Source organism: Myodes glareolus, chromosome 21 (genome assembly GCF_982192425.1).
Source record: "Myodes glareolus chromosome 21, mMyoGla1.1, whole genome shotgun sequence".
NCBI lineage: Eukaryota > Metazoa > Chordata > Mammalia > Rodentia > Cricetidae > Myodes > Myodes glareolus.
In genome coordinates this window covers 9,289,391-9,360,265 of record NC_142046.1, presented here as the reverse complement: position 1 = coordinate 9,360,265, position 70,875 = coordinate 9,289,391, and the positions used below count along the sequence as shown (strand labels likewise).

General features: G+C 49.1%; 2 protein-coding genes across 2 annotated transcripts; one reads left to right on the top strand and one right to left on the bottom strand.

Moving 5' to 3' along the window:
- Nucleotides 1-29,297: 29,297 nt before the first annotated feature.
- Nucleotides 29,298-42,493, bottom strand: Ndufa8 (NADH:ubiquinone oxidoreductase subunit A8). Its single transcript, XM_048432266.3, has 4 exons — nt 42,335-42,493; nt 37,322-37,485; nt 32,012-32,177; nt 29,298-29,588 (listed from the first exon to the last, which is right to left on the bottom strand). Exons 1-4 carry the CDS (start codon nt 42,383-42,385, stop codon nt 29,451-29,453), a joined length of 519 nt encoding a protein of 172 aa, XP_048288223.1. The 5' UTR covers nt 42,386-42,493; the 3' UTR covers nt 29,298-29,450.
- A 38-nt stretch (nt 42,494-42,531) lies between these two features.
- Nucleotides 42,532-70,642, top strand: Morn5 (MORN repeat containing 5). Its single transcript, XM_048432267.3, has 5 exons — nt 42,532-42,719; nt 45,902-46,049; nt 48,051-48,162; nt 50,084-50,215; nt 70,460-70,642. Exons 1-5 carry the CDS (start codon nt 42,673-42,675, stop codon nt 70,537-70,539), a joined length of 519 nt encoding a protein of 172 aa, XP_048288224.1. The 5' UTR covers nt 42,532-42,672; the 3' UTR covers nt 70,540-70,642.
- Nucleotides 70,643-70,875: the final 233 nt, after the last annotated feature.

The following is a 70,875-nucleotide window of genomic DNA, read 5'->3' as shown; positions in this document are numbered from 1 at the left end:
GAAAGAGCCAGAACACTGGGGTTGAGACTGTGGGGAAGAATCAGCTAGATAAAAGCAGAAAGAGGAACAGTAAAGAAAGTCATTGACCCAGTGATGAGTGAGAACACTCCAAACCACAGCCAGCACGCTTCTCGGCACACTAAGCTGCCCCAGCAGCTGCCCTCATGGCGTGTCAACACTGTTGGTGAGTTCACCTGTGTACACTGTGGGAATCCATTGCAGGCAATCTGCCTTTGGAGCAATCAAGGCCCAGAGGGCTTCATGGAGGAGGTGAAGTAGAAAGTTGGACTTTGGGGAATGGGTAGGAGATGATCAGGTAAAAGAAAGAGTGAGGTACATGGCATCTCCAAGGTGTGACTGAGATTAGGGGCCTAAAGGGGCCTCACCAGCAGGATAGGAGTAGACGGATGGACCAGCACGTCCTCACCACCAGGGTAGGAGTGCAGGGATGAACCAGGGCATCCTCACCACCAGGATAGGAGTGCAGGGATGGACCAGGACATCCTCACCACCAGGGTAGGAGTACAGGGATAGACCAGGACACCTTCACCACCAGGGTAGGAGTACAGGGATGGACCAGGGCATGGGGTGGTGCTTCATCAGGATATGAAGAAACAGGCAGAGGAAGAACTGGAGAGGGGAAGGGATACCAGGAGAGGCTCCGAGGCTGGGCGGTTACAGCAGACCAGCTGCCAGTAATTGAGGCTCGTTGTCATTGCCTCCATTCATTCCCAGAACTCTCAGAAGCTGATTAGCAATTGTTCCTCCAACTTCTTAGGAGGCTGGAGGATTGCAGGGGTGTTGGGGGAGAGAGGCCAGAGGATTTCAGGAGTGTGGGAGGAGAGGTCAGGGGATTGCAGGGGTGTGGGAGGAGAGGTCAGGGGATTGCAGGGGTGTGGGTGAGGAGAAACAAGGGGATTGCAGTGGTGTGTGTAGGGAGAGGCCAGAGGATTTTGTGGGTAGGTTGGTGTGCAGGAGAAGTTAGGAGATTTGAGGGAGGAGGGGAGGGGAGTTCTCAGGGAGGACTGGGAGTTTCAGGGGTGGGGGAGGTCAGGGATTGCAGGAGTGAGTGTGGGGGGGGAGAGAACAGGGGATTACAAATCGGGGGGCCCAGCAGTATTGCAGGGGTAGATAGGGGAGAGGCCAGGGGCTTTCAGGGATGGGTGTGGGGAGATGCCAGGATTGCAGGGATGGAGTGGAGGAGGCCAGGGAATTGCAGGGCTGTGCATGGAGGGGAAGAGGTCTTAGAAGGATCCACATACAATCTAGGAGAATCGAGAGATCCCCCTCGACTAGAGACCTAGCTCTCTTGCCCCTCCACGTCTGCCCTCTTCCCAACCACACCTGAGGGAAATAAGGGAAGCAGAGAAGCAGAGAGGTCTCCAAAACTGAGTTCAGAAGGGATGGCAAGATAGCTCGGCAGTTAAAGGTACTTGTTGCCAAATCTGAGGACACAGTTTTGTCGCCTGAACCCACATAGTAGAAAGCCATGTACTCAGAGTCACTAACTTGGGTCTCACCCTGGTCCCAACTGTGTCTTGAGCAAGGAGCTAGGAGAGCACCCTAGCCACCCCAGAGCCTTTGGCCACTCCCCTACAGGCCCCCTAGGAGAGCACCCTAGCCACCCCCAGCCTTTGGCCACTCCCCTACAGGCCCCCTAGGGAAGTGTGGGCACAATGGCTTCTCAAACACCCTGAAGGCACTGAAGAAGATATCCACCAAACAGAACCAAGGCCTCAGTCAGTCATTTTGCCTCCTAGTCCTGATCCCCATCAGGGAAAGGGGAATTTATAGCAGCGGAGGGGCTGGGGCCTGGCTCTGGAGAGTGTATGTTCAGCAGGCACCAGGCCTGGGGCGCATCTCCAGCTCCAAGAAAAACAGCAATGGAGAAGCTGCCCTGTGTCCGCGATGTTTACCCAACTCAAGAAAACTGGTTTTGGTGTGGTGTGAGTTTTACGTTGTAATTTACTGACTCCCTGCTGCCCCTAAAGGTTGCTCTTCCCATGTTGTGAGTAACCACCAAGATTAAGGTTAAAATACACAGATTTGAGAAAGACTACCTAGTTTGAACAGCCGGGTAGGAGAGGTTCTCAACCTGTGGGCCATGACCCCTTTGGGGTCAAACGACCCTTTCACAGGGATCACGTCAGGTATCCTGCATATCATACATTTACATTACAATTCGTAACAGTAGCAAAGTTACAGTTATGACGTAGCAATGAAATAATTTTACGGTTGGGGGTCACCACAGCATGAGGAAGTGTGTTAAAGGGCTGCAGCATTAGGTAGGTTGAGAACCACCGAGCTAGGGTGATTTCAGGATTGAGGGAGGGAGTGCATGGCCCTCACCATACCTTGTGGAGCTGTCTTTATACTCAGGGATTGGTGGTGTTGGCCCGTGACAGGACTAACCAAATGTCAGCCATTACTACCTCCCAGCATTCAGAGTGGCCGCAGTTGTGAGCACAGCCTGGGGCTCTAGTGAGCACACCCATTTTTGTTCTGGAAGAAAGTTAAAGGAACAAGTGAGGGCATGGGTCTGGGCTGTCACTGTCGCTTGAGCATGTGACCCCGTGAGAAAGTCCCTCCCCAGAATTCAATGGAGAGTTACAGAGGGAAGAGGGCCGGTGCAGTATCGTGCTGAGTCCGGGGGGTGGGGGTGGGGGTGGGGGGTGGGGGTGGGACTACCTGCTGCAGCGTGGCCCTCCCCTCGGCTGGACGCACTGCTCCTGCAAAAGAATTCCCTGAGGAAGTGGATGGAAGGACAGTGGGGCTGAGGTGGAAGCCAGAGGTGAGGGGACTTGTGTTACAACAAACTGCAAATGTCAATAACAGCTAAGGTGGGCTGCCACCATCTGTGGACGCTCCTTAAAACCTGCATTCCTACTGTGCTCTGCGAGCTAGGCAGAGGGAACGTACCTCACTCACTGTGTCACTGCATAAGAGCAAGGACTCTGAAATCAGGCTGTTGTTCCAATCCCAACCCTGTCACTAGCTTGCTGTGTGTTCTTGGCTGGATAACTTCGCCTCTCTGTGCTCTGGTTCCTTCAGGTGCACAGTGAAGATAATGAGAGTCCCTGCTTCAGGACCGTCACGAAGACTGCATGAGAAAGCAGCCGCAGAACACAGCTATAGAGTCCTCAAGGGGCAGTGAGCCGGCTCAGCAGGAAAGCATGCAGCATGCACTTCAAGCCTGACTTCTCCTGGGGGAGAGAACTGAATCTGCACAGTTGTCATCTGACCTGCAGGCATGCATTGTGATATGCACGCCCCATACGCACTGTATGCAGTACACACATATGCATAACAAGTAATTTAAAACTCTCTAGGTACAAGAGAAGCCTTCAGGATGCTTGTTACTGCTCTTAGGTCTCTGTTCCCTAGGATTCATAAGAGTGTTCACTTCATGTTTCCTCTCGAGAACGAAGTTGGGGGTCAGGGAGATGGCTTAGTGAGCCAGGCGCTTGGTACACAGGCATGAGGACTCAAGTTTGAGCCCCGGGACCCGAGTAAATGCCAAGTGTGGCAGTGCCCATGGGGAATAGGGGTGCATGGAGACAGGTGTATCCTTGAGGTTTGCTAGCTGGCCAGTTTAGCCAAAGCAGTAAATTCCAGGTTCAGTGAGAAACCCTGTCTCAAAACATAAGGTGAAGGGTGATAGAGGACATCACTGTCAACCTCTGACCTTTACACATGGAAAGTGCACACACACACACACACACACACACACACACACACACACACACACACCAATATGACCGTAATAGGGACTGAACAATGGCCACTCCTTTACATGGACTGAGAGTTCTTCTTGGTTACCACCTCCCAGCCTCACAAACCCAACACAGCAGTCACAGACCTTGGGGGTATGTCTGACGGGCACAAATTCAGCACTCACTGCATGCGGCAGGTGGCACGAGTGAGCAGCATGGAAAACACAGGTTGCAGAGAAAGCAAGGCTGCTGCCTGCAGGCTCTGGAGACTGCAGGACCTGAAGGACAAACAGAAAGAGAGAGGACTAGGGAGCAGGTAGGTATGGGGATACTCAGTTGCTCTCATTCCAGGGACTCCATTCTCCTAGGGCGGCTGGAATGAAAAGCCCCAGATGGGGAAGGCTGCCCCACAGGTGCACAGGCCCAGATGCGAGAATGTGGGAGGGGCCAGCATTGATGTGAAGAGGAACTTCCAGTCTCAAGAATCACCAACAGCTTAGGACAAGACCAATGCTGCACAGCCTCCCTCCTGTCTGAGGAGCAGCTCAACCTGACTCTAGTGTCTTAGGCTCAGCACCAGAGCAGTAGACTCAGGAGGGAGGTGGAGGCTCCTTCGAGATCAGGTAGTGAGCAGGTGAAGGGCACCTACCACATCCCAGTTGCCTAGGTCCTCAGAGTGCTTCCCAGAGCCTGACCTGTGCTCAGTGATTCACAGGGCCTGTACCTGCCAGGACCCCCGTCACCTCCAGGACTCCTGTCCTCAGCAGGCATCAGAGGACACACAGGCAGCTCGGGGAGTGGGGAACCTCAGACATTTGAGGATAATGGGGTGTGGGAAAGCAAACTCTTGGTTGATCAGTTGGGCCCAGAGACCTGCAGAGGCTTGAGCATGGGCACATCACAGAGAATGCCACCAGTGTGTGGGGGAGGGGCGCGGCGCGGGAGGGTGGGCGTGACTTCCCTGGCACTCCTGTGAAAGGAAGCCAGAGGCGCCTTCAGAGAAGTGAAGTGATCACCGGCAGCTCTAACCAGAGTTCGGGCCTGTGTGGTCTTCCCTCACTCCTTGCTTATGCCATAGGCCAGCACACTCTGTTCTCATCCACACTCCCTGTGGGGCTGAGTGGAGACACAAGCGGCAGAGGGAAGGCTTCCAAAGGTCTCGGTGTCCAGCTTCTTCACCTTTCAGAAAGGAAGCAGGCCCAGAAAGTCCAAGGACATGCTGCAGCTGAAGCCAAGATCTGGATACCCACCAAGTCCTTAGCTGAAGCAGCCTGGGTCAAGGCAGGGCCTCCTCTGCTGCTCTCTAGTGGCCATAGTATAAACTGCAGCCTGGCCGACCAGACAGTGCCTTAAGAGGTGTCCGACGATCCTGTGTTGGTTCCTTTGTGTATTCCTGGGGAAACTCACCTCAGTACTGGCCTGGGGCGGGGGCGGTGTGGGGGGACCTCATCTCCTTCATGTTTCCCACTCTGAAATGTCCTGAAAGATAAAGGTCACGTGAATGTTCTCACCCAAGGCTGCCCCCCTTAGGCAGGCAAACTGGGAAGATGGACCAGCTTAGCGCTGCTGAGTGAGTGTTAATTTCAGGGCTCAGTCATTCCCCAGCCACAGCTGGGCATGATCCTCAACCCCCATCTGCTCCCGCCCTCTTGATCTTGACACTGCTTTTTTGAAACCTTCCCTGTCCTTGGCCTCCTGGGTTGCCCTCCTACCTCCCTGGTTGTTTTTCTCAGCTGTCTCTGCTCTTCCAGGTCTCTTGATCCCTGCCTGTGAGTGTTTCCTTAGCCCATGGCCTACTGTGCTTGCTTATGTTGAGAGCTGGGTCTCCAAGCAGGCAGGTGTCAACATGAAACTTTCAGACCAGGAGCACCAAAGGTGTCAGTGTCTATGATTTAGTCCATTTGATGAGACAGAGATTTGTGTAGTCCAAGTGCTCACTTTTACAGAGAAGGCTCCTCTTTGATGTACAGAGTAAGACAAGTACCATCCATCTTCAGTTCTTAGGGCCTCCCAGGGACCTACCTTAGTGTCTTAAGCCACTGTCTTCAGTAAATTTCCAAGTCACACATGACTTTTTTCCAGGCCTGATGTCACTAACTTCTAGACAAAACCGGTATTAGTCATCTTTTATCACCACTAAATTACCTGAAAAATGAAAACTCCTGGTGCAGGACGGATTCATTTTGGCACATGGTTCAATCTGTGGGTCTGAGGCAGAACTGAAACATCATGGTGGAAGGGTAAAGAGGAAGGCTGCTCACTTTGTGGTGAAGGCAGCAGGAAGGCAGAAGGGGATCAGGGACAAACACCCCAGTGACCAGCTCTATCCAATCATACCTTATCTTAGACCTATACAGCCACATTTGCGTTAATTCATAGATGCAATTAGTACTCCAATAATCTAATTGTCTCTCAGTAAAGTCAGACACCAGGTCTTCAACCCTTGGAGCTTCTGTAGAAAGCAGCTCATATTCAAACCACATCACCCTGGATGTCTCCTGGCTCTTGGGCTTGGCAGCGCCAAATCAGACACACCATTCCCCCATTCTGTAGTCCTTCAGCTTCTTGCCTTCCAATGCTGCTCCCTTCCCAAGGCTGCATGGTCCAGCCTTCTCCACAACTGTGAAACTGGTATACTTCTAGTTACCCACCGCTCGCCCTCATCCTGGTCCGAGCCACTGTTTCCCCTTTCCGTTGTCCTGCCTCTCGTCTCCTCAGTCATTTGGCCCTCTCTGTATTAGTGTTCACAGACCGCTATTGCTCTCGGGATAAGCGCATGCTCCCCACAGTGGCCTTCAAGAGATCCAGAGGTAGCTCCCTTCCTTTCCTGGCATCTAAGGTGTTACACCAGGCTCATGTGCTGAGATAGCTCAACAGCTGCTGGAAACACACAGTGGGAGAGTGGGTGGGATGGGTGGCGGCAGAAGACAGCGAGAAGTGACCCCTGATGTCCATTCTACCGCAGAAGGTGCAGCTTCTCTGCCTTCCGGGACCGGAGCTCCTGGACTCTCCCGGTTGCTGAATGGACCTTGCTTGCCATGAGCGGGTTCTGTGCCTGGGGATGGCAATAGGGGATTGGAATGAGAAGAACAAATGTTGCTGGTAAGACACTTAAACACCTGATCCCTTCTGAGCCCATCTATGGAGGTCCCATTTCTCTGGATCTAGGGTACCCATAAGCTCTGTAGTTCCTAAGGAAGAAGTCTGAACACAGCAGAACGCCACAAAGATCACCAGGGGGCAGTGCTGCCCAACTCACGGTCCCTGGAAGGCCTGTCTTTGTGTCTCGACGACATTGAGGTCTTTTGAGGAGAATCAGCGCTGTGTGTGTGTGTGTGTGTGTGTGTGTGTGTGCGTGCGCGTGTGTGTGTGCACGAGCGTGTGCATGGGTGTGGGTGTGTGGCTTTGTGTGTCTCCTCGTAGGTTGGGGTGTCTGTTTTTGTTCACATCAGTGCCTCCCAATCTAGTCATTTTGTGGACTTTTGAGCAGGATGACAGGATAGAGAGCGGACGACAGGGTGGAGAGCCTGGACCATCATCAGTTTCCATGTGGACACCTCTGTCCCACAGTCTGCACATGACCAGAAGAGTTATGAACTCTGAAATTTGAAATTAAGTTTATGCCCCGGCAACGCTGAAGCACGCATGGGCAGCCCGTATATGGCGGTTCTGTTGACTTGTCCTTATTGGGTTTCATGGCCTAAGTTGATGAGGACCACTGACCAGGTCTCTTCCTCAAGAGGGCACCAGATCTCATTACAGATGGCTGTGAGCCACCATGTGGTTGCTGGGAATTGAACTCAGGACCTTTGGAAGAGCAGGCAGTGCTCTTAGCCCTGAGCTATCTCTCCGGCCCCGTTATGAACTCTGCTCAACACAAAATTATAAACATCTTTAAAACATTATGAAGGGACTTAAGGGGGTGGCTGCTCAGCCTCTCTCCAGTGGTTAAAAGTGCTCACCGCTCTCTCCAAGGACTGGGACTTAGGTTCCATCTCAACACCCACACCAGGTGTCTCAAAGACTGCCTGTAATGCCAATCCCAGGAGATTGGGCACTGTCTGGCCTCGGTGAACAACTGCACACAAACACACATAAACAAAATATTTGACAGGGCAGAACCTGAGACTGTACCCAGCAGACAGAGCGCTTACCTGGTATGGTAGGAGCATGGTGCCATTAACTCCAGGAGGTAGAGTCCTGTGGGTCTGAAATTCAAGGCCATCCTCAGCTACATAAGGAGTCTAAGGCCATCCCGGACAAAAGACTATCTTCAAAAGAAAAGTTGGACACATTGAATTGAGCCTTACTGGCAACATCCAGGTTTCAGTCACCTATCAATCAGAGCAATGATCTTGAGAAGAACCATGTGTTCTTGTCACTGGCTAGGATCTGGGCTGACCTGGCTGACTGGGCCCATATAGACTGGAGGTTCAAGGCATTCTCTACCTGTCTCATCCATTTGGGCTAGCCAGCACTCAGCAGTGCAGATGGTGGCTGATCATATGCCCATACGGCAGAGGAGGATTCGTGGTTTTTCTCAGCCCTGAGCCCCACACTAGGATTCTTGGGGACTCAACCAGCTCTGGGAACCTCTCAGGTCAGACCTGGGGAAAGGAGTTGAGTGTCCTTTGCTAGTAGCATCAAGACATGCTTGGAAACAGGGTGCTCCTGGGAGGGAGCTGTCTCCTGCCTGGGGGAGAAGGGTGGGTTAGTTATGCTGAAAGGATGGGGGTGACTACACAAGGCAGGCACCAGACAGGGAGGGACCTGAAGTCTTGGGATGTGCCTCTCGGGGGAGGGTGGTGGAACAACCCCTTACTGCCCCTGCTCTCTCCTACGGCCCAGAAATCCAGGAACCCAGGGAATTTCTGCAGTTGGAATAGGGAGGAGAAATGACTGACATTCCTTTGCGTGTTCCACATTCTATTTACTCATTCTTCTGGTGCGAGGGGCAGCCCCCAGGGTCTGGCGCTTCTTCGCATGGGCTCTACCACTGGGCTGCATCCCAGCCTGGGTTCACGATGTATACCTGGGGGAGGCACACACGGAGCTGGAGAGCTTGAAAGAGTCAGAAAGTGTGTGGAGCACGGAAAAAGGAAAAAGGAGAGGGAGGAGAGACCCTAGCAGAATCGGGGACAGGGGAAGGGCAGGAGGGGGGTGCCGGAGAGGGGGGGCAGGGAGAACTTTCTTGGCCTCCCTCTCCGCGCCCTCGCGGGCAATCAGGCCGGCAGGAGGCAGGTGGTCCGGGCAGACAATGGCGCGGAGGAGTGCGGAACCTGGGACTAAATTTGGCGTTGCCTTTGCAGGGCTCGGGGCCGCCCGTTCATCTCCATGCAAAGGAGAGACGAAATGAATATGCAGCGCGGGCTGTAATTGGGCCGCCGCGGCCGCCGCCGCCGCCGCCGCACTATAATTTTCCAAACAGGATCTTGCAATCAGGGCCTTATTCATTAGCGCATAAACAATTTTGTTTCTCGGCACTCGAGCCTGTCAATCATGCCGAGAGGGAACATCTTGGCCGAAGGCGCGGGCCGTCGCGCGCGCTCCTACGCGTGCCCCCTCGAGCGCCGCCAAGTGGCTTTGTGCCCGGGAGCTCTTGGGTGCTGGGATGGAGGGGGAAGGGGGCATGCTGCAGGGTCCTCTGTCAGCACGCATTTGAGAAAGCCATTGAATCTGCCTCTGGTCCCCAGCCTTGTACTAGGGCCAACCCGGCTTCTCCTTCCAAGCCTCAGTTTACCCCTATAAGCCAGCTGGACTAGAGCAGCTTCAGAGAGAATAAAAAATGACTACAGCTTTTGTTGCTCAAGCTCCAAGAGCTGAGGAATGCTGCCCAGCCGTCTAGCTCTTCTCCTTTTTGTTCTTTTAAATCAAAAAGGCTGTCAGGGACCCGCAGAGGACCCTTCATCCCAGCAACACCACTCAGCCTTCTGGGATACATACTGTTTGTCTCTGACAACTCACGGAATTCTGGGAGAGCTGCGCCGGTCCTGAGCTCCCCACAAAGGGGCCTGCTTGCATGTGGGGGGCCCTGTGCTTGCTGGCAGTTCTACCTGCCCCAGGGCACCTGTAAATCTACAAGTTGGTGTGCGACATCGGTGACTAAGTCTGTCCACACAAGCTCGGGTGCAGACAAGCTTGTGGGAAGGCTATAATGGTGGCTGTAGCTGTCTGTCAAGCTGTGGCTCAGTGATGGGAATCAGGCTGTGGGAGCACCAAGGAGAAACCTTTGGGGTACAGGAGACCCAACGAGAGCCATGTGTGGAGGAGATTCCAATACTGACAGACTGTTTCTCTCAAGACAGATGACAGCTCTGTTGTCTTAGCCTCCTTGTCTACCCCTTTCCAGGGCTGCCAACCTGGCTTTGCCCTCTTGGTGGGTTTCTCCGTGGGGAGAGCCTTTCACTTCTTCGCTTAGAGGATGCTAATTCAGCCCCTACTGTTTCTGCTATTGAGAGAGTCCAAAGTCGCTCTGGAATGCCAGGGCCAAATATTCTAATCAGCCCAGTTTTACATGGAGCACGTGTCAGAGCAGCAGGCCCATTGCCCAGATGTAGACACAGAGGCCTGGGACAGGAAACCAGATTGGCTAGAGGTGCTTTTGCGAGTGAGGAGTGCAGTCAGGATTTTGAAGTCATTTCTGGCTCAAAGCTGGGGATCAGGCAGGGCTTGATTCTACCAAACACGCATACACACACACACACACACACACACACACACTTAACCTAGACCAAGCCTTCAGGCTACCCAATGGTGAGGGGGGCAGGCTCTGGAGACATGCACCACCCCATATACTGACTGCCTCTACCTCCTATTTCTTCTGCTTTGTCTCTCTTCCCCACCCCCTACCAGTCCCCACTTGAAGAGACAAAGAATTTGAGGATGTGCCGGCAGCCAAATGACAGGCCATCAGTCTCTGCCCAGCCACTCTCTTCACAGTTCTAGCCCAGCCCGGATGCCACTCCACCCCATGGTCACCCCCAGCACCGGGCCAGGAAGGGAGGTGGCCCAGGGAAGGGGTTGCTGTGGAAGGCACGGAGTCCGGAAGCCCAGAAGAACAGTCTTCAACCTGCAAATCCGGTCACGCCTGGCCCTCAGCCTCCCGGCCCCTGAGAGTGTCCCTGGATACACGATGCATGCTGACCCAGCCCATGAGGGACAGGCTATTTGTACTGTGACCTCTGGGGGCAAATCGTCACCTTCACATGCTAGGCAGAACGCAGAAGCAATGGCTCTGGACACGGAAGCCCAGGTTAAAAGTACCATGGCTACTTCCTGGCTGGAGTGTGTCGCCAAGTTTCTCTGTGACTTGGTTTCCTTGTCTGTGAAGAAGAGCTATTTAGTCCACTTGGCATGGTAAAACAAAGGAGAGGAAGACCCGGCCCCCAGCCAGAGACCCCAGACACATGTCCCAGAGTTTCACTCACGAGGAGCAACTGCTGGAGGCAACTAAGTCAGTCAGGGTCTCAGTGTAAAGCTTTTAGAGTTTTTACGTTTTAGGGAATGGAGCTTTTCCCAAAACCTTGTGCCACCCGTTCTAAAGCACCGTGCACCTTTGGGGCCATCACGTGGCCCCACTGGGGACGTGGGCTAGTTTGTCCACTTTTTCAAGGAACAGCGTGAAACCTAGAAGGTCAGGTCATCTTCCCCAAGGTCACTGTTAGGAAAAAAAGGAGTCAGGACTTGAACACGTGGATCCACACAGAACCATCCCTGCCCTGCTTCCATTTTTGTGCTGCCTCACTGGGGGGTAGCTTCTGTGTTAGAGACCCTGAATGTACCTAATCTCATCTCCAGAGCTGTTAGTTCACGTGGGTGTAGAGACCTGAAGATAAGACCTCCTCGGAGGTATCCCTCTGGAGATTCCCCCAGTCTCCAACCTCCTCCCATTTGGAGCCTCTACTTATGTAACATGGGACAAAAAAAGACTGTGTGACCCCCAGAAAGCCACTTGCCTTCTCTGGGTATCAGCTTCTTTGCCAAAGAATGACTGCTCTTAGGGCTGAGTTCTAACCCCAGTCCCTAACTGCACCCCAGCGCTGTGGTGGTGGAGACAGGAGGATTGCTTGGGGCTTGCTCCACAGTTAGTCTAGTTGAGTTAGTGAGTTCTAGATTCAGTGAGAGATCCAGTCTCAAACACAAAGCAGATGAGTGCTCGACCCTACACAGGACTTTTATATCACCTCTTCCAAGACTCTGGGAACACAGTGGAAGGCGGCAGAAAGCAAGAGCAGGCAAATGCGGGAGAGGCCACCTTCTGAGCAATGCACAGCCGTCACGGTCACGAGCCTTCAACAGCTTGGGTTGTGCTGGGCCTGCACAAGAAGGGCGTCATCAACCCCAGGCAAGAATGGAGGAGGGGTTCAGCACCCTCACTGCTAACCCATTTCCTGCTGGTAGAGTCAAGGAGCGAGGGAGTTGCTGCTTTCAGCCCTGTGCCAACTAGTGAGCCCACCAGGCTTCAGTCACACAGGTGGCCCTGGTTCAACTAAAACCAAATCAAAAGGCAGGAGTCTGAGGAAGGGACAGGTAGGAAGGTGGGCAGCGGTGCAGGGAGATAAGAGAGCTGGCGGGGGTGGGGGTGGGGGTGGGGGAGTGGGGGGGGTGGGTGATAGCCAGAATGCGGTTACGTACGTGTGTGAAATTGTCAAAGAACTAAATAAAAACACACTAGAGAGCAACAGAGGATCTGCTGCCTATCTTTAGCACACACACGGTGTGCACACCTGTGTGCACACCAATACACATACACGACAAACAAATCCTGTGTTCTTTATTGTAGCCCTAGCTCCTAGCACCATGCCTTCTACATAGCCAAGGTTCAACAGAAGTTTGTCTGCCAGGCAGAGAAATGAGGGCTGGACCAAAGAAAGCAACAGGACGGGGGCTGAGGGGCTGTTGTCCCCGTCTCTCCACCTCCCTATCCCCAGTCAGGCTGGGATCCTGGGGTCCCTCAGAGACTCAGCCCCACCCAGAACCTCATTGCTGGTGGGCGGGCTCCAGGGCCAGCCTGTGCTGTCTGATACAGTAGCGCCCGATCATGTGGCTACCAGCACATGGCCTGTGACTACCCCAAACTGAGGTGTGCTGCACAGCAGACACGCACTTTGCCGCCAGGACTTTGCACCCAGAAAGGGGAAGGTGAAATAGGTCCTAGACGGTTCCTGTTGGAAGCCTGTTGAGAGATCAGGTGGCCGTGTGGGATGAAGTAAACACATCACTAACCTTGCATCATCTCTTTATAGTGCTGTTTACACGGAAGACCACGTTAATACCCCATGAACAAGCTACGTTCCCAGCCCTCCCAAGCACGTGTGAGCTGGTGCCTGTGCGCGCCTTTGAGGTCTGCATTGTATTTCTACTGGAAGTTCCATGTTCACCTGAAGTCATCATTTGTGGCTCTTCCAGTGCACTCAGGTCCAGGACAACCCATGCTCTCTGCCTCAGCCTCCCTTCCAGCTCCCCACTTCTGCCAGGAATTACCTGACCTCATCTGAGTGGGGCGAAACCACCAGCTCAGGAGTCCTCGGAGACCTGAGGCACCCAGCTCCCACCGACTGAGGCCTCCACCTCAGTCCTGTCAGTCACTTTCTGTGTGTGCTTCTCTGCATCTACCGCCTCTACCCTCCACTCCCCTCAGCCAGGCCCCATTCATTCACACAGCAAAGACCTATTTAGGCACCAATATCCCGGTCTCTTCCTGGAGCTTAGTAAGTACCTCAGTGGAAAAAAAACGCCATCAACTCCTCTGTTCTTGTGAGTTCACATCCTAAAGGGGAAGACAGACAAGACACTAGCATTCGGAGAAACAAACGATATTTATTAGAAGGGAAAACTAAAATGAACAAGGCCAATCCAGGCTGAAAGACCCACTGGCCCCTGCCTTCAGGTTCATCCCGTTGACTCATCCTTTGTGAGCAGCTAAAAGGATTTCATGTCCAGCCAGGCCAGTCCTCCCTGATTCAAAGGCCTCTCTGACTCCCTAATACCTCTAGATTTAGGAACAAGTTCTTTAGCGGAGCCTGCAAAACGGGGCATGATCGCGGTCTCTTGACAGCTTTCGCCTCCTTTTGGCACTTCCCTGGCCTGCTCTCTCGCGCCCCCCTGCGTTGACTTGTTCTCATTCTAAAGGGTTCCTGTGCGGCTCGGGGAGATTTGGGTCCAGGCACGTGTGTCTCAAAAAGTGGGCCTCGGCTGTACACTTGAAGCCACTGTGCCTCTGTGAGCAGAAAAGCCACGTTTCCACGAATCTTTCCCTCTCGGAGGGACCTAGCAGGCCTCAGCGGCTGCCCAGGTATGTCTGACTTTCCAGAGTCTCAGCGGGATCAGGCGCTGTGATTCAGGAAGTTGCCATGGCAACCGCCGGGTCCTCGTGCCATCTCCTGCAATCAGCGCTGGGACCCGGACACCCGCTGGGCTTCCTGGAGATTCGTTGCCTTTGGTGGGAGGCTGGGGGGGAGGGGGTATAGGGAAGCCTCTTAGCCCTCCCCCTCTTCCTGCCTGTCCTCCCTCTCCTGGCTCCTCATGGCTGGGCTGGAATACTCTGGTACTTGAGAAACAACTGCTCTGGAGTTTAACAGGGACAGAAGTTCTGGTTCACCTTAAGTCACCCACATCTCACGAGGCCTTGGGTAGAGATGATCCCTTCCTCTTTCCGCACCTCCGTTTTCTCACCCCTGGATGCTTCCTTACTGGGTCTCTGTAGAGGTTCAGGCAATGACATTCCATGCATCAGGTGCTCAGTTAATACTATGTGGATTGGATGATGTAGGACAAATTCTCGCCTTCATGGACCTTCAAGATTTTCCTCCCTTGTTTCCAACAGGCGGGAGGTTTAATATCAGTATGGGAGAATAAGAACTTAGAGTCAAGGAGGTAGAGAGCAAGACCAAGGTCACCTGCATGAACAGAGACGCTTACATGGTCAGGAAAGGCTGACCAGGAGAGACAGCATATATTGCCAGCCAACAGTGACCCAGTCTTTCTATTTCCTGAATCTCAAGAGAGCAAAGAGAGGGCCTCTCACATCCCAGGACCCCCCGTGGGAAGATCCCCAAGTCCTGTCTGGAGGGAAGGTGTACCTACCATCACTGGGTCTCACGTGCCTGGTGCTCTAGACCACAGGCTCCTGGGGAGTTCAAGAGCACAGCTCACAGCCTGGGCTGTGGGTCCTAATCTAGATCCAGTCAAGTTCTCAGTGGCTGTAACCCTGGGCAACAGAAACCTGCAAGGGTGACAAATGCCAGACTCGGACCTCTACTGCTGTGTGATGGGTCCTGCTTGACACCTGCTCTTGAAGATTTCGTAAACAGCATTAATCTCCAATCTCTACCCAGAGCCTTGGATCCCACAGTGTCTGGTTCTCCATCTCCCTCCAATTCTTGCCTTCACGAGTAAAAAGAAACCCCATGTTGCTACACATCTTATGCCCTGTGACCTCATTTAGCCCCCACAGTTCTGCCAAGTACTGTTTACAGCCTGCGTTTCATGGGAAAAGAAACAAAAATCTCAGAGAGGTACAACAATTGACTCAAGGTCATACAGTTAATAAGGGACAGAGACTGGATTTGAACCCAAGTCACGCTGACTCTAGAACCCAGTAGAGAAACCACCCTTGAGGTCTGCTTTGCGTAGTTACTTGATGATGAGGCCCCTTCTCTGGGGACTCTGACATTGTCTCTCTCTCTCTCTCTCTCTCTCTCTCTCTCTCTCTCTCTTTTTTTTATTCCCTCAGGAAAGATGCTCACAGTGTAGAGCTAACAGGAGCCCCTTGAAGAGACCCAGAAGAGCCCTGGTTGATGTATTCTGCCCTAAATAGATGGGAAGCCTGTCAGGGGCCAGGCTTGGCAGCCAGAATTAACCTGTGCAGTTCTGTCCAGATGGGGCATGGGGCAGGGGAGGGAAGACACTGTCCACCCAGCAAAACCCCAGGGTCACAACCCTCAGAGAAAAGGTCATCAGTGGGGCTTTGTGGATGCTTCTAGGGCAGGAAGGCCTACTGGTCAGAGCTGGAAGAGTCTGGAACTGGTTGGCAGAGAGGAGAGAGCGCAGTGCAGACACAGGGCGGGGGCTGAGTGGCCCAGCCAAGTGGAGGGTCAAGCTGCCTTGGCCAGGCTCCCATCTCCAGTCCCAGGGCCAGCTTGTGAGGTGGAGCTGAAACATTCAGGCAGTTTCCTCTCCTTTGTTGGGAGTGATGTCGCCCATTTCCTGGATGTCCAAGAACCCGGCTTCAAACAATGGTGCTGTCAGGAAGCCAGGAAGGGGCTGCTGCCCTGTGCTTGGTCCTGCCCCATCCCTCCCCACCTCCTGAGACCTGGCCAGGCCATCCTTTACGCTTATCTCTCAGAGTCTGCTGCCCCGCATTGCCACCAGCCGGGCTGCATTCCGACGGACAGGCTGCCTTACTTCGCTTCCCATCTGAAATTCCAGGGACACATCTCCACCAAGCAGAGCTGGTGTGACCAACAGAACACAGAAACAGGAATGACAAGAACAGCTAACACATTAGTTCAGGTAACAGACGTTATGGAAACTTGGCCTTCTTGTAATCATTCAGAAAATTCCAGCCAGCTCTAAATGACAGGAATCGTCAACTCATTTCTCAAGGCTACTAATTGCCAACTGTATCCATGTGTATGCTATATGTTAAGACCGACTCATAGTTATAGCTTAAGGGTCAAACAAAATTGATGGTTGATTTTAATTGTCAACTCCATACAACCCAGAATCAGTTGGGGAAACAGTCTTAAAGAGGATTGTCTATACTGGCTTGGCCTGTGGTGCAGCTCAGCCCACTGTGAGCAGCATCATTCCCTGAACTGTGTAAGAATGGAAAAACTGAGCTGAGTACAAGCAAGCAAGCAAGCAAGCAAGCAAGCAAGCATTCAATTCATTTCTCTCCGCTCTTGACTGTGGGTGTCAAGCAAACTCCTGCTTCTGCGCCACCCTGGCCATGACAGCGTGTAATACGAAGTTATAAACTGAAATAAACTCTTTCTTTCCTGAGTTGTTTTTGTCAGGGTGTTTCATCACAGCAGCAGAAAAGAAAGCAGAGCAGGTGAAATCCAACACTTAATGATAGCATGTAACCTGGGACAATGACCTGGTGGCCTGTCTGAGCTTCACTTTCTCCATCTGTAAAACAGGGCAATAATACCACCTATTAGTATTAGGTGTCCCTGTGAGAAATAGACAATATGTGTAAGCCACTTTGCTCAGTGCCTGACCAAAAAGTAGGAACCCAGTAAATGCCAGCAATCATGATCATCAGCAGAACATCGTTGTTATTATTTCCACAGCACCTTCACAATTTCCCTCTCCAGTCTTTGCTCCAGGGTTCCCCTGCCTCCAAGCCTTCCTTCTCTGTTGTATCCCATGCACAAGATTATCCAGTCACAGCCCACAGGTTGTCCAAGGTGGGGGAGGCTCATCCCTAATTTCACTGCAAATAGACCCTTTCCCATCTTTGGGGCTCAGCTCCCCCATTGTGCAACAAAGGGAATTATTGATTTCCCTATGCTACTGTTTCAAGAACCATTCCAGTCCTCCTGACGCTGAGCTTGCCAGTTGAGTTGGAGCCTACACCCAGCAATAGAGGGCTCTGTGTCACCAGTTCCCCGACGGACTGGAATCCTCCTGTAAAGAAGGGATCTGCACAAGTGGTTCACGCTGTCTCCAGGCTTGGGAGCTGGCTGGGTGCTTTTGTCAAGAAACATGGCCTTTTCATTAAGGCCATTGTCTGCCAATTAGCCCAGCGCTGACTCCCGGAGAGCACAGTGCTGGGGGCCGCTGTTCAGGCGGCCTGTGGCTGCAGCATTGTGTTCTGTGAGCCCTGTGTTCTGTCCCTTGGAGAGTCACTCTGCTGCTCCTCGGTGGTTTCTTCGCCCGCTGCGGAGTGCACCTGTCACCTCAGTGAGGACTCATTTTGTGCACATCTGCTTGGTAGCGGGCAGTGTACTACTGCCTTCTTGTTGAGCTAGCGAAGCCACCCAGAAGGACAGCAAGCAACATTGTCATCGTCGCTCTGCAAAGGAGAAATGTTTCTCAAGGCTCACAGAGGACACAAAGCCATCTCATTAATCACCAGCACTGCCATTTGGACTATATTTGCTGAATAAGCTTGGAGTTGTGTGGCCTTGGGTGAGTCACAACCTTCTCTATTTGCCCCTGGTCCACCCTGTCCCTTCTCATCCCTTCTTTACCAACTCCCAACCGACAGCTCAGAATGGAGCATGAAGTCAGAGATAAAGTGTGCATAGCCTCTGATGGGAGAAGCTCGAATGAAGAAAGGGAGACCAACAGTACAGGCAGTCACCATGTCGTTAACGTAGACAAGAGCTACACTCCAGAGATGTTTCCCAGGTTAGTAGTCACTGTTTCATGAATGCTCAGGCTTGTGGGACAGAGCCACCACAGGTCAGGGGCTGTCCTGCTCTTGGTGGGCCTTCCCCTCTATTTCCTGCAAACAACATTCACTGGCGTCCTTGGAGCAGCTCTGCACACACCTCAATCCACATATCTGCAGTATCACGTCACAGGTGCAGAACTATATGCCCACTGTGTCTTGATAGCTGTGCCATCTGAACATATACATCAATATATCCATTGTGATTGCCATATTTGGGTCAATATATGATATCAGGTTTTTACATTTTTTGCTGAATAAATAAAATGGCATCTCGTGGTTTTAGTGTGCATTATTCTGAACACTGGTTAGACATCTCACATGATAATTGACAGTCTCTCCAGCAAACTTGTACCCTGTAGCTTTTGTGGATATCTCTAAAGCATGTTTATTTCCTATACATCCACACCTGCCTTCCCGACTCCTTAGACATAGACCTCGTCTAGCAATTCCAGCTGCTGTGCCTCACTCCCAGGTTAATCTTCCCAGTCCGTGGAGTGTCCACCTCCAGGTTCACCACGCAGAACCCAAGAGGCCAAAGAATTTCTCTGACTCAACTTTGCTCAGTGAGAAGCAGTTCAAGAAGGGCATGATTTCCAAAATATTTCTCTGTTGTTTTTTTTAAGGTCAAATGCTTTCTAGTAGATTGTGGAATATTCGTTTACATGGTGTGAAGGTGTATTACTGTGATTGGTTTAATAAAGGGCTGAATGGCCAATAGCTAGGCAGGAGAGATAGGCGGGATTTCTGGGGAGAAAGAGCACTCTGGGAAGAAGAGAGGTGGAGAGATGCCAGGAGATACTGAAGAGGTTGTACATACGGTATAAGGTGGAGGCAATCGAGCTATGTGGCAGAATGTAGATTAATAAAAGCAGGTTAATTTAAATTATAAGAGCTAGTGGGACAAACCTAAGCTAATGACCAGCTTTTATAATTAATAAGAAGTCTCCGTGATGTTATTTTGGGGCTGGCAGTTCCACAAAAGAAAGTCTGGCAACATCAGTAGGGACTGGAGAGATGGCTTAGCAGTTAAGAGCACTTGCTGCTCTTGCATAGGATCCGAGTTCAGTCCTCAGCTTCCATATTTTAGGCCATCCACATGCAATTGTACATACATTCACACAAACACACACATAAATAAAAATAAAATCTTTTTTAAAGCTTCCTAGTAATGCTTTAAACCAATTCAACCCCAACAATCACAAAATTACATGCAATTTCAATGAGGGAAATGGAAATTGGAATCTCAGAAATTCTTCCATAGCTTGTCCTGCAAATGTCAGTGTGGGTGATCTATTTAAATAGGGGGCAGGGCTGGGGACATGGCCTAGTCAACAGAGTGCTTTGCTGTGCAAATGGGAGAGCCTGAGTTTGGCCCCCAGAACCCATGTAAAAATGCCAGGCATGGTAGCAAGCACTTGTTTTGTATTTTGGGTTTTTTGTTTGTTTTAGTTTTGAGTTTTTGGTTTTGTAAGACAGAGTCTATTATGTAGCTCTGGCTGTCCTAGGGCTCACTGTGTAGGCCAGGCTGGCCTTAAACTCACAGAGATCCACCTGCCTCTGCTCCCAGAATGCTGGAATTAAAGGTATGCTCCACTACAGCAGGCCTGGTGACATGTGCTCATAATCCCAGTGCTGGGGAACTAGACGAGATGATCCTTAAGTCTTGGTGGCTAGCCTAATTGAAGAGCTCCAGGCCAAAGAGGGACATTATCTCAAAAGAAGTGGATGGTGTTCTGAGGATGAGGTTATCTCTGCCCTCCATATGCATACACATGTGTATGTACCTTCATACGCACACACACACACACACACACACACACACACACACACACACACACATTCTCTTATTTAAATGTCCAAAATGAATCACCCAGGTGAATACATCTGATTGGAGAGATTCACCAGAATTCCATAGTTACCTCTGACAGGTTAGCCAAAAGGCAGTATGTTACATGAAGGGCCTTTCAAAAGTATCTTTATTTACTCTTTGACAATCATACCTATATACAATGCACCTTGATCATAACCTCCTTCCACTCCTCTTGGACCCCAGCAAACCTCCACTCTTCTACCTTCGTGTTCCTGCCCCACCCAGGTAGGGGTGGCTCCTCATGAGGCCCACCCCCTCTGCACCGGGAAAATTGACTGACTTGATCTTGCGCAGGTAGCCATAGCTGCTATGGGCCCATAAGTGTGATGGCCCTGTGACAACCAGGAGACAGGAGAGAGCACTCTCCCCCACTCTCCAGCTTACATTCTTTTCACACCCCTCTTCCACAACATTCCCTGAGCCTTGTAGAAGTCGGCATAGGTGTCTCATTTAGGGCTGAGCACTCAACAGTCCTGCATTCTCTGTAGTTTGACCATTTATAAATCTCTGCATGGACTGCTGCTCACTACAAATCTCCCTGACCAAGGCTGAGAGCAACACTTATCTATGGATTTCAGCATAAATATTTAGAGGGCAGTTTGGCAAACATGTCTGGTTAACAAGACAATAGGTTTCCCCCCTCACCCCGCCCCGAGCCTATAATCTCTGAAACTGGAATCATGGCTTTTGATCAATCAGGTTTACAGCCTGAGGTGTGAATTCTCTCCCATACAGCTAACTTCAGACACAATCAGAAAACAGCTGGTTACTTCTGTAACAGCCGCATCACTATTACACCAGCAGACACGTCATGCCTGGCAAGTTGGTACAGTAGCATGCAGGGTCCACCGCTGCATAAGTCAGTTGATGACCCCCCCCCACACACACAGCAGCAGCAGCCTGCATAACACTTTCTGGCACTATGAAAGCTAGCCAGCAGGAAGGAACTTTCTAGATCAGTTTCAGGCAGCCGCAACCAGAGTGTGTTGTGTCCTCAGCAATAGGGTCTTACCATCTAGTTCTGGTGAGCAACTAAGAGTAATGGCAAAGACCTATATTTGGGGGGGGGGGAGGAATGGGCTAGGAGCCCTCTAACGAATGCTTATGTGGAGGTACCCTGCATTTGGCACTAAGACTTTTATTTGATAGCCCGTATCTTCTGGGGGAAGCCCTGTCACACTGAGCACTTCCAATTCTGGTTTTTAGAAGGATTTTAGATAGTTCACACAATGGTGAGCTTCCGTAAGGTTTTTTCCTACATCCTCAGTTTTGGTTGACCTTTCCTCTGCCCCTCCTCTTCCCATCCCCAGCTCCGATCCTTGGTTAAACCTTTTAAGCCCAAGTACCCTTCCCCAGTTTCAAATCACCTGTAACATGTAATTCTTGGTAGGGAAAAGAGCCCAGAGGCTCATTTCATCCAGTCCTTCATGATATAGTTAAGGAACCAGACTCAGAGATGAAGGTAACTTGTTAGGGCCAGTGAAGTTAGAGATAGAGGGGGAAATTTTCCTTGCATCAGCACCCTCTTTGCCTCCCTACCTGTCACTCTGATATGGCAGTCAGATGCTAAGGAATTTTCCTGAGAGTTCTACTTGAGTTCAGTCCTGGGACCACAGATCCTTAGAAGCCACACCAGTAACATACACTGCATGTCCAACAGACGATTATATAAACAATGTCTTTAAATCAAACTGTCATATCATATAATGTCCCCATTCTGATGGCAAGAGAAAGGAATGTTATTATCATTTCCTTTTAAACATCAACTCTTCCACCAGAGCATCAGAATTGATTAAAATAAGGCTTCCAGAAAGGGCATGCCTGCTTCATTTGCATTCAACCCTCAAATTAAAGGAATACGGCATGCAATTATATTTCTTATTACCATAGCCTAATTTGACCTTTTATGTATCCTTCCTTATTCCTCCTGAGACTGCCTGGATTTCTGGGCTTTGATAAAGAAACGAAACAAAAAAAAAATGGTAAGTTCCCTCTTTTTTCCAGTGGTGCCAATCATTAAGTTAGAATGCCTGGCCTTCCCTGTGTGTATTCTGTAGAGGGTGCACGTTTCTTGATGATCCAGGCTGCCCTTCTTGGAGGAATTTTGGTGGAGAACGTGGTCAGATTCTCTTCAAGAGCCAACGGTGTCTGAAGAACGGGACAATGGGAAATAAGGTGGCTTTCCAGTTCATGGACAGGAGGAGGGCAGCGTGTGCAAGGTGTTCCTGAACAGAAGGAAGATGGCGCTTCACAGAAGGACATGGTTTGAGCACAGTCTTGAAGGGATGGTCCCCCAAGAAGAGGTGGAGAGACATTTTGAGCAGAGGCTGCAGTAAGTGGAAAGGCACAGGTGGACAGTGGGGTGCAATAGTGGGGGCTGAAGCTGAGGACACAGGCAGCTCCACACACTGCATCTGGAATTTGTGCAGCAGACTATGGAGACACCGTGGAGAATAAAGGCACAAGTCAGTAAGCTGCATGAGCATCTGCATGCTTGCATGTCACACGCCGAGCCACACTTCTATCTGAGGAACTTCTAGTTGCTGCCCCAGGGCTGCTGTTGACGCTGCTGTTCCCTCAGATTGGGGTGGTTCTCTACCAGCCCTTTCTCAAATATCACTTCCCCAAGTAGCCCCCCCCCATCCAGCTGCCCACTCTATCCTCATACTTTTCCCATACTCCTCAGGAGTTAGCATAACCTCAAGCTGCCTTGTTTCTGTGTTTACCTGTGTACTGCTTCCAGCGTGTTTGTACGACTGCACAGCCACCTGCAGACTGCAAAATAGTGGTTGGTGAAATAATGAATGTATCCCCAGAGTTCTACGGCAACTCCAGCGCCTTCCTCCCACTGACATGGCATATATGAATATAAATGAGCAAGCATGGGATCATTGAATCACAATATGTATGCCCAAGCCACACTCTAGATCTAATAAAGCTGAATCTCATGGGGTGGATACAGATATCAGTATTCTGAAAGGGGTGTTTTATAGAAGGTAGAGAGATGGCAAGGAGAGGCTAGAGAGGGGTACAAGACTATGATGGGGTATGGGAATGCATCAGGAACCCCTGAAGGTTTTGGAACATCATGGGTTAATGTAACATAGCAGTGGGTGGAATGCGTGGGCAGAAGATGCTTTTAATGTGCATCCCGAGCTTAAAGTCCACTGATCCCACAGGACAAGAGCATGGCCATTGGAACCAGGCATTTAGCATTTCTTCCCAGACCTACCACTTCATGTTTGCGAAAGAAATGTCACGTTTGTAAATTTCAGTCACTTTTTTGAGAAAGCTACATCTAGCCTATCTGTTCTTGAACTTGTTATGCAGCTGAAAGTGGCTTTGATCTCCTATAATCATACTTTCTGGCTCCAGCTACGAAACGCTAGGATTCCAAGTGTGTGGTAGTGTGGTGCCACAATGGTATGGACCAAACCTCTGAGCTGCAAGCAAGCCCCCAGTTGAATGTTTTTCCCTATAAGAGTTGCAATGGTCACAGTGTCTCTTCACAGCCATAGAAATCCTAAGACAGGTGGTTTGAATGAGAAAAATTGCTTACAGACTCAAGCATCTGAACACTTGATCCTTAGCGGATGGTAACATTTGCAGAGGTTAGTGCAGGCGCGGGCCTGTTGGGAGAAGTGTGTCACTGGGCTGGGCCATGAGAGTTTAAATGTTCATCCCGTTTCCGGTTCACCCTCTACTTCCTGCTTTTGGATGAGGATGTGATCTCTTAGCTTCCTGTTCCTGCTGTCAGGCCTGCTGTTTGCTATGCCTCTTCACCACAACGAATTCTTACCCCCTGGAACTTAAGTCAAGCAAAACCTTTCTTCTACAAGCTTCCTAGGTTGGTCATGGTGTTTTATCACAGCAACGGAAAAGTAACTAATAAGAAGCTGAAACCACAGAGTGGGCTGTTGCTGAAGACTTGACCATGTTGTTTGTTGGAGAAATAGGAAAGGCTTTGGCACTTTAATGAGAACAGTGGTTGACTATGATAAGCTGAACTTAGCAGGGCATCCTAGAAGGCTCCTGAAGAGGACAGCGCCAAAGCCAAAGCCGACTCTACAGAGGCCTGGTGTTGGGGAATATTATTTTCAGGGGTGTGACTTTTGTTTAAGCTTCATTTGTCAATTCTGTGAAGCCGTGTTGCTGTGCCTGCCTAAAACACCTGATGGTCCTAATAAGGAGATGACCGGCCAGTAGCGAGGCAGGAGCAGGGAGAGGCGGGGCTGGAGGCAGAGAGAATAAACCGGAGAAACAAAGAAGAGAGCAATGAGAGAACTAGGAGAGGAGGGTGTCAGGGGCCAGTCACCCAGCACACAGCAAGCCACGGAGAAAGAAGGAAAGAAAGGTATACAGAAACAGAGAAAGATAAAAGCCCAGAGGCCAAAGATAACTGGGGTAACATAAGAAAAGTTGGCTAGAAACAAGTCAAGCTAAGGCCGGGCATTCGTAACTAAGAATAAGCCTCCGTGTGAGATTTATTTGGGAGCTGGGTGGCGGGCCCCTCAGAAAAGCCAAGAGTAAAAGTTCACACACAGCCTGGCTCAAGAGGCTTCAGAGGGAAGCAAGGAATTTAACAGCAGCTGAGCTAGAGAGCATTCCTGTGTTATTTTGCCAAAGAATCTGGCTATCTTCTGTCCTTGTCCTAAGGACTTGCCTGAGACCAAATTAAAAAGCAATGGTATAGCTTCTTTGCAGGAGAAAGTTTCCAGACTGTGTAATGTCAGGTCTGTGGTGTGGTTATTTTTGATTCTGCTCCCTCTCCTGCCATCACTCCACCTGCTGCATGCCTCCCCCACACGATGCACTCTTACCTCTCTGAGACTGTAAACCCAAATAAACCGTCTCTCCTATGAGTTGCATTGGTCATGGTGTTTTATCACAGCAAGGCAGGTGCCAGCACCCTTGGCTTTTCATTATTACAGAAACAAGTGACTTGGGATTTCTGCTACAAATGCTCAAGACCCATAAGGACAGCACAACTCCAAACTGAGATTTTCCCATGAGGTAGAAGCAGCTTTTGTTGTTTAGTTGGTCTTGCTTTTCTTTCGACCTTGTGTTTAGAGACAAAGCCTCTCTGTGCAGCTCAGGTTTCACCTGAAGCCTTCAGGGGTCCTCCTGCCTCAGTCTCTCCAGCACTGTGATGGCAAGCATGAGCTATCTTACTCAGCATCATATGCATGCAACTTTTAAAGCCCAAGGACTTTGTAGCCTGTCTCATGGTGTAAGAGTACAGCCTTCATTACACTCAAAGACTTTCGCCTGGGATTCGGTACCTTAAGGAAACAATTCAATGTGAATGAATTAAGCACAGTTCTACTTAGAAGGAATTTGTTGTGTGGAGGGGGTGGGCTTTGGAAAGGTAAGTGTAGTGGTTAGTCATTTCCTAGACGTCTGTCATGTAGTGAGGCATCAGGACATAGAAGGTAGACATTTAGCTCTTGTAGCTCGGGACCAGGGGATGTAATAGCCAGGGCCATGACACTCATGCCACATGTGTTAGGATGCTGTTGCCATCTTGTCACCACTGCAGTGGGCATGTTGTGTGTCATTCACCAACTCCTCATGGCCACATGACAGCAGGTACCATCCCTCTGCTCCTCATTCCTTTACAGGTGAAGAAACAGGTATCGTGCAGTTAAGAGCCTTGCGTAGGGTCTCGGCTACAGCAGTTCAGCCTGTATCCAGCCCTTGTGTGCTCAGCTATCCCGCTGCATACTGTGTCACATCAACAATGCGACAGGAAAGACCACTTCTGGATGTCGGAAGACAATGCTTCCTGGGGAAGACAGAACTAGTGTCTGCCTTGAGAGATGGCTGGAGGTTCAAGAGTCAGAGACGGAGGAAGGATGGTTTCCTGGCGAGATAGCAGCCATACAGACCTAAACTTCGGAAAGCATCTAGGCTCCCAGATCTGGTGGCACAGGCAGGCCTGTAATCCCAGTTATTCAAGAAGCTGAGACAGGAGGATCACCAAAGTTCAAGTCAGGTTTGGGCTACAATGAGTTCAATGCCAGCCTAACCAAGTTAGTTAAGATCATGTCTCAAAAATGAAAAGTAACTTGGTGGGAGGGCTTAATTAGCATGCAGGAAACACTGGGTTTGACCCGCAGCGCCGGGGGAATCAGTGGAAAAGAATCTGGGATTGGTCTTCCATAGAGTGCAGGGTTCATCGTCAGATTAAGATAACCATGGGGAAATGGGCTAGGCTATGGCCAGGTTGTGGAGTGTCAGAACACCAGCAAGGGCTGGGCTTTCCTCAGCAGGCATCGAGGGCCACAGAAGGTTCTGAGCAGCAGAGGCACACACAGCAAACTGGGAGATGGACTGGACCACCATTAGGAGACAGTTTCAGTAATCCAGGCCAGGGAAACTAAACAGCCTAGGACGAGGACAGAGAGATAAAGAGGAAGCGGCCAATGTGAAGCCACAGAAGAGCCTCGGCAGGCCTTGGTGTTGGGTTCTGAGTGGGAGAGGAAGGAGAGGAAGGAGCCAAAGATGCGCCTCGTGTTTTGACACTGGGAGGATGGAGACAGTGCGGACTCAGATAGGGAAGACAGGAATGGGCTTGGCAGGGGACGGGGCGGGGGCAGATATGTTTCCTTTGGGAATGCGAGGAATTAGTCTCACTCTCGTCAAGCCAAGCCAGAGTGTCTGTCATTTGGAGCCCTGCTCACGACCTTCACACTAACTGCTTTCAAGCTGTTCTGTGACCTTTTACCTACTGACATTGAGACAGGCGTTTGTTGTAAGAAATTATCTTTAACTTCCTAGACTTTCTGTCCTAGAAGGCTATAATGTGTGATCCCCTCAAGAAGAGTACAGGAAAGCCAAAAGCTGGTTCCTTTGTTCAAGGAATTCAAAGCAAGGTGGGGAGGTGGAAGACGCAGCTGCCGTCCAACTTGGGCAAAAGTTAAAACATCCTAGAATTGAATTTGAAGACATTAACAGTTCAGGCTGTATTGTTGTAACTCTACAGAGGCAGATTAGCATTTGGAGAGTGATGCATAGGCCACTTGAAGCAAGCTAGATCAAGTCAGCTTCTTGCACCCCACAAGTGAGGAAGGAGTCAGCGGCATGCTGGAAAGCTGGTTAGAAATCTCAAGTCCCCCTTGAGACCTTCCGAATCTTCCCTGTGCTGCATGGGCCGACTTCCATGAGGGGTACAGGCTTTGCCATCGGCTGGAACTGGGTTCCGATCTCAGCTTAGCCACTTCCTCCTCAGCTGCAATGTGACCTTAGGACTGGCTTCCATATACAAAATTGGCTCAGCACCTTATACCTTGGTATAGGAGGAGTTTCATCAGAGGAGTTTTCAAACCCTGTCAGTCCACACCACACATCAGTGAACGTTGGGGAGGTGGGATCCAGGTACCAATCAGTACTTACAGGTTTCTGGGTGATTCGATGTGTATCCAAGGCTGTGAACTGCAAATGGTGTTGATGGACAAGTACAGCCATCAAACCAGAAAAGCCTTTCACCTGTCCCTGGACACAGGTCTCAGGCGGGGCAGGGCCCTCTTCACTGCTTCCTAAGCATTGGCTCTTTTGTCTATGAAATGGGCTAGCTGATATATTATTTTTCTTTAAAAACTTTACTTTTCTTCAACATAGGTGTTCTCTGTGTAGCCTTGGCTGCCCTGGAACTTACTCTGTAGACCAAGATGGCCTTGAATTCACAGAGATCCACCTGCCTCTGCTTCCCAAGTGCTGGGATTAAAGATGTGCTCCAGCACTGCCCGGCTAAAATACTTTTAAGTCATGTGTTTGCACATATGTGTGAGTGCCCACTGTCCAGAGGTGCTGGATCCCCTGAGCGTTACAGATGCTTGTGAGGCATCTGATGCGAGTGCGGGGAACTGGGCCCAAATCCTTTGGTAGAGCAATACATTTTCTCTCCAGCTACCAATATTACTTACAAATGGCTCTGAACACAAAGGAGTTGACTTCTGTGAAGCACTTGGCACAGTGCAAGTCCTCAACAAGTTATTTATGTAAGACTGAGTATCCTGAGAGGGAACTGAGGAAACCACCTATGGCAGGCAGTATACCATATACCTGTCAGTCTGTGGCTCTGCCCAACTATGGCAGGCGGTATACCATATATACCTGTCAGTCTGTGGCCCTGCCCAACTATGGCAGGCGGTATACCATATATACCTGTCAGTCTGTGGCTCTGCTCAACTATGGCAGACGGTATACCATATACCTGTCAGTCTGTGGCCCTGCCCAACTCTAGGTATCATAGCTGACTTCCAATTATTTGGCTACCAAGATGTTAACACACTTTGTCTCAGCTATTATAAAAGCCCAAGCATTTATTCCAGAGTTTTGGAAGTCTGAACAGAGGTGTGGGCAAAGTGGGAGCTTCACTACAAATGTCCCCAATGGTGAGGTAAGCATGGCACAGAAGGGCTTTCCCTTCAACTGGCCTCGTAGTTTTTGGAAGCAGCCCCTGTGCCTCATCTGTCTTAATGTCTCACTCTCCCACTGAGAGTTGGATGAACTGAAGGAGACGCATGCCCCAAAGTTTATTTTCACAGCTCTGCAAAGAAGCCCAAAGCCACCGAGCACTGATGACTTACGCAGTTAAGTACTGCCACAACCATAAGGGGCAGTGACCCGGTCGGCTGTAAAGGAAATGGCCAAGTAAGTGAAAGGGAACTGGATAGGGTGAAGGAACTTGGGGGGACAGTGCTTTGAACCAGCGCTTTCTAAACACTGGGGCTTTAACCTGCCGAGGAGGTAGATAAGCATGTGTCTTTGGTTTGTCCTCAAACTCAACCTCTCACAAGAGGTTAAGGAACACACCCAAGGCTGGAATTGACACTCAGACCTCCAACTTCCTGGCTTTGGAGCTGGGAGTTCAGCCTCCACCTCCCTTGTCTATCAGGAAAAACATCTGGGTTATAACACCAGACGACGGGCTACTGAGGGGAAGCGGTGGAAGTTAGGTTCTTTAAGGAACTTTGAGCAACACTGCCTAGGGCCCAGCCAGCAGCCCCTCCCATGCCTGAGTCACAGGCTCGAACCTTTACTCAGTCCTGGACGTGGCCCTGGAATGACTGTTAGGGAGAGCTCTCTGCTTGGAATGCTGGCCGAGAAGAGAGAGCTGGAGTTTCACACTCTATGCTGACCTCTCCTTGGAAGCTGCTTCAGGTAGCAAAGCCTCCATGCTGGAGTGTGGCTCTCCTGCCACAGAGGCAAGTCCTCCTTAGAACAAGTCAGGAGCACAAGAAAGGACAGGGGAAGTCATCTCTAAAGGCTAAAAGGTTACATAAAGCGTAATAAAACACAACTGTTTCCTTTAAAATTTTAATGGACAGGAAATGTATAGAATAACTGCCAAGTCACATAAATTAACTTTTTTGTTAACGTCCGTGATCCAGGAAAGCACACGCGAGCAGCATGGGTGTTTTCATCAGCTGTCATCTGGGCACGTGTGGCCCCATCTTTACATGGTCCAGAAAAAAAATCGGCTGCCGTGCTTGGCGGGTTTCAGATCCCCTTCTATCACAGGGTTGGGCTCCGGCCTCGGTCTTGAGTGGTAAGGGTTCTCTGGTAAAGGGCGCTCCGTTTTCACTTTGGTAACCTGGAGGGGCGCAGAAGGAGGCAGAGTTCAATGGGACTGCAGCAGTAGTAACCCTGAACCCTCTGGGGTCCCACTGCTCCTGTTGCTCCAACTACTCCCCTGCTTCGAACCGCAGGCAGATGTGTCTAGCCTCACTTAATCCTTGCATATACTTCTAGAAGTCCACCTTTTGTCATTCTGCATGGTAGGAGTTGAGGATAGAGCAAGAAATGACAGGCTGAGACAAGCTGTCCTCTGGGGTTCTCTCACTAGTCAGTGAGCAAGACAGAACTTCTACTGGGCTGTGTGGGGAAGGGCAGACCCTGCACAAATCACCCACACTGAAGGCTGGGTGGGCCTAAGCTATTTCTGAGGAGAATCAGGAGTCTGCCAAGGAGATTAAGGGGGAAGACAGTGCAAGCAAAAAGACAAAGACAGCAGAGGCAAAGTCTACAGAGCTCACCAAGCGGCAGAGACCACAGCTAAGCAAGTTCTGGTGTTATCAGTGTTAATGCTGAGCGCATTATCCTAGCTCGTCCTCACCAGCAGCTCCCACCTGGTGACGTCCCAGACGTTCACTAAGGCCACCGTGCTAGGACATATGCTCCTAACTTCCTTATGTGTACATATTATCTCCAGTTCATAGGACAGTGACTGGGTCACCCAAGATGACGTCAGAGCTGGAGCTGGACCTCAAGGCCTTGAGTGCAGGTCCCTGTCCCCTGCTCTAACTGCAGGTCACAAATGAAGAGTTCCTTGCTGCTTGACAGAGTAGTTCCAAATGCTCACTGGAGATATTCATGAAATCAATCTAGAAAACTGTCATTCTTTGTTTTTGAAAATGTTTCTTGAATATAGAGTAACGAGGGACCCACTGAAAGAACAACTGACTGAGGGAAGACTAGTGAAGCAACCTGCTCTAACACACCCCAGAAGAGAGGGGGCAGGCACCTCAGACCCATCCCTAAAGGAAGGCCTGAGGCATACTTGATGATAAAACTGCCATGCGTAAAAGGGGATTCCTGGGAGGAACTAGGATGTATATGAAGTGCCCCGCAACTTGCTTTTTTATGATCAGGTTATCATTACGAGAAGGAGATAATTCTGCCTAGGAAAGGGTGTGACATCCGGACTGGGGCTCAACTTGGTCTTCGGAGGAAGAGACAAGTGGGCCAGACAGAATGCCAAAGAGAATGAAGCTACAGTTTAGGCTTCCCTCGGCTGGCTAATGGCCTTTCTGGAGACTGGGCAATGGATTGGAGCGCAACTAAAATTGACAATACATGTCAAGAAATACATTTTTGCAGCAATTAGATAACTTTATTTTGGGGTAAAGAATGTTAATATAAAGACTCAAGAATAAATACTCTGGTTTAGTAGCCTGACTCACAGCTTCCCCTGTGGTGAAGAAGAAAGAAGAAAAGGGAGTTTTACTGGTTAAGTGTGTTAGTCTTACCACTTTCCAACTCTGATTGGCCACTACTAAAGTTACTTTCTCAGTTTAGCTAAAGAAAAGTATCTGAAGTAAAGCTAAGAATGTCACACTAAAAAAACCTAGGCTGCCCATCTATTTGTGACAACCATGCGTGGCGCTGGCCCCAGAGGGACGAGAACTAAGATGGACAGCCTGAGTGCCTAGTGCTGGGCAGGGGCTCACACAGGCTCTGGGGAGAGTAGACAGGGCGGACAGGCAGCTGGCAAGTTTGAGATTCCACGGGAGATTGTGGAAACAAGATTCAGTCCAACTCTTCCATCCAACCTTGCTCTTCCCGCCAAGCTCTGCTGCCTGGCTCTAAGGAGTTAAAGCCCTGAGTTAAAGCAGCAGGCATGTAGGCCACTGTGGGCAGGACTTCTTCAGCTGCACATCACAGCAGCTTGGGAGCTGATGGGAGTCTCTACACCTCTTTAGAGTTTCAATAATGCATCTTTCTTGCCCACACAGATCCTACAGTGAAGACAGTTTAAGCCCTAAATTCTTCAGAAGCAGCTCAGGAAGAACTCTCCAGGAAGGCCACAGCAGCGTGTGTGCGTTTGGGGGCCCAGCATTCAAAATGTTCCTGAGCTAAGTACTCACGAGAGCACAAAGAATTGTGCAGACATCAGACTTCCGTGACGCTTCAGCCAGAGTCATCACCGAAACCACCAACCCAGGAGGGAGGGAGGACCGCGCTCTTCATCTAAGAGCTTTTCAACTCTTGGTTCCAAAAGAATCTGGCACAAGCTGCGCCTGCTGCTCCAGGATCTGCCAGCAGCACCTCACCAGCATGGTGGCCAAGGCTCTCTGCTCCCTGTTGGCTAACTAACACCTGCGAGGACACACTGGCTTCTGGATGTCGAGTCCTTTGTCTGGTAAATGGGGACCACTCACAGCCTCTCCATCCTCAGTGGGACCCCTTCTGCCTTTGTCACAGCCAATCCCCTCTCCCCAACCAGAGGAACCTTACCTTGGACAGCTCCCCAAGGTCTGGCCGCACCCAGCCCAGTTCATCCAGCACACACTTGTCAAACTTGGCCTGCTGCTTGCGGCAGTGACGAAACATCTGCAGGTTGGAATAATCGAGGCAAGTCCAGTACTCTGTGAAAGGCTCTGCACAGTGACGCTTGATCTGCCTGGAAAGGAAGGCTGGAGGTTAGGGATAGCTCTTTCACACAACAGAGGAGCCTTCTATTCTGGAAAGTGTAGGAGTCAATAATGCCACACCCCACGGCACCTTCAAGGCCTTCAAGTAAAAACTGACAACTAAATGCTGAGACTGCAGGGAAGAGCCCTTCCCACTGCTAGGATGCAGCTAGTGCAACCACTGTGGAAGGTCGTCAAAAATGGAAACCAGAACACCATGTGATCCAACTACACCATTCAAGGCTGCACCCAAAGGACTCGCTACAACCTACCCCAGACACTAGACCGTGTGCCTGCTGCTGCTCCATTCACAAAAGCATGGGGCCATCAACAGAACACTGGATAATGAAAATGTGGCATGTGTACACAATGGAGTTTTTACTCAGCTTTTATTTATTTATTTTTGGTTTTTCAGGAGAGTCTCATTGTATAGCCCTGGCTGGCCTGGAACTCACTCTGCAGACCAGGCTGTCCTCGAACTCAGAGATCTGTCCACCTCTGCCTCCAGTGTGCTACCATGCCTGGTTTACTCAGCTTCTAAGAAATACGAAACTTGCAGGAAAACGGAACTAGGAAGTGTCCTATTAAGCAATATGGCACAGTCTGAGAGCCGAACCACCATCCTCTCTCATCTCTCATGTGCTGTGTGCTGCAGGATAGCAGGTCATAAGAGAGACGTAGGAACAAAGGTTGCGAGCGGGTACAGACGGACAGGGGTGCTGGGGGGCCTCTTGGTCACATGTGACTGGGGGTGGGAGCACACAAGGCAGAATCACAAAGGAGGGGAGAGAAACAACAAAAACAAATTTTGCTTGAAAAATGTCATAATGAAGCCTAACTTTCCATATGCTTTGTAATTAAAAAAGAAAATCCAAAGTTAAGAACCAGTAAGCAAGAAATAAAACACAGCAAGAATTCTCAGGAGCAAACCTTCCTTTATTCATCAAAAATAAAAGCCCATGGCCTAAGTCACTGGCATTTTACTCAGGAGACTTCTCTGGAGCCTGCTCAGCAAACTCAGAAGGGAAGGAAGCAGTCAGAACCTGGCATGCTGACAGAGGCCGGGGGTGAGAGGCCTTCAGACACGAGCTCACTAACTAATGGGAGGGAGGTCATGCTGGCCAGAAACAGTCCTCACTATGAAGAGCTGGGTGCTGCTAGGAAGCAGGGCAGCAAATACCTCCCTCTGAACCATGGAAGCTGCTGGAGGAAGCTAGGGAGATGTCCAGTGCTTAAAGCACCTAACACATAAGTAACAGGGCTGGAATGGGGATTCCAGAATCCACGTTAAGTTGTCCTGGCTGCCCGACTGTAAATTCCATCCTCTGAAGGACGGGACAGGAGATGCCAAAGCAAGCTCGCCGGTGAGACTAGCCATAGTGCTAAGCGCCATGCCTGAGTGACATGTCTCACAGAATAAGGATTCCTGCTCTCAGCCTTGAGTTTCTGAATGAATGTGGGCACATGTGCACACCCACACAGACCCACACACATACATGTTCACACAGACATAAGAACAGATACACAAATAAAACACAGGCCAAGGGAGGCTAGGTGTGTGATGGGTAAGCTTTGCTAACCAATTATCTTTAAGAGGTGGGACCAAGTTAGGGTGTGGCTTTCTGGGGCCTGGAGAAAACAAACAAACAAACAAACAAACAAAAAAAAACCGGGCACATGGCCCAGGTGTGCTCTCTGTGTGGTTCCCTCGCAGCACAGCTGAGCTTGGACTTCTCGTCCCTGTTTCGTGAGTTTTCCCATTATAATAAATAAAAATATAATTGTTTTATAATTTAGCTAGCCTGGTTATTTCCCTAATCGAGCTAACTTCTACAGGTGTGGGGCACAGGACTGTAACCCCAGCATGTGGAAGTTCAAGGGTAGCCTTAGGTACAGGGTGAATGTGAGGCCAGCCTGAGCTACATGACTCTATCCCACTCGCCCTCCTCCGAGAGAGGGAGGGTAGAGATAAGAAGAGAAGAAAAAATGGCTGGAGCAACGCCTTCCCTTTTCATTCAAACCTGTTAGGAATTAAATACAAATTCAAGAAAAATAAAAAAATATTACTTTATGTAACTCCCACCACCTGTCCCCGGAGCAAACCTGGGGACTTGAACTTGCTAGGTAAGCACACAATAGCACAATTTTATGTAACAGCCATATTTAAGGCCGTTGGGAAAAGACTCAGAATACATTTCTGCCAGCAGAATAGAGATGGAAAATGCTTCCTATTCTAGTCTAGACCCTGAGGGCCCTCAGTGCATGGCCGTCTTTACGATGTCTCAGCAAGACTTTTAGAGTCTACGCATGCAGCACAAGTCTACCCTCCATGCTGCTCCCTGCCACTCACCCAGTTTCCATCTTAGGCCTCCCTAAAGTTACCTAGCACCCTGTGTAACCCCCACCCTCCTCTTCTGTGTTCTCCACAGCCCAGCACCGCAGCGGGAGACCTGGCCTGGCCTCTGCTCACCATGCCTCGGTGGTCATCTCCAGCTTACAACGGTCCATCTCTGCATCTCAGGAAAACGGTCTTCCACTATTCTCTTAGAAAGTCACTTTTATTTCCCAAAATAAGTAAAGACATATTTAACCTTGAAAGCAATATGGACATAACTCCAGGCATCATAAAGCACTATCTCCTATCTATTAAATATTTAAACACCGTGTATATAGCATCAGTGCAGAGGGCAGACTAAGATGACCCTGTTGGGGACTGTGGACCCCCAGACCCTGAAATTCCTGTGACCCCCCCCCTGCCTGAGTAAACAGCTTGTCTGCAGCTGCTCTGAGCAGGAGCCCCCAGGAGTTCCTGATGGCCGGGGAGTGGTTCCGGTGGGCTTGCACCCGAGAGTTAGGGCGTGGCCATTAGTTAGGAAGACCCTATATAAGCTACCCTGGAACACAATAAAGGGGCAGCCTTGGCACCTGTATGTGTGTGTGTGTGTGTGTGTGTGTGTGTGTGCGTGTGTTTCAATCTCCAGCCCCTTGCCCAACTCGTGAACCAGTAGAGCAGGCCTTGCGCTACAGACCCAACCTAGAAAGCAGTAAGGCAGGGGCTGGTGAGCTGGTTCATCGTGTAAAACTGCCTTAAACCCTGATGCCCCGAGTTTAATCACTGGAGTTGACATAAAGGTGACAAAAGAAAACCAACTCCACAAAGGTGGCCTCTGATCCCCCACATCTGCACCATGGCATGTGACATGCCCCCTCCACATCAATAAATATATATATTTTTTAAATTAGGGGCTGGAGAGATGACTCCACAGTTAAGATCATTTGCTGCTTTGCTTAGGAACTGATTTGGTTCCCAGCACACACATGGCAGCTCGATGCCCTCCTGATCCCCCACCCCAAGGTACTAGGCATGTATGAACACGGTGCACAGACACATATCCAGTCAAAATACACAAACACATTTTAAGAATTATTTTAATCATTCATGGTTTAAAAAAATAGCAATAAAAGTTCAGATGTCAAATATAATTATCAAAACCTTAAAAAAAATCACTGTTGGAAAATGAATACCAAGGAATTAAAAAAAAACTAGATGTAATTGTGTACAACTTTAATCCCAGCACCTGGGAGGCAGAAGCAGGCGCTGCGAGTTCAAGGCCAACCTGGTCCACTTAGTGAGTTGTAGGACAGCCAGGCTACCCAGGAAACTGTATGTCAAAACATAACAAAAATAAAAATAAAAAATAAGGAGAAAGAAAAAGAAAGAATGAAAGGAAGGAAGGAAGGAAGGAAGGAAGGAAGGAAGGAAGGAAGAAAGAAAGAAAGAAAGAAAGAAAGAAAGAAAGAAAGAAAGAAAGGCAGGCTAAACAGTATAGACTGATGCTCACTAACAAGAGCTGTCAGGTATATTACAGGTCCTGCCACTGGTAGAATGTAGTCACTAAAAACAAGGCTCAGAGGAATGTGCTCAGTGATGTCAAGTGAAAATCAGTTTAAAAATATACACATTATAATTATAACCACAAAAGTAAGTTTGCATGTGGACAGGGACAGCACAGGCAAGAAAGAAGAAAGGCAGCCACTGAGTCATGAGGCAGCAGCTGGCCCCACTCTTCTGTAACACCCCTGCTTTTTCTTTGGGAAACAACTCCCCCTATCTCAGATACAGGGGGTGAAGGTAAGACTAAACCTCACTTTGGGCCTGACCAATTAGAGTACTTACCTCCCAGGGTTCACAGACAAACATATGAAGTCCACAGACAGTAGAATCTGGCTCAGTGGGGGCTCTGCCTACACAGGCAATGGCACCCTCAGGGCTTGCTGAGGAGGGCAGCTTGGAGTGGCTGCTGGCCATTCCAAGGCACTAGCAAAGGGAAAGTCTATTTGAAAATAACGTCAACAGAGAAGTGCTGAGCCAAGAGACTATGCAGAAATGAGAGGAAAATGGTGTGACATAGCTCTGCTGTTACTCAGACCCCCGATCCAGCCCTGCCTGACACCAGGACTATTTCTGGACTTCTGTCCTTTCATTACAACAGAATCTCAAACACCTTTCCTGCGGCTGGGTGACGTGGTGCACACTGCTGGCCCATACTTGGGCTGGATCAGGAATGAGTATTCCAGGACTGCACACTGAGTTCCAGGCTGACTTAATCAAACCATTTTTTTGAGAGAGCATCTCACGTAGCCCAAACTGGCCTCCAATTCCCTGTGTAGCCACTGCTGCCCTTGTTGGTCCCCCTGCCTCCAGCTCCTGAATGCTAGGACTACAAGACCCTAACACTATGCCCAAATAACATTGTTCAGCTAATTACACACCTGGGCTTGTGTTGCACATAGTGTCCGACCTAAGACCCAATACTCAATACTTTCCTAACCATCACAACTGTCTGTTGTCTGTCAACAAGCATGGGGCTGATGTGGTTGTACAGACCTTTTAAAAACACCTACCGCAATACTGTAGAGAACAGATACTATTTCAGAGCTGAAAACTGAAACTCATGGAGGAACTTGTCTTATAAAAACAAATCCAAAAGAAACAAAATAATTTTGGTCTATCTGATTTCAAAACCTGCACACTGCACATTTAATTAGCTGGAAGCCACTTCTTCATTGAAGACTATTTCAGAATACCTTGATGTTACAGCTTGCCCAGGTACTGTTTTCAGGTGAGTCTTACCTGAAGAAGTCCAGCGCACAGCTGTTGACCAGCTTGCCCTCCTGCAGACAGCGCCTGGGGTCCTTCTCCTCCCAGCGGCACAGCATGAACTCCTTATTGACCTTGTCACACTGGGCCCCATAGTGGTGGGCTGCGGCTTTAAGCACAGCTGAGCTGACTTTCACCTGGAAAAGCGACGAAGAGGGGGTCACACAGCAAGTCAGGTACAAATGAGTGCGTTAGGCTCTTGCATGTGTCTTACCAGGCTGATAGAACCAGCCCCGTTTTCTCTTAAAGAGAAGACAGTGACCCTAACAGAATCTTGCTTAAATAACTCTGTCAACATTGCTAAGGTTCCTCTCCAGGAATGAAATGAATCATATAATGACATCTGAAACTCCCAGAGGGCTGGGAAATCAGAGGAAGCGAGGAAAAGGAAAAGAAAAAGCTCAGAGTCTGGCAATTACTAAGAATAAAGTCCTGGAAGAGGCCCAGACTAATGCTACCTCTAGCACTGTGACCATGTCAAGATTTCGCTGCTTGCCTTCAGCACTGTCTTGAGAAGCACTGCAGACCAGCTGCAGGTAGCTCAGAGGATCGGCAGGCAGAGTTCGCAGCTCAGCTTCCAGCTCTAAGTCTCAGCCAAGGCTGAGGCCACAATGCTACAGTTACCTTACTGACAGAGCTTCCTGCCATCTGGGGGATCTCATCTTCATCTTTGCTTTTCAGTGATTTTGGCTACTCTGTTTCTCTTCTAATATTTCTATCTTACTGCCCTACTAAAGCCTGCAGGCGACACTGAGCACCAACTCTGCCATGGGCAACTTGTTAAGCCTAAAGTTTAAAGAACAGGGTGGGGTATTGACTGTTGGCATCTGGGCGTGGGCGGTGCATTTGCTTTACTGTTGCTGTTTTCCCAGCCAGGGAATTCTCAGATTCCTGATCAACTGAGAAATGTAACAAAAAACATTAGCTGGTTTCCTAAACTTGCTGTCAGGAAACTATACTTTAATATACCACTGAATTAGATTTTTAAAAATATTGAGGACTTTAATGTGAGAAAGTCTTTAGTCTTATTTTATGCACTTTATACATATTAATTTACTCCTAAGACTAATGTTGGGGAAGGAAGAGAGAGAGGTTCCCCTCCATTCTACAGAAAGCAGAGGAGAGGAAAGCCAGGACTGCCTACCAGCACTGTCCTGTCACGACTAGCAACGCAAAGGTCAACTTACATATAAGTGAAATTTGCCATCCAACTCTAACAAATTTATACCCCAAATCTGTAAATTTATGTATTTAAATTTGATCTACATTTGCTTATTTTACTACCTATAGCCAGCTGGGAGAAAAAAGATACCCAACCTTTTTGTTTTATTTCTGGTTTTTAGAGACACTTTCAAGTAGCCCAGGCTGGCTTTGCACTGTGTAAGCCAGGTGGGTCTCCTCCTCTCAATCCTGCCTCAGCCTCCCAAGAGCTGGGATTACAAGCGTGTACTACCATTTTTGCTTCAGAGTCATGACCCCACCTCCACCCCGAGGCAGGGTTTCTCTGTGCAGCCCTATCTGTCCTGGAACTTGCCCTGTAGACCAGGCTGATCTCAAACTCACAGAGCTCCGCCTGACTCTGCCTCCCGAGGATTAAAGGCCTGAGTCCCCACCACCTGGCAGTTCTGTTTTTTAAAGGTCACTACATTTTTACAACCGTGTTTCAGTAGTTTAGAGCACTTGCCTCTCTTCCAGCAGACCTAGGTTCAATTCTCAGCACCCACATGGTGGCTCACAACAGTTCCAGGAAGTCTCATGCCCTGTGGAACTCATGGTAACGAGGCATAAATGAGCTACACATACATTCAGGCAAAACACTCATACACATAAAATAAAGTATTTTTAAAATTTCTAAATAAAAAACTGAGCACCAGGCTGGAAAAACAGCTCAGAGGTTAAGAGCACTGACTGCTCTTCCTGAGTTCTATGCCCAGCAACCATGTGTTGGCTCACAGCCATCTATGAGATCCCATGGCCTCTTCTAACACTCTATATATAATAAATAAATAAATCTTTAAAAAAAAAGACCTGAGCATCATTTTACTTGCTTGCCAAATGCCTCAAAAATATCCTTAGATGGCTGATTTGATTATTTAAATTCTCAAGACATCAGCCCTCCAAAAGCCTAAAGCATTAGTTGCTTTATTATCAAAATGAAAGGACATCCATGCTGTCATAGGGAAACAAAGATGAGACACATTTACTGAGCCAATTCCTAAACAGCGAATAAACAGTCATCTGAGCTGACATTCCAGCCATCCTGAGAACTGGAACGCAGACTCTGCGGCCTCCCATCAAGCCTTTGGCGTGACATTACTATCACAGAGGACATGGAGAGCTGAGATGTAACGATCCCCTCACCTATTTCTTCATAACTGATGAAGCCCACCCAGCATCCTTTGTCCACAGAACACAGAATCTCAACACCTTCCTCAGCACTCCTCACAGCCACTCTGCACCGCAGGCTTCCACAGGCAGAATCACAGCAAAGTCCCCATACCTTCTAGTACTGGCACTGCTCCCACAAACCACGTCCGTACCTCCTAATGTTTAATTTATGGCAGGTCTATCTCCTATCTGTGGAAAGTGGAGTGTGATGCACTTATTTCCTAGGACCTTGTGAGTTACAGGCTCAGGCCTGTAGACATGCTAAGGATGTACCTGACCCACGTCTATCAGTACCAGTTATTGCTTAATTTTCACTCAAAACTATGAAGACATCAAGGAAATTTTTGTTGGTGGTGGTGGGTTGTTTCAGTTTTTGGTTTTTCAAGACAGGGTTTCTCTGTATGGCCATGGCTGTCCTGGAACTCACCGCGTATACCAGGCTGGCCTTGAACCTGGAGATCCACCTGCCTCTCCCTCCAAAGTGCTGGGATTAAAGGAATGCACCGTCACCGTCGGCTGGTATTTTTAATCCAAAGCTTCTGGATGTTTATCCCCCCCATATGGATGTGACATGACTCCTAAGTCATAAAGCCCGAAATGGATTCTCTCTGCTCCCCAAAGCCATTGCTGCTGCTCTTTGCCTCCCTGGGTCTGTTGTCATATTCCAAACCTGACCCAGGCTCTTCAGCATTATTGCCTGTTACTTGTCCACTGCTGAGTAAGACTCACTCACAAGAGCTTACCATGGTTATTAATATATTTTTCAGTTATTTTAACAGTCATTGAAACAAGTCTTCCCTAGCTTCTTACTCTTCAATCTAGTTTCTGTAAGTCACTTAAAGTGGCCTTCCAAAAACTTTTATTTTACTCTGCTGCTACCACAACTCAGAAACCAACTCCCCAAAGAAGTCGTACTTAGCAGCAGAGAAAAGCCTGAACTTCCTGTTTGCTGTCCAAGGCTTTCTGGGCTCAGACTACCTCTCCAGCCTTCTCACCAATCTTCACAAAAGAGCCTGTGCTCAATGCTTCCAGGATCCACTTCCTGCCCCTGCTTCCCCAGCTCCTGTGCTGCTGGACACACTGCTTCCAGGATCCACTTCCAGTCCCTGCTTCCCCAGCTCCTTACTTTACTTCCTTCTTCCACTACTCAGTTTCTCTCTCCATCCCTCCCCATAAAACACCAGACTTCAAATGCTGTGTTTTACAATAAGCTAACATGTGCTTTCCCCATCCTTTTTATGTCCTCATAGAGTCACCTCGACCTGCTAGCAAAACACCCTTGTCTACAAGTACTAAAAGTTGTTCAAAGCGACCAAGCATTAGGTCTAGAACTCAGAATCAATATCAAATCCTACTTTCTCCTTAACCCAGTCCTGCCTGCCCTTCCTATGTGTCTTATCGTTTATTACACTTTAGTTATTTGCATGATTATATAAATGAATAGTTCTAACTTTAAAGAAAAATGTATTAAAAGCTCCTGCATGAAATGTTTGCTAAGCCAATTAAAAATCTAACAAAAAAAAATGTCAACTCATGTTTAACCAGTTTTAGAATGGGATAAGAAAAAAAAAAAGCTGGCTCATGGGAACATCCCTTGTCACTTCTTAGTAAATGTCACTCATACCATGAGTACAGCTAGTAATTTCTTCATCTGAGGAAAATGACAGCTGCCCCCTTCACAGGTTGCTAAGAGCGTACAGGAAGTGGTGTGGGAAAACATTTGACAGTGCCTTCTGTGGAATTCTCTGCATTTAATTTTTAGCCTTACCAAGTCCTGCCACGGCAGTCTCCAAACTGCTCTGGCCTCGTCAGTGCCTCCTCCAGAGGCTCAGCCCACCACTGACAGTGGGTTGACATCACACACCTCTGGCTTTCTTCACTCTAGCACATTTTAGCTCAGAGCCTTCTCAGCACAGGCTTCACAACAGATCTGGATCCCCATTCCACCTGTTCCACACACAGTCTCTGTGACCTTGGGCAGATCACTCCTACTGTCGGGGCCCTAGTTCTGTACTTCAAGAAAGATGAGTTATATCTTACCTTACTGTGTGTCCCAAGTAATTAGCAACTTGGCCTGGAAAGGTGGCTTGGTCGTGTTTGCCATAATTACAATAACACAGCACCTGCACTTCAGTTTTCACACCAGTGCTGTCCTGTCTTTACCTAGCTCCTTATCGAACTAGAAAATACCAAAGAAGGGCACTGTCCCTTGCTTTCCACTGCATGTGCACATAACAAATACTTAAATGTCTCTAGAAGAAGTAAATGCTTTAAGTGCGTCCTGTTAACAAAGACCCTGACCCAAGCCAGCCTCACTGTCCGATATGCACGCTGCCGCGGCCCCCAGGCCCCTGCACCGAGATTTTGACAGACTCGGTGGAAGGTGAGCACCTGGGAAGGCATACTCGCCTCACGCGGAGGTACAGCAAGGGGCTAGGTTATCAAAGAGTGTCACCCCGATTCACAGGTGGGGGCCTGGGTGTTTGGAGACACGGCGGGATGTGATCTAGCAGGTCGCAGAGGCCGGGACAGAGCGCGGGCCAGCTTGGCAGCAGCTGCAGCCCCGGGCCTCTCGCCTGCCCTCAGGGCGAGCCTCACCTCCTCCACTTTCAGCTCTTCCACAGTGGGCAGCTCCACTATCCCCGGCATGACGGCGGCAGCCCCGACCCTGATCAGGTGCCCTCAGCCGCGCCGCCCGTCTCCTTCAATTCCCCTTTGGGTCTCCCAGGTTGCCCTGTACCATTTGCGCATGCGTCTCGAGCGGCGCGCAGGCGCAATACTCTGCCGCTACCGGAGTAGACGCGTGTACGCCATTTCAGGAAGTCAAGCGGGGTGAGGGGCGGGGTTTCGTTTGAACTCCGCCCACACCTCCTGGTTGTCATAGTAATACTGAGGGCGCTGAAGTTGTCTTGTCTCTCTAGACTCTAAACGCTGACATGCAGTACACCGGGAGCCAATATATCGGGTCGTACACAAACGGGAGGTAAGGTCCCATTCGTTCGTGTGTTCACTCCCGGGCTGGGGAAAGGCAGCTGCCTTTTGGTCTCTGCCAGGGACTTTGAGCCAAGCATTTTCAAACGCTTGTGCTAACATACTCATGTACACATGTCTAATAAGCCACATAGGTGGGATTCATTCAATTTATTGTGTGATGTGTGTGTGTCCCAGCACCCACATGGTGGCTCACGACCATTAATAACCAAAGTTCCTCTTCTGGCCTCTGTGGGTACCAGCACGCACCTGGTGCACATACATACATGTTGGCAAAACACTCATACACATTAAAAAATAAAAATAATTTTTTTTAAATAGGACTTTTTAAAAAAGGAAAACAGGAGCCTGGAATACAAGAGCTGATTCCAGGACCACTGGGGTTCTTACACAGAGAAACCCTGTCTCAAAAAAAAAAAAATGGAAAATAGGAAATGCTATTCAGCAAATGCCCTCAAAAAGCTCATGCAGACAATGAGGGCAAGTAAGACTGACACAGTTAAGTAATCAAGGTCAGCACTGTGGGCACGAGAGGCAGAGGACCCAGTGTGGCTAGCAGCTCCAGATGAAGAAGGTGGAATATTTTTTAGAACTGGAGAGCCTGAGGCTGGGGGGAAAGTATATTGACAGATAAATCCTAGCTGTTGTGGTGTAAATCACTTCATGGGGCTGTGGAGATGGAGAGATGAAGGGCCTGATTTGGGAGGGTCTGTGTGCGCAAGCTAGAGGGACTGCAGGGTGTTTTGAGTTTGAGGCTGTGGGATCAATGACCTAGCGGGCAATAGGGATAGATTCCTAGAGAAAGTGGTAATAATACATATGGGATGCTGACTCAGATCTTCAATCAGCTTTGCAAGGGAGATGGTAAAGGACTCAAGACTCTTGTCTGACTCTTCAGAACGTGGCAAAGATGCTAGGTGTACAACACTTCCACGAGAGTGATTTAGTTCAGGCTGATCTTGCACATACATGGTTGAACTTAGGCAAAACAAGCGGCATACTCACTCTTACGAATACAATGCTAAGAAGTGATGGAGTAAGAATTTCTACCCATTTCTGTGTCTAAACCACATCACTTCTTCCCACCTGGCCTTGCTACAGCAGAAGTTTTGTCAGCTGGAGATAAAGGACTGGGTATTCTTGGCACAGAAACCGGGAAACCCACACACATCTTTATGATGTGCTCTGCACGTAAAGTCAGTGAGACAGACAGACACCGACAGAAGGTCAGAATTCTACACACTTTCACCTGTCTGTACTGTACCAGCCACCCCTGTTCATCCCAAGCAATGTGTTTGCTTGAGGTCTTTTTGGTACTGCTGTAATCACAGTATTGAAACCCAGACCTGACAGGAGCCTCTCAGCTGCCCACAACCCACAAGAAGATAGTTGTTGATTTGCTGGCTGGCTGTTCTTTTCATAGTTCTGCCATGTACTCTGCCTGAATCTTGGTTTTTAGCAACAGGCAACTTAGTCATCCTTTGGGCTGTTTAGATTCCAGCATGTAATGAGAGAAACAGCACCTAGAGAACCCAGCCTTCAGCTAGAGGCAGACCCCCATTTCCTCATCTTCAGAAGGGGGAGCTAATGAACACCCCGAGGGGATTCAAAGACATACTTAACAGTATGCATACAGATGTTGTTTTCACGGAGAGATAATGGCAGGGGGAGGAGGCTCTTTTCTTTCTTGGTCTGAGAGGAGGCAATTTATTTTTAGAGTTTAAATGCCTGGAATCACTTCTTATATAGAATAAATTAATACTTAATATTTGGTTTAGGTAGAGTTCCCACTGCTGGTGGGAATATAACATTGGACAAGTGCTCTGGAAAAGCTTGACATTTTCTTAAAAAGTAAGACAGGCATTTGACTCCTAGGTATTAGCCTGATAAATGGGAATATATGCCCATACAAAGGCATGCTTGTGAGTGCTCCAACAGCTTTATGTAACTGAGACTGTAATAACCGGAAACTGGAATCAACCCAAATGTCCACCAACATGTGAATGAGCAAACAATGTGGTATATCCATTCACTGGAAGAGCACACAGCAGTGAGAATGCTGGTTCACACAGCAGTAACGTGAATAGATCTCAGAAGAATTATACTGAGTGAAGGAAGTCCCCCCTCCCAAAAAGGAGAACATAGTATATGATTTTTATATAAAATTATAGGAAATGAAGATGAATTCATGGCCACAGAAAATTGATCAGTATTTGCTTAGGGATGAGGAATGAAAAGAACAAATAAGAAAGATTAAAGAAGATTAGGCAGTAGCTGGGGTGGGGGATATATTAATTATATTGACTATGATGATGGTTTCCAGGATATGTGTCAAGGCTCACAAGCTATACACTTTAAGTATGTGTATAGTTTTGCATATCAATTATGCTTCATAAATAAAACTGTTTTAACAAAACATTAAAATTCATGATTTGCTTGTACCATATCTAAATATAAAAATGAAAAACCCGGTATAGTGGCTTATACCTATATTCTCAGAATTTGAGAGGCTGAGGCAGGAGGATTGTCAAGGCTTCAAGGCCAGTCTGATCTACATGAGTTCCAGGTCAGCATCGGCAAGAGAGTGAATCCCTATTGATAAATAAATAAATAAATAAAATGTAGGGCCTCTCTGACCTCATGGTCATGATTTCCCTGGAAGTGCTGCACAGTTGAGTTCTAGATGATTCTACTTCAGAACACAGAGAAGAAGAAAGACCTTCTACGTTTTATAATAGCCACCATGCCTCATAGTGATTCCCATTTGACAAATGAAAAAGGTAAGTAAGGTGCAGAGTGAATTCTGTAGCTGGCCCAAGCTAACATTTGACAGAACAAGGATTTGCTTAGTGGACAAGACTGAACTGGTCACGGTGGACTCAGAATCAGCTGCCTGGGCCGCTGGTTCTGCAGTTTCTGCTGTGCACCTCTGACGCAGTCCACAGTCCTCTCTGGGCCTAGCAAGGCCAGCAATGAACAGCATCAACTCCAGGACAGTCTGCGGGGGCAAGGAGGATGGCAGAGCAAAGGCTGCGCATCTTAAACAACTTATTGATTGATTGATTGATTGATTGTGATTTTGATGAGAGCAAAGCCCCACAGAAGCTCTGCGAGAACAGTGCTGGGTGACGACACCTAAGGATGCAGAGAGTGACTGTCTCCCCATCCTTACAGGATGGAGGGCAATGCGGAGTACATCCTCCCTACTGAAACGCGGTATGTTGGGGACATGAAGGACGGCATGTTCCATGGAGAAGGAACCCTGTTCTTTCCCAGTGGGAGCCGATTCGACGCCACCTGGGAGAAAGGATTGGCGGTGAAGGTGACCAGCTGGGGCTTCGGGAAGGGTCTCAGGCAGGAAGAGCCCCTCACCTGTTGTTGCCTCTTTCCATTCTCTCCTCTCTCTGCTACTCATCCTCCAAGGATTCTAGGATCTCCTCCCTCCATCCTGCTGTGCCATTTGCAGTCTGCTCTCTGGCCAATGACTGTCTCTGAAATGCATGCTCTTCAGGGTGTGTGTGTGTGTAGTTTTCAAGGCAGGGTTTCTCTGTGTGCCCCTGGCTGTCCTGGAGCTCACTATATAGACTAGACTGGCCTTGAGCTCACAGATCTGCTTGCCTTTGCCTCCCGAGGGCCGGGATTAAAGTGTGCACCACCACTGCCCAGTCCATGCTCCCCAGCCTTAAACAACAGTCAGCATGGCTATCTACTGCTGCTGTGGCCGATTACCCCTCAGCTGACCATGTACCATCGTACGGCTCTGGGGACTGGAAGCCTAAACAGGGCCAGCAGGCCGACTCCAGGAGAGAATCTCTTCCCTCACATTTTTTTCTACCTTCTAGAAGCTGCCTGCGTTTCTCGACTCAGGCCCAGGTATCACTCCAGTCTCTGCTTACAGCTCCAAGTCACTTCTTCTCCCCCGTCTCGTCCTCTCCCTTGGACCTGTCTACCTCTCTCTTGTAAGGACCCTCACCTCACATTGAGCCATTCTAGAAAAGGTCTCTTTTAAAAATTATTCAAGGTAACACATTCATAAGTTCCAGCAGGTCTGGTCAGCTTTGGGGGAAGGGTGGGATGGCGTAGCTTAGCCGATCACAATGGTGCTGACTGTAAAGGGAGAAGTGTGCATTCTCAGCCATCTCCTGACACACAGCAGACACTCAGGAAATGTCAGCTTTTACTGCCACCACCTCTGCTACATCATCTAATCCAAAGGTTCTTATCTTGGGGTTTATGGGTAGAACTTAGGGATCAGTGGACCCCTGATTTATACACACACAAAAGCCTCTGTGAATATGGAACTATATTTTTCTGCGGAAAAATGACCTGCACTCATTTGAGTTTCCCTGAGTGTTTGCTGGGCCTGACGCATGACCTAAATAAAGGTTAAGAAATGCTTCTTCTTTTATAGCTTGGGGACTCTATGCCTCAGGAAGGGGATGTGACTTACCCAAGGTCACACAGTGAACAAACAGTATTGTGGGAATTTCCACCCATGTTTCCTGAGGCCTAGGCTGATGTGCTCTTTACATCCTGAGGTTTCCTTTAGCTCTGAAGCAGCAAGAACAGAATGCGCATATCTGGACAGGAGGCTGTGGCTCCTGGCTCTGGCTTTTCCAGCTACAATAATAATAAAAGGAAAAACAGCATGTGCAAGTGTTCCTTTGTGGGTATTAGAGCACTCAGAGGAGGGTGATCAGGAGGGCACGGCAGATAGACAGAGTCTGGCTCATGAGATAATGGAAGCTGGGACACAGTGTATCTTCTGAAAGCTGGAGGCCCAGAGAAAGCCAGAACTGTAGTCCTTGTCCAAACTGAAATGCTGAGACTCTCGAGAGGCAGAGGCGAGGTGTGCTGATGTCCAAGGCCAAGATGAAATGGGCATCCCAGGACAGCTGAGAGCAAGCGGTCCTTCCTCTGTCCCATCTTCTGATCATGTCTTTAACAGTGCCCATCTGTATGGGCAAGGGTGATCTCTGTATTTTGTCAACTCAAATGCTAATCTCTTTGGAAAACACACACACCTCCCAGATAAGCTTGGCACATACCTATCTCACCAAATTCCCAGCCACCCCTATTAGAGGGATACTGTCATCCTAATCCTATAAATGAGGAATCTGGCAAGAGCCTAGAGTAGGCCACCTGCCCAGCTCCATGCAGTCGCCATGATTTCTGCATCGTACATAGGTTGGGTGCAGTATCTCTGTCCCCCCTAATCTTCACAACCATGGCCATTGTGACAGCTGCCACTTCATTCCTGAGGCAGTGAAAAGCCAATCGTTTCCTTGGTAACAAGGCTTTGGTCTCCTCTGGTTCCTTCCAGGGCAAGTATACCTTTGCTGATGGGCTGCAGTATGAGGACAGACACTGGCACTACTGTGACAGTTATGACCGGAGATTCCACACCGAGATCTGCTATGGCCTGAAGCCCTCAGGTAGCCCACCCACAGCGTGAGGGAGGTTGAAGGCCCTGAAGTGAATGCCTGGTCCCCACTGAACCTTCCCAAGGGGAAGATGGATGCAGCAGACCCAGGAGAGCCACAGGACCCAGTCCTCACATCTCAGGCCCCTGGGCTGGCCAAGGGGAGAAGACCAAGGAATCCCACTTCTCTGTGCCTCAGCTTTCCCCATCCAAGTCAGAGAAGCAGTGTTTTCTGCCTTACAAGTTCATTGCCAATAAGAAAATTTGCACCTGGAATGGTGTTTTGCGTGCATGTCTTGCGTGCATGCATGGCACATGACATCTGTCATGCTAAAAATATGTAAGCATTATACCACAAAAGGGTGGGAAAGGGGGACACAGGCTGACAGGACATGTGTTCCATGGGCTGTGTCCCTCCAGTCCCTGTCTTCTCTTAGACTGTTTAGGGTGCCCCATCTGGTCACTCTTCCCTGCCCCACCTCACAGGGGAGAAAATCGAGAGCATCTCTAAGATGGCAACTCGACTGAGGTTTCAGTCACTGAATTGCCTCAAAGTCACTAGCATGGGAAAGGCATTCAGCAATCATTGCCAATATATATGTATTTTGGTCAGGGTCAAGTGTATAATTAGACAACATTCAAGCATTGTTTTTGTGTGGTGCAGATATGCAAGCACAGCATAGTGGGCTCAGAGAAAGGTAAATTCAGGACTTAACATTAAAAAGAACATTCCAGCATCCCCCTTTACTCCAGTCACGGCATTCCAAGACTTAAAATGTCTGTACCCCTGACTTAGGGATTGAACTCAGACCCACTCCTTCCCTCCTGTGTCACTTAGCACCCAGGGTCCAGAGCCTGGCAGCTTCCTAGCTAGCTTGCACTGGGCCTGTTACTCAGCCTCTGATGTGAGTTCGCTCTGTAAGAAGGGGCTACTCTGGGGCTTATCTGAGACAGGAGGAGCCAAATGTGTAGTACACTAGAAACAATGAATGGTACCACTGATGTGGGATTCCCCTCTGTATGCTGTGAACCATTTGGTTAATGAATAAAGCTGCTTTGGCCTGTGTCAGGGCAGGATAGAGCTAGGCAGGAAAACTAAACTGAATGCTGGAAAAAAAGAAGATGGAGTCAGAGAGACGCCATATAGCTGCTGAAGGAGATAGATGCCCATGAACCTTACTAGTAAACCATGAGCCTCATGGTAAAATACAAAATAATAGAAATGGGTTAATTTAAGATATAAGAGCTAGCTAGCAATGTGCTTAAGTGATTGGCCAAGCAGTGATGTAATTAATATAGTTTCTGTGTGATTATTTTGGGTCTGGGTGGCTGGGACAAATAAGCAGCCTCCACCTACAGTACTGCTGTGACTATTTCAAAGAAAGTCCAGGTGCGGCCCTCTGTTTGCCCTTTCCTGGTGACCTCCCTCATCTAGGTTCTGTTCTCAGGTTTCCTGGGTGTGGCCAGGGGTTCACACCTGTGGCCTCTGTCCTGCGTGTGATCAAGGGTTCACATCTATGGCCTCTGTCCTGCGTGTGGTCAAGGGTTCACACCTGTGGCTTCTGTCCTGAGTGTGACCACGGGTTCATACCTGTGCCCTCTGTCCATGCACTGGCTAGCCCTCTCTTGAATCTACTCTCCTGGCCATCTCTGACTCACCCTCGGGATTTCTCTGACTTCAGAACTTTATCACGGTGGCCCAAGAAATGAATGAGGGTGATATCAGAGAAGGCAAGGGTCCAGCTCCCAAGGCCCTGCTCACCGCCCCTTTTTCAAATGCTCCGTGGGACCTGTTCCTGATGACTTTGCTCCTGGTTCTGTAAAAGCAGCCTTTGGTCCCACAGTCACATAAACAACAGCAGTGTGTGTGTGTGTGTGTGTGTGTGTGTATGTGACCTTGGTGATGTACTAACTGTCCTCTGTGCCTCCTTAAGGCATCTCTCAGCTCACCAACATGGACCCACCTAGGAAAATCCCCGTTGGCTGCTATGACTGTGGCGATGGCTTCTACGACCCCAAAACCAGAGTCATCAAGGATTACCGGAACCGCTTTCTGAGAAATGCAGGTAGGTGTATGCCAGCACTGCGGACATGCTCTCTCTCCACCTGCAGGGATAACCATACACATGTGCATGCGTGTGTGTGAATATGGTCATCTGGATGTCCCCTTGACCTCAATGCTGGCAGGTCTGTTACGGCCTCAGAGTGAGAGCACGGAGGTGTGTGCTGAAAGGTGAGGCTCTTCTTTCTGTATGCGTCCTTCATTAGCATTAGTGGACTCCTGCGTGTTCTAGATGCCATGCTTGGCGCTGGGTATAGCAGAGAGAAGCTGCATCCCGGGTCCTTCCTGCTGGAGCTGATGCTCCCATAGGCAGTGAGAAAACTACGAATAACTGACTGCAGCATGGAGCAGGCCATCAAAAGGAAGACATGGCCCTAGAAATGAAAGGGTGGGGGCACCATGAAGGAGTAGTTTAGGGTTCCTAGTTCAGAATCAAGGTACCAGAGGTTTTGAGAAGGACATGGCATCTCAATTGGCACCTAGGAATTGACCTTGAACAAGGGGAAGGAGCTTGTTAATCAGTGGGAAAGCACAGGCATGGCCAAAGAGCAGTGACCCCATGTAGTCCAGGAAGGCTGGCTGACTGACTGGCCTCTCAGCTAGCTGGCACATCCGGAACTTCATTTTAGTGAGAGACCCCAAGGCTGATAAGGCTTCACAGTGCCATAACTCTCAGGAAGCAGTGTACAAATAAAAATATGAATGTTTCCTGTAATTCATGGGGTCACAGTTGTCTTCCTGGGGTCATAGTCCCACTATGGTACCGATAGCTATGGTCCTTCTCAAAGATGTGCACACATCTGTATACATGCGCGTGTGCGCACACCTACACACACACAGAGAGAGAGAGAGAGAGAGAGAGAGAGAGAGAGAGAGAGAGAGAGAGAGAAGGAGGGGTGTATATACTTTTAAGGGATTTACAGTCTGTGGAGAAGCTCTCTGTGTGAGGAAATATCGAGTAGAACAGAATGGTTCCACGGCAGTGAACAGCATCCCCTTCCCACAGGGACGTCACTCACTCAGTGGAGATGCAGAATGTTGCCAATAGGGCTGGCATGAGAGCCAGGGAAGCATCTGCTGATCCCAAGGCTGGAATCCAGAAGTGCTTTGAAAAGAGCATGTGGAATGTTGAGATCCAGGGACCCAGCGACACCCCTTCTTGTGGGGACACTGTGCCTCAGGGCCAAGTGAGCCAGTACTAAACAGGGTGACTTCCCAAAGGGCCTATCGAATGCTAGTGTCCCTCCCACATTTATTTCAACTGTAAATGCCTAGCACCAAGAAAGCACCAAGAGAACATGGAGACAACAGAGAAAGTCACACATGCAGCAGCTCCACCTCCAGGCCTATGGCAAAGGGCAACAGTGGGGGTCACAGGAAGTGAGTGGAGGTACTAAGGAACTCAGAAGAGGGCATTGTCAGGCTGCAGCTGAGCTCCAAGCAGGCACTGCCCAGCGGGGTCTATGAGGACTGCAATGACGCTGTTTCTGGAAGTGTAGGAAAAATGACACTGGGCGGGAAATGCCACTTCTAAGAAACATTAGCGTGAACAGCAAACAAAACAGAAAGGAATCAGAGAACTGGCTGGCAAAATGTAAATGTGCCATGCTGCCTTGCCCACCCCCACTACACAGAGCAGAATGTGAATGTACCTCCATTGCCATGCCCCCTCCAACCTGCACAGAGCAGTGTGTGAATGTACCTCCGCTGCTGTATTCCCCCCCAACCTACACAGAGCAGAGTGTGAATGTACCTCCACAACCCAGTCTTCTGTCACAAAGCTCCTGAGCAGGTGAGCTCTTCTACAGATGTTAGAACTTCCCCAAAAAGGTGTGTCCCCTGTGCCCCAGTTGGTATGGAACATATGCTGTCAACAAGCTGAACTGTCCTTTCTAGAAAAACAAAGATACTGGCACCTTTTCCCCACATGGGGAGATAGAAGCTCAAAGACCCTGGACCTGTGTTCAACCGATATTAATTTCTAATCAGCCCTGCCTAAAGAACCTATAACCAGCCAGCCACTGTCAATAATCCTTCTATGAAACACTTTGGGGGAGGTGAAGGCATGTATGGGGAGCACAAGGAAAGACCAGTGCTGTGGTCACAGAAGACTACACAGCAGCACGGGCGAGACTGCCATCACCACATCTTTGACTGATCTGAAGCTGAATGTAACATTTATAAGCTCTTTCTTCCACTTCACACCATGGCCTGTTTTATATTTCCAGCTTTGTATTTCCTCTGGTCTCACTTTTGTGTTTGTTTGTTTATCTGTTTAATCTGGCAAGGTTACCTAAACTGTCATTACAAAGACAAGACCTGCCAAAAAGTCCAAACAGAAACACTCTGGCTGTTCAGTTGGTTGGTTCTATTTTTGTTAAGTTTCTACCAGCAGTGGAAGTGTTAAGGAGTGTGGGGAACTCCTGGGTTCTACGTAGTGGTTCCTTTGTCCAGTTGTATAACAGTAACCCAGTTAGTCTGCAACCAGTGACTGTCACTCCAGCCTGCCTAGTGCTCTCCTCCATGCTAAACTCTGTTGCGAGTCTTTCTCTGTCCTGCCAGCCAGATCCCAAATAACCACATGGAGACTTATTATTAACAACTCAGCCAATGGCTTAGGTTTTCTTCTAACTAGCTCTTATTAACCCATTTCTATTCATCTACGTGCTGCCACGTAGCTCATGACTTTTACCTCATCGCCTACGTGTCATGCTTTCTCCATGTCTACTCAAAACTCTGCCTTTCTTCTTCCCAGTATCCTCTGTGCCTAAAAGTCCTGCCTAGCTATTGGTCATTAAGCTCTGTATTAAACCACCCAGAATGACACATCTTCACAGTGTACAAAAAGATCATTCCATAGCAAAGCTCATTGGAGCCACACTGCATCACCTGACAGGACCACCCCCTTGAGAACTGAGACCTGTAAGCCAGTGAAGTTTGAGGCTGTGGGGCAGACATTCTTCCTAAAGCCTGAGTCAGTGTACCAGGCATGCCTTGTCACTGAACACAGGGCTGGCATACACTGGATGCTCATTAAATAGGTATGAAGCAGGGCCAGGTGTATCTCAAGGTAGAGAGCATTTGTCTAGTATGCATGAGGCCTTCATTTCAATCCTGAGGGCAACAAAAAAAGTAAGGATATATAAACCAGATAAATCAAGGAATGGATGTGAACTATGAACCTCTACCCTGGGGGTGGGTGCAGGGGAATATATTTCTTGCATGTCTCTAATGTGTTTGACTATGAAATTTGCTGGGAAGTGGGGCAGTGGGAGTATTTTGCAGAATCAGGGCAGTATGAACTCTATTCTGGAACATTCCAGAGTGTGGTGTGTTTGTTAAATCTTTCTATGGTTAGGGTAGGATGCAAGATCTTCATTTGATGCTTTTAAAGGTTTGAATTATATTCCAGTCCCGTTTCCCCAGAATAGCACCTGCTCCAATGAAGAGTCACGGCCTGATGTTCATGACAGACCCAGAAGCACACATTTGCAATGTAATGGGCAGGACTTTTAACTAAGTGGGAGATGAAGGAGAGGGAAACATGATACAGAGAACAGGGCTCACAGAGGTAATGGGCCTTAAAGAATGAATGACTGGGGTGTCGCTTAGTTGGTAGAGTACTTGTCTCACCTGCGTGAAGCCACAGCGCACATAGCCCAGGCATGGTGGCACATGCCCATAATCCCAGCACCTGTGAGGTGGAAGCAGGAGAACCAAGAGCAAGATAACTCTCACACATAGCAAATTTGAGGCCAGCCTGGTCAGATATGTTTAAAACAAACAAACAATGGATATATACTGACTACACTAGCAGGAGAGTCAGGGAGGGGCACGCTAGGCAGAGAGAATATGTAAAGACACAGAGGCATAAAAACATGTCATGACTGAGTAACTTCAGTGTTCCAGGGGAAGCCGTTCTTAGTCGTGTACTTAAACATTTTGGGGCTCTTGGAGGATGGACACAATGGTCTGCACGGCAGGAATTTATACACCTGTTGTGTGTCTGGATCAGGGCTAGGAATGGGGATGGTAGCAGTGCCCCAGAATCTTCTCCAGCGGAGCAGGAAAGACAGTTCAGAGTTCAGCACACAGGAGAGACACCCGACCCTGAGGCTAGCAGGCCAGGGCGGTTTCACAGAATACCTCTGAAACCAACACAAGAGCAGGAGATACAGCAGGGCTGGGAAGAGTGCTAAAAGGCAGGGGACAGAAGAGTGCTAAAAGGCAGGGGACAGAGTGTACAAAGGTTAGAGTTGGGAGAGAGTGTCTGTCACCTGGGAACCGCAGTGACAGGAGCATGGTGGGGGTATTTGTCCTTTAGAAAGACCCATTACACAGAAAGGAAAGGGCAAAAGAGTTAAGTTTAGATAGGAGATTCTTCTGGTAAGATGCAGGGTGGGGGAGGACAACTGAAAGGACCCTAGTAGGCCCAGGCTGGTGACCCATAAAACCTGGGTTACAGTTCTGGCCCCAGCTCTCTGAATGTAAGCCACCATGAGGATGCTCTTCACTGCTGAGCCATCTCTCCAGCCCAAAAAATGCCTTTCCTAACTGGGGCCTGTGGCACCTGCAGCACTCAATTACTGTGAAAAGTAACTTTTCTTTTGAGGCAAAGTCTTGCTATGTTGCTCAGACTGGCCTTGAACTCCTGGACTCAAGCACATCTTCAGCCTTCCAAGTAGCTAGCATCACAGGCATGCAAGCTGTGCTTGCATTTAGTGCAATTTAAATCCACCCTTCTACTCATTAAAAAGGTTTGCAAACATCCAGCATTCCAGGATATGAGCAGGCGACCTGGGTTCTCCTGAGTTTGGCTTTTAGGTTATGCCAGTTAGTTTTCATTATCAACTTGGCAAAACTGAGTCCCCTGGGAAGAGAGTGTCATTGGGGAACTGTCTAGATCAATTGTCCTGTGGGCATGTCTGTGAGGGGTTATATTAATACTTATTTGAGATGAGATGACCTTTCTTCTGTGGGTGGCACCATTCTCTGGGCAGGGCTGTGTAAGAGTGGAGCAAGCATGCTGAGCACCATGGTGGATGTGACCAGTTCTCTCGGGCTCTTGCCTCCTGACTTCGCCTGGACTATAGCCCAGACTGTGGGCCTTGTGGAATCTTCCTACCTCAAGTTGCTTTTGTCACAGCAGCAGGGAAGGCACAGGCTCTGAGGCACATCAGGAGCGTTTCCTCCTGATGACCGCACACGTGGCACAGCCCATGTGCATATGCCTTCTGCACACACGCAATGTTCAATGTTCTCCAGTCTGCTCTTTGGTAAGTGCTGGCTGCTCGGCGCTATGCTGACTTCACAGCTCTCCCCAAGGACTGCCAGAGGTGGCCTTTCCTGGCTCCACCTGCCTCCCTCTCCTCTAAGCAGTGCTTAGCCTGTGACAGTGAAGTGTCTTCGTTTGGGAGCTCATGAGGTCGTGTCTGTCACCACCGTTCCTGGCATCTCACAGGTCCCATGAGCCGATCAAGTCTTTGTCAAAGAAAAGACAGGCAGGTAGAGCCCTTCCTCTCACATCTCACGTGTTCTTCTGGAATTCAAAGTTCAGGTCTCACACATAATAGACAACTTGCTATTTTGAATGAAAGCTATCCATTATATTTCTCCATGGTGCCAAGGTTTCAGATCATCTTACTGCCAACACAGGTCATAATCGGGGGACTCAGGCATGTCTGACCTGCAGGGTTTGTGTCTGAGCTTGGGCTTGGCTGCTAGGTGGGTCCTTGTTGTGTAGCTAGTGGCATTAGCCATTTCTGTCCGCCTCGCAGCTTCTGCTCGTGTGCTGCCTCAAGCAGGAAAGCCTGCATACGTACATGTTGGCATCTGGAATGGAGGCCGGGAGATGTCCTGAGGTGAGAATGTCAGGTCTCAGAGTGGCAGGTAGGCTGGAGGCGGTAGAACTATTCCATCTCCCCATCAGTGATCTTTCCATTGCTCCCTGGAGCTTTCTGTCTTAAATCAGTGACTTGTAAGTGACAGCCACTGGGCACAGTTAGTGTATGCCCCTCTCAGTACAGCAAACACAACAAACCAGGCTTGTTTAGGACCTTTTGTCCCATGAGAGGCCTGAGGACTGGGAGAGGTGCTGTAGTGATTAAAGATGCAGGGCTTAGAACTCCATCAATGGTAGGCCCCTAGTCTGAGATCACACACAGGTGAGCTGTGTGATCATGGATAGCTCACTTTGTGCTCTAAGAGCCTCAGTTTCCTCATCTATGAAATGGGTATTGTGGTAACATCTCTCTGGAGGATCTGCAGGAAAAAGGAAGGATAAGTACATGACTAGGCAGCCCCGGCACCTGGCCCCACAGGTGTTCAGTGTTGGCGGCTCGAGGCCGCCATCACTGTGATGATTACTGACTCAGGCTGGAGGAAAGAGGAGTAAGTGGGGCCCTGGGGCTTATTATGTTTTCTCTGGATGCTAAGGAGCAAAGAAGTCTCTTGGGAGACAGGTGTGATTGGCTATGCTAATTCTGCTGCCTCCTCTCGGTTCAGCTTGGGAAACAGAATGCTGCTGGGAGCTAGGGGGCCAGGTCCGGTTCACCTTGTTTGAAGGTCTACCTTCCCCACTCCTGTGTTCTACAACATGTTCAAGTCCACCCAGGCTACCAGCCATCCGTCAGTGAGCAGCGATACAGACAGCCTTTCCTGCCTTCCTGCACCTGCCTCAAACCTCCTCATCTCTCCGCATTAGCACAGGGGCAAGGCTGGGAAAACTCCTGGAGAGGAGGCTGGCCAGGCCCTGGGCTTTGGACTTCTCTCAGCTCTCACCCTCACCTTACCTGGCCTGTAGTTTACAGTGTGGTGTCAGACAGGCTAGCAAGTTCCTTATGGGAGCCTGGAGAGATGTCTCAGTGGTTAGACCGTTTGCTGCTCCTGCAGAGGACCTGTGTTCGAGTCCCAGCACCACATGGTGGCTCACAGCCCTCTCTGTAATTCCAGTTCCAGGAGATCTGACACCCTCTTCTGGCTTGTGTGAGCACCAGGCAGGCATGCATATACACATAAAGTAAGTCTTTAAAAACAGAATTTGCTTCTGGTTGGCCATACAGCTGTTGACAAAGTTAGGCCCAAACCCAAAGCTTGTTTGCTGTAGTTCAGCTGTGGGCACAGTTGAAGGGTCGGGCCCCAGGGGGTGTTATCAGGAGGTGGAGCCCTAGGGGAGGCCCTTGGGTCACCTGGGGCACCCCATGGCAAGGGTCTCACACGTCACTCTCACCAGAGGCCCCAAGCAACCAGGCTGCTACACGTGACTGGGAACCTTTGACAACACAAGCTGAATAGACTTTCTCCCTCTGTGTTCACTGCCTGGCTGCGCTGTCATAGTCACAGCACGCTGATTAATACACTAGTCTTATCTTCTTGCGAATGGGCACTAACTCATTTCATGCTCATTGACCTCTTAAGTCTGGGCATACCTGATTCATGGTTGTTCCTCTAGCAAACACAGTCACTGGACCCACCTGGAGCTCAGGAAGGTTCCCAAATGGATGAGAAGGCCCACTCTAGAGTCTTAAGACAAAACTACTACAGTCTCCCAGTTAAGTGTAACCTTTTTTGAAAAGTGGTCCTTTCTACACTTGGATCCAATGAGGAAGCATTTGAAGATATTCAGGTTAATTGCCTTTAATATGATGAAGAACCAAGAGATTAACTAATGCTGCCCGCCCCCCATGTGTCGCCTTCACCTTCTCAGGACCGATTAGCCAAAGTGACGTCGGCATTTTGCTCATGCACCTTTTTATGTGTCTGTTGCTCACTTCCATAGTACTAGTAGGAATCATCTCTGAGAGTACTATGCCACTAATCCTTACTCCCCCTCCCAATTAATGACACCCCATGCGAGTCTCCGATGAAAGGCACATTATTAATATTCAAGGAAAAACCCTTGTAACCATTTTAACAGATACAGCTAACAATGAACTAAATTTGCTTTGTGCAAGACAGAGAGTGAGCATCCCAAATTAGTTTATGTAAAAGCTGAAATCCTTCCCTGAAAGGTCTCAGTACCATCCCCAAAGAATATCCCGATCATCAGCAGTGCCGTCAAGACTCCCGCCAACATTATCCCCTTTGTTGTCTGCGATGTAGAATCAAGCACATCTGGCAAATGTCCTGGAGCTCACAATCTCTCAAACGGCATCTAATTCCCAATGGTGAAAGAGAACGCCACTGCCTAATCGCGCTTCTCTTCAAAATAGCACCGACTTTTCTTCAATCAGAAACAATGGCTTGGTTTCATAAAAATATCACACGCTGGTGATTATTTGCAGAGAGTCCCTTTTTATGCTTGAACCTGTGGGTCCCAGACAGAATTCAAAATTAAGACCATGGACCTCACTTGAATGTGTGCTTGGTTCAGTGGGCAGTGGAAAGAAGGGCTGTGACCTGGCCTGTGCTGTCTGGAGCCTTTGGGAGGAAGAGGAAGATGGTGGTAAGAGCTACCACTGATTGGACATCCACTATCACGTAGGAGGAAGTCCTGCTGTCAGCCATATTTGACAAGCTGAGGCTCAGTGAGTTTAAAGAATCTCCCCCAGGAAATTCAGCACAGATGGGAGTCATATTCAGGCTCACCTGAATGCCAGGCATGTTCATAGGGGACAGGCAACCGCCCCAGGCAACTCTAGAATATGTCAGCTGCAGACTGTACACCTGAAAATGGAAGGCCAGCTTAGTCTTCAGAAGTTTAAACATCCTAGATGCTCAACAGAAGGAAACCAAGGGGCATATGGGATGTGGGATGTTATGGCCGTTATGAGCATCCCTGCTGCGTCCCAGGGATAGGCCTCCACCTCCCGTGACACCAGCAGCCCTGGTAAGGAGTTCTCCTGATCATCCCCACTTCACAGATGGTGAGATGGAGGTGCGGTGGTTCAAGGTCAGCAGAGCTGAAATTAAACCCAGGGCCAGCTGACTCCAAAGCTAAATAGCCATAGCATTGGGGCTGGCTCTGAGTGAGAAGGTGGGGTTTGCTGGTGGGGGAACCAATGGCCTTCCCAGTACCTGAGATGGAGCAGTCTGAACTACAGATGGCTGCTTTGCTAAGATGGATCCTCTGCTTACTTTATGTTCAAAATCCAGCTCGGAAAGAGAGTCCTCCAGGGCTATAAAAAGTCAAGACTCCCCTCATCTTGAAGCAGCTGCTTCCCCCAAGATGGCCAATCCCAGGCCTGACCCTCACACCATCAACCACGGTCCATCCAGCCAGGGCTGGAACCCTGATTTTCCACTGACAGCTGCAGCTTCTGCCCCAAACCCAGGCTATCTCTCCGTGGAGCCTCCCTGGGGTTTCCTGTAAGTGGGCCAGTGAGGCTCCCGCACCGCCCCTCCCACTGCTAGCTCTCTAGCAAGACAAAAGGCAATTTACCCAAATGTTATAATCACCTGGAGGCTGGCATGCAGGGGCATCCCTGCTTTATCTGTGGCATTGTCAGCAGCACCATAATGAAGGCTTTGTAGAGGGATAATATCACACTTGTAACTGCCAGATAAAATGCCCTTACAGATCACACATCCCTCCTAGCAGACGTGGATATGTGCCGTCAGCAGAAGGCACAGGAAGGGACATTAGGGACACTGAAGCCTCTACTGTGCCAGAAACTTAGCCCATCCCAGCCTTTGAGGAATGCTATTTTCCCTACTTGACAGATGGGGAAACTGAGGCCCAGGGAGTATGTTATTTGCTAACAGTTATGCCTCTGTTAAAGGGAAGAGCCAGCATTTGAACCCAGGTCTCTCTGATAACATAGGTAAAGCTATGGGGCCCGCTTCCCAAACAGAAGTTGGCCTAGGAAGGGTAAGGCTGGTCCATTTGAAAGCTACCCACGGGTCCCTGTCGAGATCCATGCTTGGTAATGACAGCCTGCCCTGCTTGCTGCCCCTTCCTGACCTACAGAACTGCCCACTGTCACCCTCTCACCTAGCCACTCCAAAGGTCTTGGAAATCCCCTTTCCAACTACAGGACCATGGACTATGCTAACAATGCTTCCCTGCCCCCATGGCAGCCTCCTGAAGGCATCCAGAGGCCATAGCTTCCCCTTCCGCAGCTGGAATCAGCCTGGCCAGCATGGTTTATTTTGTCTCCTTTAATGGAAATGAGTGCAAGGCCAGAACCCATGGGCAGAAGCCTCACCTCCCTTCCTCAGTTCAGCTCTGGAAGTCAGGGAGGGTACTTAGCTGAAGTTCATACCTAGATCTGAGGGCCACAGGTCAACTCTTGGAGATGCCACTGCGAGCTGGGCACCTTTGAGCAGGTGGCTTACCTTCTCTGAAATGCAGAGTCGTGTGAAAGATGGGAGTAGTAGAGGACCTGTCATGTAGAGTTACAGTGAGCATGAAACTGGTGCAGGCAGTCTAGGGGAACAGAGCCTGCTTCTGCCCATGGGACTGTGCACACCATGATCACGGGAATGGTGATTTTGTACCACGGATAGAAAGTCAAAAGCAGGTACATCCTTCTCACCACACAGCCAGAGAGCCAGGGTTCCTTAGCAGGCTAGTCTCTGGCCTCCACCCACCTGTTGTTGATACTGCTTTGAAAACCGAACCTGTGGCCTGCTGTTCCCAGATCTCTCCTTGGTGTTTGGTTTCGGGGCACAGGCCCCTCATCTTCATCCTTTCTTATCAACCTTCAGATCCCCTGACACCCGAGACTCGGGTCTTTGCTTTTCTCCTGTGTACATGAGGGCTTCATGGGACAGCACAGAGCTTTCCCCAAAACCCCAAATCAGTGCAGGATGGAGAAAAGCACAGGCAAAACAGCAGACACAGGAAGCCTGGGGCCTTCAGGGAGCCTAGTGCTCAAATAAACCACAAATGACATGTGGAAGGCAGTCCAACACACTTCCATGTGGCCTGTGATGTTCATGCTCACATTTAATTTAAATATTTAGTATGAGGTTCTTTCTTCCAAAACTAAGAATGCCCTCATTTCTCTGGTACCAGAGCTTGCAGTGTGCTGAATGTGTGACTGTGTCCTGTGTGCTTGAGATAATGGCCCAGAAAATGAGGTGCTAAGGTTGACCTTCAAGAGCAAGAGATGGGGTTTGTTAAAAGAAAGGAACGGAACAGTAGGGGTCCTAAGATTTAGCACTATGACCTGCTTGTGTGTTAGAGGCTGGGGGAGGACTCAAGAGGGCTTCCCAAAGCAGTGGTGTCCAGCAGGGCTTTCATGGGTGTCCGAGTGGGTCTGAGCTGTGTGTTCAAGACAGAGGATGAAGTGAATGAATGCTGGTTAGGGTGTTTGGCTTCCATCCCTCAGACAGTGAGCAGTCAGGGCCAGAGCTGCAGAAGGGCTTCTCAGGAAGTGGAGCACGGCCACACCACGGGCTGCAGGGATGAAGACAGATGTGGCTCTGTCGCTGCACCACATCTGTTGCTGGTGAGCCTGTGGAGAGTCTTTGGTTCTGAGCCTGAATCCCCTCCCTGTGATCCAGAGATGGTAACACTGACCTTTAAAACCAGTGTCGAAGAATAGTTCCCATCCCTCCTGTTTGTCCTGGCCACCCAGCCTAATCTGGCCTCTGCCAACTGAGATGTGGCTTCCATCATCCACGTAAACAAGAGATCAGAGCAAAAGGAGCAGATGCTATGAAATCAGTCTGCCAGGGTGACCTTGGCTGTGGTACTCAGCTTTGCTGAATTGTCCTATTACTATAGCAGGCATCCTGAATGTGGCCAAGAAACACAAATCAGTTATTAGTGCTCGAATAATAAGCGTAGGGAAGCAGGAAGAATAGAGTGGTACCAACAGTGTGAGTCTCAGGCACCCTCCACTCAGCGTGCACTTGGTCTGGGGTGGGAGAGAGGCCAGGTGCACTCCTGAATGCCTCCTGTCTGTCCACACTGGACACAGATGATGGTTCTAGACTAGTATCACTCACAAGTCATGTGTGTTTCGCCACCTCAGCAAAAGGTTCTCTTCTTTGTTCCAACATGGTCAAAAACTGTGGCACTCAGAAAAGTGTCCTTCTAGCCTAGGGCCTTCCTAAAGAACTTCTAAGTTTCATTTTTTTTGTTTGTTTGTTTTGGGGCACTTTCCCCCTTACTCAGCAACTGAAGCACTCACAACTTCCACCCTAAGCCACACCAGCCAGACTTTCAGAAGTATTCATGAGGTCCACTGAGGGAGGGCATGTGTTCCTGGGGTGCCCAGCACCTGACCCCAGATATGCTTCCTGAGACTCTTAACTCACCTGTCCCCAATGAGAGCTCCTAAGGCGCCCCAGCCTTGACGCCTCTGTCCCCATCATTTCAATATATTAAAACAAAACACAAGCTCTGTTTACTGTTGGGTCTCTCTCTCCAACTCTACATGGTCCATTATTTGACTGTAGTTCTGTTACTTGGGAGGGGATGTGTATAGCAGAGAATTCTGGCAAAATGAAGAAACAGCCTGCAAATAGATTTCAAGGATAATAAAATTGTTTTGATTTCTAGAATTAATAACTAATCAAGTTTGAATGCATTAATTATAATATTTATTTATTTCAGTCTTACCATTTCCTTTTTTATTTCCAAGCCTCTTATATCTGAATGGGCCTTGGCAAGCTTGCGGATGCTGGGTTCTGCGGCTCTGGTTACCAAGGGGTGATGTGGCTCTGGTTACCAAGGGGTGATGTGGTTTGTCCTAATCCACTCCCAAGAGGATACTTCACTAAAAGGAGAGACAAGAACAGCCTACGGCATCTCACCTGCCTGCAGCAGGCTCTGCCTGGGCAGGGACTTCTCAGTCAATATTGACAGTACTGAGGTCTTCGCCTCTGGTCACCACCACCAGAAAAGTTCCAAGTCTCCTTTTTGTTGGGAGTTGTGAAAGGAATGCTAGGGCATGGTGGCAATGGTCCACCTCCACCATCTCATGCATTTGTCATTTGTACTGAAGGTGGGGCAGAGCTATGGGGTGGATGCCTGCCATGGGGTGAAAGTCTAATTTGATTTGTAACTCCATCCCCATCTGGACTCCTCTTGGCATTGACCCCAGGAGTAAAGGGCAGTGTCCTGTGACAGATGCTCTCTGTTCCAGAGCCTGGCCTGGCCCTGGACCCACTGCCAGCCTGGCCTTTTGGATGACCAGGTTGGCTGTTCAGGTTGGCAGTGTCTCTTCCCTGTATTTGGATCTCATACACTCCAACTTCAGGTACATACCCACTGCCACACTCAGCCAGCTCCGCACAGTGTGCAACACATATATGAGAATTACATGCATTACAGTGTGTACCTTCCACCCTCAAACATAACCACTGGCACACGCACAGGCACACAGAGTAGAAGGGGCATTTGTTCCCTACACACACTAGCAGCTTCATTGAGCCTCCCACTCTGCCCCAACAGAGTAAAGAAGGAAGTCAGTACATCTCCTAAGCCTTCCTTATGGTAAGTGATGCAGTCCCTTCTCTCATTGAGGAGGGATGAATGCACACACACACACACACACACACACACACACGCCCGTGTGCATGCACATACACATGTACACACCACATGCACACATATACATACCCACATCACATGCACGCACATATACACGCACACACACACACCATACACATGCATGTTCATATACATGCATGCATACACACAACCACCACATCACAATACATGTACATGCACATGAATGCACACGCGCACACATATACTCACATGCACACACAAAGCTCAGCCCCTCTAGGCTCTGGCCTGGGCTGCCTTCCCTCCCTGAGGTCTGCCGCTTTGCTCATTCTGGGTCTCCTCCCTTTCCCAGTCCACACCCCTCCCCTCACATTAGTGGAATCTGCATAGGAGTGGTGACCACAGGGTTACATAACCCAAAGGTGTGCCAAGAGCCCAGCTTGTGGGTGCCCAGTGACCCCAATTTACCTGTTTGCCCACCACAGCTCACCTGCCCCAACTTGTCCTCTGAGCTTTGAACAGAACTCATTAGCTGAGCTGTGCCTCTTGATCCTCATTGTGCCAATTCTGAGTAAAGACCTCCTCCCTGTGGTTCCCCCCACCCCATATCTGGCAGGGACCCAGAAGTCCCAAGGGTACACTGGTGAGTCCCTTAGGGAACACACCCTTGCGAGCATCCAGTTTGGGAATTAAAGACCCACTGGAACGATGTCTAGTTTCACCTCCTCCGTGTTCATGGAGCCCTTCTTCCTGGCTAGGCCTCCCCTGCCTTCTGTAGGAGGTCTGGTTCAACCCACTGTGCAGATGGGATCCTGCCTCAGAAATGGAGAAGGGCTGCTCACCCAGCAAGTGGGTGGCTCTTCATCTGACCCAGGTCTGTCTGGTTCAGAAGTTCTACCGTGTAAAGACAACTAACTTCTGGCTTCTCTCTGGGTCTTTGGCATTCTCTGTGCTCCAAGAGTTGTCCTAAGCATGTTTCAGACGTGACTTCATGGCAAAGCTTCCTGCCAGAGACATTTTTAGAGGGGCAAACAGGCCCAGCAAGGTGGCAAACTCTTGCCTAAAGTAGTGGCACAGAGCTCCAAAGCCATACTGTGTGGGTGGGTGCTGTATATATGTGTTTGTATGCACTTTCTTGCATGTTGTACACAAAGAGAGGTCAGAGATAACTTCAGTTACTTTCTTCTATTGCTCTTTACCTTATTAGTTTTGAGGAAGGGTCTCTTATTGAACCTGGAGCTAGTCAGCAGGGTAGTTTCATCTAGACGACAAGGGCAGCAAGCCTCAGGGATCCACCGGTCCACCCTATCTACAGTGAAGTTACACACTTACACAGATGCTGGTGCCTGCCCCACTGAGCCATCTCACCAGCCCTCAAAAGCCACACTCTTAACCAGTGTGCAGCCATACTGCCCCCCTCTCTGCTGTTTTCTTGCAGCCATCCCTCTTCTTGCCTCAGTGTCATGCTAACCTGCAGACTCAGCTGCTGCCACCTTCTGTGACCTGTGCACAGCTTGGCAGGCCTGGCCCATATCTGGCCTATGCAGGCTGGTCCTCCTCCGTCTTTGCTGGAAGCAAAACCATAGGCCAGTCAGGCTTGGCGGTCCTGCAAATGGTTAGTCCTCAGGTATGATCCTAGGCCAGGTGGTGAAGCGCCCAACCTATGGCCTCAGGACACAAAAGGCAGCAGCAGCTGGCAGTCCTGGGCCTGTACTTGGCAACTTCCTACTATCTGAGGAGCTCCATCTGCCCAAGGAGGGAGGATAGTCTTTTTGATCTCAGTCCCACAGAGTGAATCTATTACTTTTATGTCCCTAAGTTTACATTTCTTTATTCATTTGTTCACCATATAGTTATTAAGCACTTTAAATGCTCTGGGTCTGTGCTAGGCCCTGATGGTGTGGCTGCTGTTTGAAGCAACCATGACCTTGGCTTCACTGTCAAGGAAGTCTGGCATTCAGACAGGGCTTGTGAGGGTGGAGTGGCGGTAAGCGTGAGGGCCCCGTCTACACACATCATGAGGTCCTTTGTGTCCAGACAAGTAAATGCATAGGCCCTTCCCCAATCCCATAGCCTTTACCACTATAGGAATTTAGACTTCTGAAAGAAATCTCAGAACATCACACCTAGATCAACAGTTGCTTGTGTTAAAAGGAGTAATCTGGTGTCAGGATTTAAAGTATACCACAGCCGGCATGTTCTTGTTTAAGGCCTTTTTTGATTCTTTTTTTCGCTGAAGACGGAACTTAAGTTCTCCTTGTGCTCTACCACTCAGCTGTATCCTAGTCTGGTGTTTGAGAAGGTCTAGGTATCCCAGGCTAGCTGGAAACTTCCTGATTCTCTAGCTGCAGACTCCTGAGGCAAATCAGGATGGAAAAGGCTTATTCAGATTGACCTTGCAAAGCATTTACTAGGCACCTATGTGTGCTAGGTGCAGTGGTCCCTGCACCAAGAGCTTAGATCCAGGCCAATGATTCCCAACCTTCCCAATGCTGGGACCCTCTAATATAGTCCCTCATGTTATGATGACCCAACCATAAAGTTATTTTTGTTGCTGCTTCATAAGTGTAATTCTACTACTATTAGGAATCATAATGTAAATACCTGATATGTAGGGTATCTGATATGCAACCCCCAAAGGGGGGTTCTCTAATGGGAAGGGTGGCGTTATCTAAGAAAGGATTTTAGATATCTGATGTGAGGGGCCAAGGGAGACAGTGAATGTTTTCACTTGGGCAACTGGCTGTGCTCAGGGGTCTGGCTTCTCTTGGCGAGCACGACTCGGTTTTCATGCATTTGAAAGAAACAGTCGTTTTATTTGAGAGCAGTTGCAGTCACATGCCCAGTGTGAGGATCCTACAGCGATTCTCAGCATGCCACATGCCCACGTCCTCTTATTCATAGTCACTGTTGTGTGACACACTTGGCAAATTAGTGCATTTGTAGCGATACTAGTGTTGGTGAACTAATTTAACTAAGGTCTAAGGCTTATTTCAATCCCCTTTCTTTCCCTCATGTCCACTCACACATAGTTGTGTCTTTGTGGGCTCCTCTGAAGTGTGGCAGTTGCTCCAGTTTTTCTGTTTTATTTAGTGGGTTTTGTTTGTTTTCACATGGGGTCTCATTATGTAGCCCTGTCTGGTCCAGAATTCACTATGAGCCCAGACTAGACTGTCTCAGAGATCACCTACCTCTGCTGCCTGAGTGCTGGGATAAAGGTGTACGCTACCATGCCTCACTAGGATTTTTGTTTTGGTTTGGCTAGAAACTGATCTCTGCAACTAGGCTACACCCATAGGTGCTGCTTTTCTTGTTTGGGGGGCAGTTTTAAGGAGCACTGGTCATGTATTTTGTAGGATGTGCCTTGATGCAGAAAGTTTAGATGTTTCTCTTCCGATCAGACTGTGATTGTAGGGTTTGGGGAGAAAGCCCACAAAGGTGAGAGCCATTTCCATCCAAACAGAACCAGGAGACAGGTTCCCTGGAATTTGCTTGCCACTGTCCTGAACCTTGGTCCTAGCTGAGATCAGTTTCTCCATTGCAAAGTTACTGTGTGTGTATATGTGTGTGTGTGTTTTCTTCTCCCTTCTTTTGGGAGATGGTCACTCTGCAAGGCATCTATTCAGATATTTGTGTATTTTTGCAATATTTTATGCTAGAATTTTTACTTTTAAAGTATAAAAACAGTGTTTTTAGGAACCTAAAAATCTTATATTTCAATGAAAAAAACATATAAAAATCACCAAGACATTATACTGCAGGGCAGGATAAAAAAAGCAAGGATTATTTAAAAATTTTTCTGTGATCAGATTACATTAAGGAAAGAAGATTTGGAGAACACCAAAAAACAGGAAGGAAAACCACACTTCCCAGAGTTACCCCAAATAGTTTTATCACTTTTAATTTTTTTCAAGCCACAGTTTTACATGGAGCAGGGATGTCTGTATAAAAGTTCATGGATTTTTGTTGTGGGGAGGTGTTTTGTTTTGTTGCATTATATTATTATTCTGGCTTATTATCTCATCAAAAGCATTTCTCCTGTGTTGCCATATCGACTTCACAACTATCATTTTCTCTGGCTGCTAAATATCCCCTCCCCGTGCTTACAGTGAGAGCCCACTGCTTCCTCCCCAAGCTGGAAGGTTGCTGGCATGGACAGTGTTTAGAAATCATTTGTTAAATGAATGAATAGACAACAAAGTAACCATTCCCTAATTTAGAAATCTACATCGTTTTCTGTTCTCTCGATTCTAAACAGTATGGAGACAACTACTACATTGCTTCCTTAGGATGGTGTCTCAGAGTGGCATCACCAGGACAAGATCCAAAAACTTAGGATGATGTTAAATGCACCAAACCAGAAGTCTCCCTCCCGCCCCCACTTCCCTTTGCACCACCAACAACTCTGCCAAGGCTGATCATTTACAATTGATTAAGGAGTTCGTGGGGGTGTTTTCCCCATCTTTTTTGCTTTCTTCCCCTCCTCCTCCCCTCCTGCCAAAAAGGAGGAAAATTACCCGAGAAGGTGAAGATGTTCTCAGACAATCATATTAACATATTCCAACAATCGCAATTTGCAAAATAGTAATCACTACTCTCGGGCTCCAGGAGGCATTAATCAAAGCTACAGGTTTAATTCCATTTTAAATATTGATGAAATGTGCTCCGGCAGCCTCACCCTGGCGTGGCAGGGCCAGGGGAACCGAGGAGGTGGAGGGAGGGTGGAGGAGCAGCTGCCCGAGGAAAGGCATCTGGGATTCAAATTGGTGGCTGTGCAGCCAGGTAGAGAGTAAACCGAGTAGTGAAGAGGGCTGTTAAGTCCATTGCTGTCAATTTGTAACCATCAGGGAGGGGCCTGAGGACTGGTTCAGCACAATACACCCAGTTTGTCTGGTTTCAGGGGTTACCGCTGAAGAGGCTGCAGCTGCACTGATTCGAATAGCCTGGAGACTTCAGAACTGTAATTATCAACCAGGCTGCTCACAGTGTGGCGAAAGTGGGCTCCACCAGCGGTTAACTCCTTGTGTGCTGACAAATCAGCATAGCACCCCACCACACACCCTTGGGTTGCCAGCCTTAGCTAGGACATTCAGGCAGCCTGCTAGGGGAAACTGAGGCCCAAGGGCAGAACCTTGGTCATTCTCCCAAGGGCAGAACATGTTCTCACTAGCAAGCCCTTTCTCTTGAGTCACATTGAGAAATACTGAAGGTAGGTAGGGGCTAGCATGAGGGTCACCTACCAGGGGCTAGGTAGCTCTTGCAGAGGCAACTTTGGCTCTCACATCATCAAATTTGCCCTGGGGTGAGAAGTTAGGCTTCAACCAATAAGTTAGCCTTACAGCCAAGATGAACCTGGCTGAGATTCCAGAAGCTGGGGATCTAAAACCTTAGTTCTGGGACATGATCTCCCCAACCCCTGCTGTATTCTTACAGAGACCTAATGAGCTGCAGGGCTTGTGTGACACATTCAGGTATCCATGAACTTCTTCCCAGTGTGGGCCTGGTGACTCTAGGGAGTGTCCCTGGGCAAGGGTTGGAGGAAGTTTTACTAGCCTTCTGCTTTTCAGCTTTCAGTGAGTCCCCTTGGTCCTTAGATTCCAGCGTTTGTCACCTGAAGAGAATGGGTGGAGGCAGTGGGTTAAGCAGAGGTAGGGAGAAAATGCCTCTATTTCTGTGGCCCAGAGGAAGACATCCTGAGGAAAGGGATGGACAGGAAGGACAGGCAGGTGGTAGGGGGTACAGGTGAGTGAAATGTGTGCTTCTCTCAGAACAAAACCCAGGCAAGTTCTCCCATGTATCCACAAAGGCAGAAGTCCCACTCTGCCTGGTGTCCCTGGTTCTGGGAAGCTGGAGGTAACCCTTGGAGAACAGAGTCAGCCGTGAGAGCAACCAGCTACGGAACACGAGTCAGTGGTAACAAGCAAAGAACTAGCTGTGCATTTGGCCACAGGAAAAGTGAAACGGACCCAGATCGAAAGAAGTCCCACACAATGCAACTCACAGCACAATGCCATTTCTGTAAATTAAAAACACATTTGCACACAAAGCAAGAGGGCATATTTTACAAAGCTGCATGCATTTTTAGGGGTGCATGCCCTGCTATTAGAGTGGGTCCCTGTTGTGCTGGGGGAGGGACTGGGTGTGTGTTTAAAAGAGAAAGAGGGAGAAAAAGAAAATCAGATAAATTCACAGAGGGTCCCATACAGAAAGGGAGGGGGCGCTGCTTATGGACTGAAGATCGGTGCTCACTCGATTGTGAAGCTTGGAAAAGCGTCAGCCATGGGCTGAGATCCTCCCGGCTCTCCCACATGCTGACCAGGAGGCTGGGCACTGTGGCCAGACCCCTGGGAGCCCCTGTCCATCTGCACGGTGGTGGGAAAGATGTAGTTGTGGGGAGGCCATGCGACAGATGCATTCGGTCTCTGAAAGGATGACACCAGCAGTCCCCTCCGTGTCTCCCACGGTCTCCGAGCACTTCTGCCGAAGTCTGGCCCAGTGTAAGCAGGCTGCTGCTTGTAGGTTGTCAGCAGGTGCATGTTTGAGTGTGAGGCTGCCATTCCACCCAACAGGATCAAATCAACTCAGGGTGGCCAAATACTCTTGGGCTGTCTTCATCAGCTCCGTCCTCAAACCACACACTCTTCTCTAACTTAGTGGTCCATTTTCCCAGTCTAGGAGCATTGCTGAGGGATGCTATAACAGTTACACAAAGATCAGCTCCAGCCGTTCAGAGTCAACAGTTGGTGCTGGAAGGCACCCAGGCCCCAAGATCCCACCTGGGGGTCTCCCAGGCCAGGGCCTGAGGGTCCTGGCGAGCACAGGGGTAACTGTCCTCTCTCCCTGCAGATGATGACGAACATGAATGGATCGTCAGGACCTGCCGCAAGGGCTGGGCAGAGAACCCCGCACAGAAACCCACGCTGTGAATGCCTCAGCCTCAGCTGCTTCACCAGAGATCCCCTCTGCCCACATACAGGCTGCTGTTCTAGCTTCGGCTCAAGTTTCAGAATAAAGGTTTCCTGCACTGCATTGTCCGAGGGTGAGGGCTTTAAAGACATCCCCATTCCACCTGCTTCAGTATCACCTTGGTGGCACTGGGCCCAAGCCCAGACTTGCCTGTCAGAATATGTGGATATTGCATTCCCAATTACTTCTTATACATGGAATGTTCAAGAACCTTCATCTTCTGACAGATTTCTAACTAAATGAGCAGCTAAGGGGGTAAAAACCTCCCTTCTGCAGATGGGGAATCTGTGGCTCAG

Excerpts from the sequence above, each read along its gene's own strand:
- Ndufa8 (XM_048432266.3), bottom strand. The coding sequence starts at position 42,385 with ATGCCGGGGATAGTGGAGCTGCCCACTGTGGAAGAGCTGAAAGTGGAG. Across the intron at positions 37,486-42,334 it reads AAGAGCTGAAAGTGGAGGAG|GTGAAAGTCAGCTCAGCTGT; the intron begins GTGAGGCTCGCC and ends TCGCTTTTCCAG. Across the intron at positions 32,178-37,321 it reads TGTGCGCTGGACTTCTTCAG|GCAGATCAAGCGTCACTGTG; the intron begins GTAAGACTCACC and ends CTTCCTTTCCAG.
- Morn5 (XM_048432267.3), top strand. The coding sequence starts at position 42,673 with ATGCAGTACACCGGGAGCCAATATATCGGGTCGTACACAAACGGGAG. Across the intron at positions 46,050-48,050 it reads AGAAAGGATTGGCGGTGAAG|GGCAAGTATACCTTTGCTGA; the intron begins GTGACCAGCTGG and ends GGTTCCTTCCAG. Across the intron at positions 50,216-70,459 it reads CCGCTTTCTGAGAAATGCAG|ATGATGACGAACATGAATGG; the intron begins GTAGGTGTATGC and ends CTCTCCCTGCAG.